General features: G+C 51.5%; 5 protein-coding genes across 5 annotated transcripts in view; 2 read left to right on the top strand and 3 right to left on the bottom strand.

The window, feature by feature from the left end:
- CDK5RAP1 (CDK5 regulatory subunit associated protein 1) overlaps positions 1-4,465 on the top strand; it is a 7,593-nt gene extending 3,128 nt beyond the window's left edge. The window contains exons 6-13 of the mRNA XM_008920078.3: positions 1-63; positions 308-405; positions 515-570; positions 685-815; positions 1,667-1,816; positions 2,219-2,359; positions 2,472-2,619; positions 4,447-4,465. The exon at positions 1-63 is cut by the window's left edge and continues 168 nt beyond it. Coding sequence (XP_008918326.2) covers positions 1-63; positions 308-405; positions 515-570; positions 685-815; positions 1,667-1,816; positions 2,219-2,359; positions 2,472-2,552 — 720 coding nt within the window. The 3' untranslated portion in view covers positions 2,553-2,619; positions 4,447-4,465. The remainder of the gene's footprint in view (positions 64-307; positions 406-514; positions 571-684; positions 816-1,666; positions 1,817-2,218; positions 2,360-2,471; positions 2,620-4,446) is intronic.
- A 5,967-nt stretch (positions 4,466-10,432) lies between these two features.
- On the bottom strand, positions 10,433-14,523 carry LOC108639940. The gene is made up of 8 exons (XM_029960412.1): positions 14,516-14,523; positions 14,020-14,166; positions 13,686-13,749; positions 13,019-13,161; positions 12,300-12,391; positions 12,161-12,203; positions 11,388-11,441; positions 10,433-11,228 (listed from the first exon to the last, which is right to left on the bottom strand). Exons 1-8 carry the CDS (start codon positions 14,521-14,523, stop codon positions 11,027-11,029), a joined length of 753 nt encoding a protein of 250 aa, XP_029816272.1. The 3' UTR covers positions 10,433-11,026.
- Positions 14,524-17,560: 3,037 nt separating this feature from the next.
- Positions 17,561-29,065, bottom strand: LOC112841119. The gene is made up of 12 exons (XM_029960411.1): positions 28,957-29,065; positions 28,844-28,890; positions 28,572-28,669; positions 28,298-28,503; positions 21,037-21,348; positions 20,915-20,978; positions 20,265-20,369; positions 19,964-20,107; positions 19,311-19,371; positions 18,735-18,795; positions 18,359-18,450; positions 17,561-17,671 (listed from the first exon to the last, which is right to left on the bottom strand). Exons 1-12 carry the CDS (start codon positions 29,051-29,053, stop codon positions 17,561-17,563), a joined length of 1,398 nt encoding a protein of 465 aa, XP_029816271.1. The 5' UTR covers positions 29,054-29,065.
- Positions 29,066-37,466: 8,401 nt separating this feature from the next.
- LOC103754277 (protein TENP) lies at positions 37,467-42,715 on the top strand. Its single transcript, XM_018073777.2, has 16 exons — positions 37,467-37,488; positions 38,084-38,200; positions 38,449-38,542; positions 38,829-38,936; positions 39,087-39,224; positions 39,640-39,685; positions 39,903-39,963; positions 40,193-40,284; positions 40,385-40,561; positions 40,863-40,904; positions 41,032-41,196; positions 41,491-41,558; positions 41,862-41,907; positions 42,130-42,193; positions 42,291-42,367; positions 42,647-42,715. The coding sequence occupies exons 1-16, from the start codon at positions 37,467-37,469 to the stop codon at positions 42,713-42,715; spliced, it is 1,386 nt and encodes a 461-aa protein (XP_017929266.1).
- A 3,544-nt stretch (positions 42,716-46,259) lies between these two features.
- Positions 46,260-56,492, bottom strand: LOC103754276 (BPI fold-containing family B member 4). Its single transcript, XM_008920076.2, has 15 exons — positions 56,381-56,492; positions 55,512-55,626; positions 54,933-55,037; positions 54,530-54,685; positions 52,889-52,952; positions 52,435-52,498; positions 51,913-52,004; positions 50,704-50,877; positions 49,986-50,039; positions 49,325-49,492; positions 49,146-49,213; positions 47,979-48,021; positions 47,447-47,510; positions 47,037-47,113; positions 46,260-46,477 (listed from the first exon to the last, which is right to left on the bottom strand). The coding sequence occupies exons 1-15, from the start codon at positions 56,490-56,492 to the stop codon at positions 46,454-46,456; spliced, it is 1,380 nt and encodes a 459-aa protein (XP_008918324.1). The 3' UTR covers positions 46,260-46,453.
- Between the last annotated feature and the right edge of the window lie 11,745 nt (positions 56,493-68,237).

Raw genomic sequence — 68,237 nt, 5'->3', positions numbered from 1 at the left:
AGGATTGATCCAGAAATGAGGATCCGTTTCACCTCTCCACACCCCAAGGATTTTCCTGATGAGGCAAGTGTAAAATAAACACCTGGACCTCTGCTTGCAGGCAGGGAGGCAGCTCTAAATTGTGAGATGTGGACTGTGCTGTCTTCCCGAAGGGAACGTGGAATCCCAGACTGGGAACAGCAGCTCCTGGGACAGGGATGTTGGGGCTGAAGCTTGCAGATTTGCAGCTCACTGGCTTTTACCCAGGCATTCTTGGGACCCGGGTAGAGTTGAGCCATCTGGGACATCTCCTGGTCACTTATCACAGGTCCTGCAGCTCATCCAGGAGCGACACAACATCTGCAAACAGCTGCACCTCCCAGCCCAGAGCGGGAGCACACGAGTGCTGGAGGCCATGCGGCGAGGGTGGGTCACCCCGCGGGGAGCCTGTGCCCTGCACTCTGATTTGGGTGCTGGTTTCTCCTCACCGATTCGTGGGTTTCCAGTGAGCAAATCCATGTGCTGTTCATTGCAGATACACAAGAGAAGCGTATTTAGATCTTGTGCACCACGTGCGTGACTCCATCCCAGGTGGGCGTTCCCTTTGGCTTCATCTGAGCTCAGCACAGCTGTATCTCACTGTCCTTTCCTGAGTGAAGCATTCCCCTCTTCCATGAGGGAAGTGTACAGCCTTGTCTCTTACAGGAGTGAGCTTAAGCAGCGATTTCATCACTGGATTCTGTGGGGAGACAGAAGAAGATCACCAGCAGACCATGTCCTTGCTGAGGGAAGTCCGCTACAACGTCGGCTTCCTGTTTGCCTACAGCGTGAGACAGGTGAGTGCAGGACCTGGTGGAGAAGTCTGTTATCTCTGGACATCTCACCTAACTACTCAGTGCTATTTCTCACAATAACACAGTTTTTAAAAGCTATTGAAAATCATACCCAAAGTAGTATAGTGGTAGATTTTTTTTTCTCGCAGGCAGGACTTGTAGGGTGTGGGGTTCTGCAAGGGCTGTTGTTGTGCCTGGGAGGCTTCCAGCTCCTCTGTGGAGTGTCAGGGTTGGTTACTGCTTGGTGACCTGGCTCTGCAGATGCTCCAGAGCGATTGCAGGGAAGCAACTCTGTCTGCAGAGACCCAGTTGCTGGTGCTTTATTTGCTCATGAGGACTGTGCTGAGGGAGCTGGGCTGGAGCCCAGCTATAGGGACTGTCAGTTGAGTCAGAAGGTATTTCCAGAGAAGAGTGGATAGTTGATAAATCCCCATTAGAATGCTCTCCAGAGTATATGATGCTGACGGGGAAGAGGACAGGAGGTTGGGAAACATAAGGAAGCAAAGGAATATAGAGCACGTTTCAGCACATGGGACTAGAACTAGAAGAATCCATTGCCTGTCCTTGTGGACAGACAGGCACAGGCACATCCCACACAGGAGCTGCAAAACAGTTTCATAGCCACTGATACTCAGTGCCCTACATCAAACCTTCTGCCTAAAAGGTGGAGCAGAAAGGTGTGAGGAACTTGAGGAAGCGGCTGGTGCTGAGTACCCGGAATAATTCCTTTGTGAATACGAATTTAAGCACGTGGGAAGCCGTTGCTGGAAGAGCAGCAGAGCTGGCTGGGGTCAGACAAAGCTCTGAGCTCAGGATGGGTGCTGAGGGGCCGCACTGGCTTGGTGTGTTTGCAGAAGACCCGGGCGTATCACCGGCTGCAGGACGATGTGCCCGCGGACGTGAAGAGGCGGCGGCTGGAGGAGCTCATCGCCGCCTTCCGAGAGGAGGCTGCCAGGGCCAACGCGGCGCTGGTGGGGCAGGACCAGCTGGTGCTGGTCGAGGGGGTGAGTGCCTGAAACCAAGTAGTCCTCTTCCCCTCTTGCTGGCCCTGTGCAGAGCAGTCACCGCTTCTGCCCTCCCTTCTCGCTTTCCCCACGTAATCCCAGGACTCCCCAAGACTGTTTCTTCACCCTTAAGCAGACAGCTTGGTTTTTCCAGAGCGTTGAGCTGAGCAGAAAGGATGGGATCAGTTAGGGATGTGTCTCTGGCCAAGCACAGAATTAGTGCTTTTGGTGTGTGTGTCACCCAGGAGCTCTGGCCACAGGGCTCTGTTCCAGGGGTTGCTTAACAGCATGGAATGTGGGTTTAACACCGTCAATAGCGCTCAATTAATTCCCGAAGCAATAAAGCCCAGCAGTGAATCAGAGCGATTGCCATGCAGGTAATGTTCCCTGTCCTCCTTCCAGCCCAGCAAGCGCTCTGCCTCGGAGCTGTGTGGGAGGAACGACGGCAACATCAAGGTGATCTTCCCTGACGCCGAGCTGGAGGATGCTGCGGACTGCGGGGCTCCGGGCAGAGCCCGGCCGGGGGACTACGTGGTGGTGAAGGTGACCTGCCTGCAGTGCTGTTCTCTAGAGCAGCTGCTGCCAGAAGAGCCTAAAATTAGAGTGGATCCTCCCCAGCCTTTCCATGCCTGAAGACCTGTGTTGTTTCTTTCAGGTGACCTCTGCCAGCTCACAGACCCTGAGGGGAGTTCCACTCTGCCGGACAACCCTGTCCCGTGCTGCTGCCTGTCGCTGAGGGTCCCTGCTGCCCGTGGATGGAAGCAGCACGTTTTCTCCAGGAAGAAACAAGAAAGTGTTGTCAGGTGGAGATATATGTATATTAAAATTTATTTGTGAAATAATAAAATACGTATATATTTCTGCTTTGGCTACAACGTACCCCTCATAGATGCATGCAAGTTCATAGGCAAAAGGAGTGGAAGGTGTGTGTGAACTTGCCAAACACAGTTCCTGTGAGATTGTGTGTTTTGACTTGGTCTGAGGCTTGACCCACCCTGGCAGTGCTGCAGGTCTGTCCTCTGACTGCGACCACATCTTCTAATACAGCCCAGCCTGAGAGATGCCTGTGCAGAGCAGGCCCTTCCTACAAGCTCAGCTGAATATAGGAGCTGCAAAAGCTGGTAGTGCCTGAAAAATACAGCTCCATTTAGCTGCTGGAAAATGGTAGGGGTACTGCCAAGGGGGGCAAAGAACTGAAAGAAGGGGAGAACATTGATGAATATTTTCCAAATACTGGCAAAATGCTTGGAAAGTGGAGTCAAGAACTCGCACTGTGTTCGTGTGTTGGAATGTCACGGTGGACTGTGGAATGTAAAATGGTGTTTAGCGTGCACCAGTGAATCTGTTGTGTCTGAGACTGAGGGAATGCAGCCTTGCCCTCCTACTGGGGAAGATTGGATCTCAGCTACAGAGGTTTTCCTTGTCTCCAGGCCTGGGGGATGCCTGGTAAGATCTGGCTGCCAGCCAAGGGTCAGCTCTGGCCTCTTAAAACTTGGGGTGCAGCTTTGTAATCCAAACATGCCTTTGCTCACTAAAGAAGTGGTTGTACTGATTTAAATGGCCAGTAAGTTCTATAAGTGCCTCTGACAGTTCCTTGTTTTCATCAGCCTGCAGCTGACCCCAGCTGCACCGTGTCACATTCCAGCCTGCTCTGCAAAATTCAAACAAGGACCTGTGACCTGCACTTATGAGTAAACTGAGATGTGAGAAAGGATCACCCCTTTTCATACAGATAATCATGTCATTAGAAAAAAATCTTGTAAAAGGCTCTATCCAGTGACCAGTTTTGAGGGAACAGCTGGTAACAGAGCAGTCTTACGTGACTTTGCAGAATTTTTAAATAAACATGAAAGGGTTTTGCTCGAAAGCCTTCTCTCCTGCTCAGCTCTTTCTGGGCTATAATTGTATCTCTTTGAAAACAGCATGGTTCACTGAATATTCATTAGACTTCAAGAAACAAATACATTTTGCTTATTATCTCAGTGCTGAGTTCCTTTTCCTAGAAGTGAATCTGCACAGTCAGCATGGTCCCTGAGGGCTCTGAGGTGCTGACAGGCACATGGGAAGGTGTCTTCTGCCCAAGTTCACAAACCAGGGCCTGGTGCTCTGGTGCCCAGTGTGGGTGAACCTTTGGCATGGGAGGTTTTTCAGGAAGAGGCAGCAGTTTCGGTTGAAATCCCAAAGGCAGCAGCAGGATGTATAAGCATCACCCCTCAGAAGTGACCCATGCTGAGGCCAAGGTTTGTGTGGCTAATTAACCCCGCCTGGTAGTGGCCCAGTTTAACTGCCCCGTGGCAGCTCTTCAGCTCATGTTTCCCGGGCATTTTGGGACCGTGGCCCAAGCCAGCACCCCTGCAAAAGGGCTGACACTCACCTTTCCCTGCTCGTTTTGACCTTCTCCCCATGAGCACCTCTTTCAAGTGGGAAATGCAGACCACTTGAAAAAAGTGTGCCCTCCCCCCTCCATCCTGCTATGAGGCCATCTGCAGCCGTTTTACAATCATTATTTTAAGAGCGGGAGACTAATGAGGAGGAGAGCTGGGTTTTACATTTTGATGAGGAGGTGATAATGCTCAGTGCACGGCCTCCCCAGGGAGCCGTAGCACTCACCATTTGCTTTGCCTTTTTAGTTTTTATAGGCCTCGGGAATGAAGACTGAGGTTTTAAGGCAGCAAAGCATCCATTAGGAAGTGCTTACGGTGACCTTGGAGACTGAGTCAGTTCTTTGGCACTGCCTGAAAGCAGGAATGTGTTGTTTTTCTTGAAGGCTGGAGGTAGGATGCAGTTTCTGTGTCTCTTGTCAGATTTGCTCCCTGAATCCGGCTGTTGGGAAAGCTGTGCTCTCACCTTGTGCTGATTCTTGCATGTTTCTGTTCCCAAGGGACGAGAGCCCTGAACTCCCCTGGACCTCACATTTCCCACGCTGATGTTCACCTGTGCCTTCTGCAGGTGCAAGTGTTGCCTTCCCAGCCAGTCGTGCCCTGGTTACACCCATGGGCAAACACCTAAGGAGGCATTTGGTGGATCAGGTTTCCCAGCACAGACCTGAAGTGCTGGGATGACATTTACTTTCCAAGCAGACGTGCCCTGAGGCATCTCCTGACACTGGGATTTCGTAAGGCACAGCCTGTGCTTTCCTTTATGCTGGCGGGGTGTGTAGGCAAGGCTGGACATCCCCCTCGCACACAAATAGCTTCACCTGGCAGAAAGGTCGCTGTCAGGGAGAAAAAGAGCCTGTTTTTTCCCCGGAGCCCCCTCACAGAACGAATCTCTTTGTGCTCGGGGAGCGGAGGCACAGACTGCAGCAGGCACTCCCAGCCTGTCTTCACTGCTCATCACTGGCATTTATTGGCCCAAGGACAGTCTCGAAACTGATGCCCATCGTTGCCTACACGCCCCTGCCCATCCTTCTTCCTTTCTCTAAGGCTCTCGAAGCAGCTTGGGCAGAGCACTGGGCTTTTCCCAGCATCAGAGCTGGCCAGGGTGTGTCACGTCCTTCCCCAGAACCCCCAGAGCTCTGCAGTTTGTTTTCCCTCTGCATGTCATGGTGACGGTGGAGGGAAGGATGGGTGTTTTCCCTGATGGCAGCCTTGCAAGCACAGTTTGCTTCAGGTCGGCCAGAGCCTCGCTCTGCTGTGGCAGGTGACAAAGAATTGCCTCTGAGCGATGCCAGCAGCCTGCCAGGCTGTGCCAGAGGGAATGCTTTCCTCCCCTTCTCTCACGGGTTTTCACTTCAGCAGACAGGCTCCATGTGCCTGCCAGCCCATTCCCCCAGGCCTCCTCCTCCTCCTCCTCCTTGCTGCACCACGACTGCTTGTGGGCTGGGGATCCAGAGAGGTTTCCTTCAGTGGCTTTTCATCACCATTTCTGAAGCCAGCTCTTGGTAGAGAGCTTAGGGATTTAATGCAACATAAAGAGCTTTCAAAAATGTTTTCCAGTTCTAGAATCAGATCTGTCTTTAGTTCACTCCATTCTGGAACTGGCAGTAGTTGGATTCCAGCAGGACAGGTATAGCTGCTCCTACAGGTTCCTCTGCAGCCAACAGCAAACTCCATGCTCTGCTGGAAATGTGTCAGGCTCTCCATTGCCACTGCCTGGTGCACTCCTAGACCAGCCCCAGGCTGCCCTGCAGCCCCCCCAGGGTGGCATTGTCATCTGTCCCCAGACTCCTTCCATGTCCCTGCCCTTCCTGGAGCACTGTGGGGCTGTGACCTGCATGGCAATGACAGAGGCACCAGTGGTGAGTGGCTGCTCTGAGTCCTTGGGGTTTGTGAATTCAGAGGGTATCTCACAGTCAGTCACAGGCTCTGCTACTCTCTAGGGCCTGGGAGTCCTGTGGCTTTCCCTCCTCCCTTGTGAGCAATTTATTTCCTTTACTGACAGGCAACTATTGACTTCTCATTCTCCTGAAGATGAGATGTCTTGTCTCATCAGGTTTAAATTAGTTTTATCTTTAGCCTTTCCTATTAATAGGCTCTCATCGTGGTGTCATTACTTGATATCTATTTTCTGATGTTTTTCATTAATGGCTCTATATCTTCCAGATATTTTTTCAAGTATTTTTTCCCCTGCTGCTGAGTTATTTAACAGTCAGGCACAGATCAGAGACATGAAGATGGTTTGATGCTGGTCAGAGACAGTGTGGAATGGCCCAGTGACTGTTGGGTGTGTAGGGCAGGGCTCTTGGGCTGTGGTGGGGCTGCACTGGGGCTGTCAGGGACCACCACTCTCTCCTTCCCTGTCTCTCTGCCTCCCTCTGATCCCAGGCTGAGCTCTGACACGCCTGGGGCTCTCAAGAGCACGAGTCAGTAGAGTAATTAAAATGCCTTCCATGAGGCAAAGGTGCTGCAAATCCTTTGGACAGCTGTGTCTGTGAAAAACAGAGGACTGCTTTCCATGCTTTGTGTGCCTGGCAGGGGCTCTTCCCCATGAGCAGAAACTTCCGCTAGGAAATGTAAAAGGGAATTATTTCACATTGTTTCCAGGTGGCCCCTGACTGGGGTCTCTGTTCCTGCTGGGTCAGAGCCACCTTCCCAGGCAGCCGGAGTGGGGAAGCTGCCACTGCCACCAGGAACATGGAGCAGGCAGTGCTGCCAGCACAGGCACAGGCAGGGCTGCCAGCCTGGGGACAAGCAGTGGGGACAGGCAGGGTGGCCAGCGTGGGGACAGGCAGGGTGGCCAGCCCAGCCAAGTGCCTTTGTCTATGGGGATTTTCTCATTGTGTCTTCAACAGTGTCAAGAGAAAAGCCTGTCAGTGTTGAAGGCAACCAGATCTCCTCAGTAAGACCAGGGACATTTTTTCCTTGGGCTTCATTCCCAGGAGTTGCTTGCACAGGTGAGGAGGGATGCGGGGCCAGGTCGGCCGCGTGGGGAGAGGATTAATGCAGGAACCAACCTCGTTGCCCTACATTTATTTTCTCACATTAACGAGGAGGAGAAATGTGCCCAATTTCTTGAGAGCAAACCCAGGGATGACAACAGCCTGATGCACAGTGACATGTTCAATGGAGCTGTCAGGGTGCTCAGGGATGCTGCTGGGGGGGTGTTTGCTACCTGCAGAGTCTGGTCACTGTGGGGATCCCACGTGTCCCACATGTGGGAATTACAGAGAGGCTGCAGGACCAACGATTTGCAGCAGCGCCTCCAGCACAGGGCTGAGGGTGATTAATATTCAGTGCACTGCCATGAAAATGAACAGCCAGACAGGACTGTCCTCCTCCCCTTCCTGCATCCATGAGGACAGCGAGGGGAATGTCTGGAGCATGGGAACAGAGACAAGATTTGCTTTTGGTCAGGCTGATACAGGATTTTGAGACTAAACAAGATACTTCATTCTCTTTTGCGTTATTTAGTGTCTTTCAATCTGTTTCTTCTTTTTTAATGTCATCTTTCTGTTATTTAATTACAGGAAGTTTAAAAAAGAATAGTAGGAGGCCTTGGTTGAAGCTATGAGAACCAAACAGGAGGCATTTGCAAAAACAGTTTCTCTTTAAAAAGGGGAAATGTTCTGGTTTTCTTTTCATTAAAAAAATTCTTCCCATAATTTCTTATCAAAATTCTGGTGAAAAACCCTTTTACTGTTGGCAGGAAAGCTTTCCCCATCCCATGTTCAGCGTGGCAGAAGCAGTGGCAACATTAACAGCACCCGGGATGCTCTGGACAGTGGACAGATGCCCCAGGACTTGGGGGACAAAACTCCCACAGCTGGTGACATCCTCAGTGCTCGTCCTGCCCCACCACTGCTCCTTGCCTGCCATCTGCCCTGCCCGGGGATGGCTCCTCCATCCTCTACCGTCTTCCTGGGGATCCTTTCTTCCCGTGTTGGGTGGAGAAGTTTGAAATAGGCTCAGACCAGCTGATCCTGTGTCCTTCCAGCAGTGGGCTGAGCTGAGGCTAGGTGCTCTCATCCACCAAAGCAGCTGACAACAGAGAAAAGCGGAGCCACAGGCACAGCCAAGGCCACTGTTTGCCTTCAGGGCTTTGGTTCTGCACTGACCTGGGCCAAGGCAAACCCTGGCTGGTGGCCCCAACCCTCAGGTTGTTGTTCTATTGTGCAACCAGCAGCAGGGAGCTTGGGGTGGCTGCTGCAAAATGATCCCTGTGGGCAAACACAGCTTGGAGTGCTCTGGGCAGGAGAGCTGGCACCACTCGGAGCTCTGCTTGCACAGGCACTACCAGCCCCGAGCCAGGCTCCAGCCATGGGGCTCTGTCACAGGTCCCTGCAACACCCATTCCACCAGCCCTTCCACATATCCCAGCCACTGCAGGGGAACCTAGTGGGGTTAAAGGAACCTCCAGGTGCCCCTAGCCCCAGAAAAAAAACCCATCTCTGCCCTTGCAACCAGGACTTGCAGAGATCTGGGGTGTTCCAGAGTCACCTGTCCTGGCACACTGGGGCCAGGTAGTGCCAGCAACAGGGACATCTCCTGTTGCAGGCACCATTTGTTATTAATGTTGGTGGGTCAGGCTGGTGTGGGTGCTGCCACTGGCTCTGCAGGTCTCACCATGACTGTTGGCTGCTCAGCCCTCGCTCTGTGGCAGCGGAGGTGGGATCCAGCCCAATGGCACAGCAGCACCTGGAAGGGTTTGGTGTTTGGCATTTTGTCTCTAAGGTTACTGAGGGAACATTTACACCTCTCTTTGCAATCATTCACAGCCAGTAAGCCTGGGATGGGAGCTGGCACGTTCCTTCATCCTCGTCCTTCTGTTTCCTTAGGAACTGGAAACCAAAGGTGCCCAACGATGCGTTACGGATTCAATCGCTTGGGCCAAGGCACTGCCACTCCTCCTGTCCTCGCTCTCACAGCCATCAAAGGGCACCCAGAATCTGCTCTTCATCTTTGTGCTCTGAGCACATGCAGCTCATTGGCGTCAAGATCCATTTCCTGGAGTCCCCAGCGTGTTGTGTTGGTGTTACTGCAGCCAGAGTGAAAGGCAGGGGGATGCAATGGGTGCAGCCCAGACATGCCTAATGACCACATCTCCTAATGACCACATCTCCTAATGACCACATCTCAGTAGTGTTGCCACCTCTGTGATTAACTGGCAGGGTGGGGCTGATGTCGGGCTGGTTGGGGTATCAGGGTGTCTCTTGGTCACAGGCTGCCATGGTGAGGTAAAGGGAGTGAGGAGCAGCAGGAGAGGCTGGGCCGAGGTTCCAGAGCACTGGCGACACCTCAGTCACCCCATCACCTTGGGAAAAGAGTGGTGGGAACCTCCAAGGTTTTTAGAGGAACGTTTAGCTGCAAGCAGGAGCCCTGACCATGGGAATGAGGCACCAGGACTCCCCTGCGCCCATGGGATGGGGGTCTGGGCAGGACCATGATGGGCAGAGGCAGAGAAGGGTGTTGGTGCTGCCCACCAGGGATGCCAGAAGGGCCAGTGTGGGCGCTGGGAAGTGGCTGGTCACACATGGTGCTGTGCCAGTGGATCCAGAGGCTGCAGGGCTCAGGAATCTGGCCCTGGCCCCACCAGCTCTCGCCGTGCAGCCATTCTGCTCTGGGGCTGTGGCACAGCCAGCCCCAGGATGAGGTTTGATGCCACTGCAGCTGGGGGTGAGCTCCTGTGCCTGAGAGCTTGCAGGCTACTACCACCTGCTCACCCCGGAGTCCTGGGGGTCCCAGCCCCAGCCCGGCAGGGACCTGCCTCGATGGGGCACCAGGGATGTGTTTGTTCATGTTGAACAGCTCCCAGCTCTCTGGCAACAGGTGGGAGCAGGAACAGGCATTGAAAGAACCAGCAGCTCAGGGACAGGGGCAGAATAAATCTGCATAAATACAAATGAGGGGAATATTATTTCCCACATTGACCACATTTCTGTAGCTACTTTAAGCTGTGAGAGGGGGGCTTCAGCAGCCTGAGCAGGGTTTGGGCTCGACTCAGGCCTGGCTCTGGGGCTGGAGCCGCTTGTGATTCCCCACCTTCCCAGCAGACTCACCTATTCAATATTCCTCACATGCGAGTTACTCCTGTAGCTGATGGGAGAGATAAATAACAAAACCCTCACAAATGCAAAAATCCTTTGGCAGTTTGGAAAGGAACCAAGTCACGTGCTGAATGCAGACGAAGAAAAATCCTTTTTATTGTAAGGAGTAACAGAAGGGTGTGAATCAGCCTCAAATCCACCTCACCCACAATGCAGCACATCCAAATCCACTCGGAGATTACAAGGCAGGATAGCGCTCACTCTGATCAGTTCAAAGCGTCGCTGTTTGGGAACAAATCGGCTGAGTGTGTGCCTGGATTAGACTGGGGGCCTTTTTGCCTCTTGAAATCACTGGAAACAGCAAAATTCCCTTTTGAAATGGTAAGCTAATCAAGAAGCAGAAGGAGAGCAAAGACAAAGCATTTACAGCTTTTGGGTTCGGGTTCATCCCTTTTCTCCCTTCCCTTCTCAGGGGTTTGGTGCAGTTGGTGCAAAATCCTGAAATTCCTGAGGGGTGGCTGTGAGGGGACCAAACCCCTGCCTTCAGCCCAGCTGTCTGCTTCCAGCACCTGGAATATCCCCTCTGTGCTGAGCCATTACCTGGCCCAAACCCCAGCCCCAGTGAAGCTGGGGTGGGCGTGAGGAAGAAACAAGGGGTGAAGGTGTTCCCTTCATCAGTGAGTGCCATAACAAGTGGCTTGTGGCCGTGAGAACCAGGAGAGCACAGAGGCAAGATCTGGGGCTCCTGCCTCTGTAGTCACCAGCATGGCTAACCACCCACACAGCTAACCACTGACATGGCTGATCATTGGCACAGATAACCCTGGGCTGTAAAAAGACACCAAAATCTGAGAAGTCTGAAATGTAAAGCAGACGAAAATGCGAGGTTTTGCTGGGTTTTCTCCACTTTCATGTCTATTCTCCAGGTATCGAGTCATCTTCCTCCCTTCCCTCCTCTTCCTCCTCAGGAATCGCCTGTGGAGGCACCTGGAGGGATGAGGTTTTTAGACAGCCCTGTGCTCTCCCCGTCACCTCCTGCTAACAGGCAGCAGGGTCAGGACTCATCCCACCCAGACCAGGCACCGGTGCTGGCACAACTGGCAGCAGAGCTCTGAGCCAGGTCCCCAGGCAGCAAATCCTCCTTACCCCACGTACTTCCAGCCTGTGGCTATGGATTGCTCCCGGGATCGACACCTGCGACTGGGGGAGAGACACCCAGGTCAGACTGGGGGAGAGACACCCAGGTCAGTGCATTCCCTCCTCCAGGCCCCCCCAGCCCCACGGTCCCCTGGCAGCCCCCACTGCTGGGCCGGGCTTGGCAGTGTCCCATGTGCCAGTGGCCCAAGAGCCCCCGGCTTTATGGGCAGAGATGATTTAGTGCCCTGAGGAATATGGCTCTGGAGAAGCTGGGACGGCTTCCAACTCTTCCTTCCCTCCCCTGTATATTAACTTTCCATGCATATGAAGCTGAAAGCTCTTCCAATCACCTCTGCAAATATTAATTAATCCTCGCAGCATCCTGAGGACCATTATTCACTCCTATTAAGCAAATATTATTAAATCCTTTTATAAGAGGTGAAGTGACTTTTCTAGGGCTGTGCAGGGCATAAGTAGGAGCGCACAGACTTTGTGTAGGAGCCACTGCTGCAGAATGGCAAAGCTGCTCACACCTGAGCTGGGGGGATGTCTCTGAGGACCAGGCACTCCAACCACCCCCAGCACTGCTGTGCCATGCGGGGTACAAGTGCTCTGTGGGACTCTTCCAAGGTGAGTTGGCAGCTCTGGCTGCACCCCAGAACCATGAGGACCCCCTTCCCACTCTTAGCCACTACCCAGTATAGTGTCCCCCTTTCAGCTGCCCTGTTCTGGCTCACAGACACCACTGGGGATCCCCATAGTGGCACTGGAGACAGACTCACTCTGGAGGAGCCAGTCGATGAAGGTGCTTGGGAATGGGGAATTCTGCAAAGAACAAGGAGGCGTTAGAATGTGTGAATGTGGAGGGAGGGCAGCAGTGCAGGGACATGGGATGGGACACAGGATGGGACACAGCTGTACCTGCAGATCCAGCTCCACGAAATGCCCAGACGTCACCGGCAGTTTGGAGAGGGCAGAGTACATTTTCCCCAGGAGCCCGAAGGAGACGACGCCTGGGGACAGGGAGAGGCCATCAGGGCTGGGCAGAGCTGGCTGTGGGTCCCAGAGCCTGCCGGCGCCCTCTGCCCGCAGCGTCTGGCAGAGGCTGGGAGAATATCGTCCTGCCCACCACGGAGTAAAACCCCTCGTCCTTCCTGTGGATCTCAAACCTCCCGGGGTTCAAAGGTTCCCATGAAAGCTGCTGCCCAGGAACTTCCAGATGCATGTCCCATCACAGGGGAAATGTTGGGGGTAAATGGGGACAGCTCTGCTTGCAGTGAAGCAGCAATCATGTCTGTGTGAGATTTGACAGGAACAGATCTGGGGAAGGAAAACCCCACAGGTTCTGCAGGGCTGCAGTGGAGGGTCCTGGCAGAGCCACCTCTTGGCAGCAGCTTGAGTCTGTCCCTGGTGGGACAAACACCCATGAGAAGAGCAGGACTGTGGTGTCTGGCAGTGGCAGTGAGCCAGGACTGTGCCACATACAGTGGCTTTGCTGGTGGATCAAAGCTGCTCCTGCTCCATGCAGAGAGACTCCTGCTCCCATGAATTCAGCTCTCCTCGGGACTCCTGCTGCCCGTGCAGGTGGTTGGACACACAAAACTCAAGTGTCACTCAATATAGAAAAGAAAACGACTTACGGTTGAGGAATTGTAGTTTCATGTTGATGATGCCGACCCAGATGTTCACTAATGGGCAGAGCTGCAACGACAAGTGGCACAGCCCTGGTGAGAACACCGTGGGTGCAGCAGCACGTTCTCCAGCACGGCTTGAGTTTCACAGACTTAAATCAGGATGTAATAATAGGCTCCTAGAGCACAGTTCCTCCATGGAAGAAGAGCCATATGACTTGTTCAGCCCTCTTCTTAAAACAGCACAGGTTCTACTGAACAGGACAAGAGATTCTCTAACAGGCCCCTTTGCTCCAAGTGGGGTTGTCACTTCTGCTCATCTCCCCCCAGGGAGCACCCGAGTACAAATTATCCCATAACATTGCATGATGGAATTGAAATTACTCCTAACAAATAAATTCTGACTGTAAGGAAGATCAAGGAATTTTGTGGAATTCACTTATGGGCTGCAGGCATAAATATATATTGTATATATATTGTGTATATATATCATCCCTGACCGCGGGAGGGGGGTTGGTATAACTGATCTTTAAGGTCCTTTCCAACCTAAGCTGTTCTGCGATCCTCTGTGTGTGTGTGTGTGTGTGTGTGTGTGTAAATCTTCCAGAGAGTTCTGGCAGGAGCACTGATTGCAGCTGAAATGCATCTTCACAGCAAAGAACATTCAGACACTCACCAGTGCAGGGACAAGGGTCTTGAGAGTAGAGTTCAGCACGCTGCTCACCAGGTTGGTGAGGAGGCTGGGGAGGGAAAGGACACACAAAAATTACCAGGGAAGTTGTCAAAACCTAGGACTTCACATCAAGACAAAACAGCAGCTGTGGAGGAGGAGCCCCTCTCGTCTTGTCTCCTCTTATATTAAAAGATGCCGCAAGCCCACAGCTCCCCCAGGCTTTAGCAGGAATTGCAGATGGTTATCTGAATCCCATAATCTGGTTGTTATGGTGTCAGTCCGTGACACTGAAGTTCTGCCCCACTGCAAACTTGCAGGAGCTCACCCACACACTCACCCCTTCCGCAGGTTGACGCTGAAGCCGCCAAGCAGGTTCTTGCAATCCTTAATCACCAGCTTGAGGTCCCCGGGGGTGTCCTGGGTCACGGCGATGTGTGACGTGATGTTCGTTTCTACCGAGGATTCACTCAGGAAGCTAAAAATCCTGGAAAAAAGGGGAGTAGCGTGGAGGGTTATGGGGGAAACAGAAGCAGCACAGGAGCTGCAACACAGGCTCGGCTGGTACAGTGCTTTAGTCTTGGGACTTCTCTCTGGTTCCTGGTCCTGTAGCAGATCACAGAATCATAGAATCATTAAGGTTGGAAAACACCTCTAGATCACCAAGTCCAACCATCAACCCAGCACCACCACCATGTTCACCACTAAACATGTCGTCTGGTGCCATATCCACAGATTTTTTGAACGCTTCAGGGATGGCAATAGCACCTTTGGAGTAAGGACAGCTGGAAATGGCTGCAGGGAGAGGCAGCAGTACAGCTCAGAGTTTTCCTCACCAGCCCATTTGCTCAGCACGTGGGGATGTTTCTCCAGCAGCAGGGAGTGTCCCATCCTCCCCAGTGCCCTCAGGCCCCCATGGCCTCTCTCTCCAGCACTGCTCACCCTGGAAAGCGGAGCACCAGCTTCGAGTACAGGTTCAGCACCAGCTCAGTCCCACGAAGGACCTTCCATGACACTCGGGCGTTCTCGAGGTTCAGCACCTTCAACCTGGGGGTAAACACCGAATCAAACCCACCTTGAGATGGCAGGATCAGCAGAAGAAGACCCTACAGTCCCATCTCTTCCTGCTCATCGTTTGACCTGTTACCCATTTGGATATTCCCAGGTAAAAGTGAAGGTGGGGAAGGACCAACCCCTGCTCCAAGAAAAGCCAATCTCAAAGCAGGGTCAGGTTTCTCAGGGCTGTGTCCTGCTTGCAATCAACCACCTCTGAGGATGGAGATGCCCCCACCTCCCAGATTGCCCATTGCAGTGTCACAGCACTGCCGTGGGGAAGACTTTTCCCATTTCTGGTTGGAATTTCCCCTGTCACAGATCCTCGTGTGAGCCCAGAACTGGTGGTTTGTATGACAGGGAGGGTCTGATCCCCTGGACACTATTGGTCACCTTGCAGTGAGCCCCACCATGGGGCTTCTGACTCACCAGGCATAGCGTGATATCTTCTGAGAGGTTCTACCACCCAGCAGGCCTCCTGCACCCAGAAGACCATCAAGACCAAGTAGACTTCCGTTGCCTAGGAGACCTCCTTTCCCAAGCAGCCCTGTGCCAAGCAGACCTTTATCTCCAAGAAGGCTGTTATTGCCGAGGAGGCCATTGCCAAGGAGACCATTGCCAAGGCCTTCCCCACCAAGGATGCCTGTGCCAAGTCCTTCTCCACCAAGGATGCCTGTGCCAAGTCCTTCTCCACCAAGGATGCCTGTGCCAAGTCCCTCTCCACCAAGGATGCCTGTGCCAAGGCCTTTCCCACCGAGGATGCCTGTGCCAGGCAGACCGCTGCTGCCAGGTTGTCCTCCTGCAACAGTCAGAACTCTGTTACTGTCCTGGCCATCACTGCCCAGAAACCCTCCTCTTCCAAGCACGCCCGTGCCAAGCAGACCTTCCTCACCTAGGAGGCCTGTGCCAAGGACCCCAGATCTGCTGGGTTCACTTTCTGCTTCAAGTGGACCTCTGCTTTCTGCTTCACTTGCACTTCCCTTGCCCAGGAGGCCGGTGCCAAGCAGCCCACCTTCACCAGGAACACCAGTGCCAGGCAATCCGCCTTTTCCACCAAGGAGACCAAGCAGACCTGCACCAGGGGAGTCCCAGTTACTAATCAGACTTCCACCACTGGGAAGATTCCTTTGACAAGAAAGGTTGATTTGGCCACGTTAGGTTGCTCTGCTGGTGAGATCTCATAGGGACCTCTGAGCATCCTTGAGCAAAGCTGGGTTCCCCACAGAGATGATCCTGCCAGGAAGCATCTCCTTGATGACCAGAGGGACACGCCATGAGCCTAAAATGGCACAGGACTGTGTCACGACCCTGCCCTGGAAACACAGAAAATATCTGAACTCACCACTTGTGGCTTGCTTTGGGTTCAGCAGGTTGAGGAAGCCCTGGGAGGAGGGCAGGAAGCCCACGAGAAGGATGAGACACCAGAAGTGTGGCATCTCCTGACCAAGCATCTGTGGAAAGACCCACATCAGCCCAAGCACCAGTTCCAGCACATGGGTACAGGCAGTTTGGGTACTGGTACAGCTCCCCATCCTTCACATGCACTGCCCTGGGGTGATGGGGGAGGTTCCTCCTGGACATACAGCTTCCAGAAACCACACCCCCCCCCAGATCCCAGGGGATCAGTCCAGGCCTGCAGCACCTTCTTCCCACCCAGAAAGGTTGAACCATTACTGGTTAGCAGAGAGTAGCTGGAGCCCAGTGCTGCACTGCTCCAGAACCATCCATGTCTGGGCTCCCACATTGCAGAGTTGGGTGGCTGATACTGCAGGGAAGTGAAAATGCCATTTTAAGAGAGGAAGAGGGATGGAGATGAGGGACGAGGACCTTGTATTGAGAGAGATAGATGGCTTCCCACCGCTCCAAAATGGTCCTGAAAGCAGAACTCTCAGAGGGGCACGGCCGGGTAAAAAATGATGAGCATCTCAGCAGTGTCCTTCTGCCCACTGTGAAGAGCACCCTGAGTTATTAAAGCCCAAAGCACAGCCAGAATCAGACTCACTTTCCTGTGGGCAGATTGTTTGTTTTTCTCATCTTGCTTCACTCAGGCAGTGAGAAGAGCCCGTTTTCCCTGTGTTTGATCTGCCCCGAGCCAAAGAACGCACCTTCAAGGACCTCCTGTTCCTGCCCAAACTCGGTTTCTCGGGGTGACAGTGCAGGCTGGAAAGTGTTTGTTTATGCACGGAAAGGTGTTTGCAAAGAAAGGAGAAGAGGCTCCTGCTGCAGTGCTGCCCTGGGTCCCAGCTCCAGGAGCACCTGCCTTCACAGCCTGTGCCCCAGATGGAAACCCCGCCTCGTCCCTCCTGAGGAAAAAAAGGTACGAGGTGCAGATTGCAGAGGTTCAGCACTGAGAAATAACATTATTTAGGTCAGACTGAACAACTCCTTTGTTTCTTCCAGATACTTTTAAAAAATCCCTCTATGACAGTTCTAGGCACAATTAAATTAGACTTTAATTCACTCGACTGTCTTTTACATTTTCCCTTTGATCAGCACGTAATGATGCACAGCTCCTGTAGCCACGATTATTGAACAGGAGAGAAGGAGAGAGGCTCGAGCAGCTCCTATTGAAAATCGTGTCAAATAAAATCAGTGGGATTTGTTGGAGGGGTTCTGCGAGACGTGCACAGCATTGCAAAAGGGTGCCAAAATGGATGTCAGGGCTCTTAGAAGAGCTCTTAGAGAGAATACGTGACCAAGCAGGCAGCTATCTCTGCGGTTATTAGCAATATCTGTCGGGGTGCTGCTCCTCGGTCACACACATTTCAGTGAGCTGAGCATCTTGCACGTGCAAAAGGCACGTCTGGCTTTGCAGATAAACACTTATTTTACACCAGCTGAGACGAGGTCTGGAAAGCTGAAAATTGCTCTGAATTCTGGTCACCGAGATCATGAAAAAACTCCCAGTCCTTTTCTGCCAGCTTAGTCATTATCACAAACTTAACAACAACAGGAATAAACGTGGAGTTTAACAAGGAAGATCTCTGCTAGCTTTAAATATTAATTTTCATAAATGATTAAATGCTGCTACAGAAATCAAAGGAAAACATCATTAAAATTCTTGCTTTTCAAGCCGAGTTACACTGAGCTGTGGGTTGCCTGATGGAGCTGGCACGGTGGCCACGGTCCTTCAGTGCCACTTACCTGGACCCTTTGATGTCACAGTGGAGCTGCCCATGGTCACAGCTGCTGGCAGTGGCTTTTATATACCCGACGTGAGGAATGAGGAAAGCCCAGGGAAGGATGGAGCAGGGACATTTCCTCTTTGCTGGCTGTGAAGTGTGACTTCCCTGAAATCACAGGGAAAGGAAACACAGGTCAAAATGTTTGCAATATTTGCCTTTACGGTTAACTTCATATTCCCTCGGTGCGAAATGGCTGCATGCATGGCCCCGCCAAGTCAGGCCCGTGACACTTCCTTCTCCAGCACTCATGAAACCCAAACCCTGCTGCGCTCTCCCATGACAGTGGTGAGAGCAGGGCACAGAGCCAGGACCTCTGCCAACTTCCACAGCTCACCTTGGAGCCCCCTGTTCAGGGGTACACAGCCCAAGGAGTCCCTCCTGAACCCAAGGGAAATATCCCAACCCCTGTGCATAGAGGGAAGGAGAAGATGCAGGACTCACGTTCAAGTTCACCTCAAGGAACTGGCCTGTTAGCAGGGGAAGGCTGAACACAGTGTACTGGATGCTGCCCAGCAAACCCAGGGGCACCAGTGCTGGGGACAGAGGAAGGGAGTGTCTGTGTTTCCCTGTTGGACTCAGCTGCAAATCCTCCCTTCATTGCCCGGCAGCTCCTTTTCTTCCAGAAGAGCCAGGGAGATGCTGGAGGTCCCTGCTCCTGGCATGGGGCAGATCTGGGGTCAGGGTGAAGCGAGGGGTTTGCTCTTTCCCCCCAAGGTGCAGTGGCAGAGCAAAGGGTGTCCCAGTCCTCCCGCAGTTGGAGCCGAGGTGACACGCGGTGCAGGGCAGTGACAAGACGTGGGACCCATCATGTCCTTACAGTTCACAAGTTCCAGCTGGTCACTGACAAGTCCCAGGGTGATGTCAACCACCAGGTAGAGCTGCAGGAGTCAGGATGGGCTGGTGAGAACCCGTGTTCAGAGCCAAAGAAGGACACGCAGCCCCGCCTGGCTCTGCAGGGAGCACCAGGCACATGGGATGGCAGCTCCAACGGGGACTCCACCAGCTCTGGGTGTGTCCCTGGGCATCTTGCCCTCCCTCAGAGAAGTGGAGTTGGGATTGGGGCCCAGGAGCCCATGGGGGATGGCTAGAAAGACCCTGTGGCTTTCAGAAGGGAGGAGAGACTCCATTAGTCTGCAACACGGTCCAGAGCACCGTTAGGAACTCCCAGCACTTGGGCAGACCTCGTGTTGAGAAGGAGGAAAAAGCTTCTCCCAAGCTGCTGGAGACATGGTATGTGTCCCCCACTAATCCCAAGCCACTGGGTGGGTGGATGCAGCAGCCCTGGAACACTGACTGTGCTCCTGCTCTGAGCACCAGCGATGCCATGGGGAGCTGCACTGCAGCTTTTCAAACTCATCACTCCTTCCCAGAATAGGTTTTTTTTCTGATTTACCAGATTAGGAAGAAGTCTGTTCAGGACGCTTGCCAATAAATTATCCACAATTGGGAGCAGGCTGTGGAAAAATAAAGGAGCACCATGAAAACAACCTGCTGCAAAGTAAATGGGTCTTGTTAAACAATTCCCTATGAATAGCGCCGAGCACAGACCTCCCGGAGCAAGGCAATTGCAGCAGCAAAGTGAATCGTTTCTGCTTGGATTTTGCATGAGATAACTGTAATTTGCATCCCAAAATAGCCAGTGGGAAATTTATTGCTGCCTTTTATCTACTAGTGCATAGTCTCCTTAAATGAGCAGAAACAACCTCAGCCCGAGTGGCTCCTACAATGTACACACCACGTGCTCACGTCTCAGGAGACCCCACACCATGTCAGTTAAAATGACCTGTGTACATGGCACATGGGACAGAACTGTCCCACAGGACTTCTGGGAGAGCACATCTGTTCTCTGTGGTTGTGTGAGGGGCACACAGAGACCATCACCACCAGCCCGTTGTTCAGCCCCGTGACATGGCCAGTGAGTGGCCGTCACCTGCAGGGATGGTGGGATGGAGATGTATAACAGGGAAATGCCTTCATGTGTTTGCCATTCTCAGGGTGGGGCTGGCAGAGCTTGTGGCAGCAGAGGAGGACACCACCATCACTCACCCGCTCAGGAGTCTGATTTTAATGCCACTGAGGAGCGTGTCACATCTCTCTGTCACCAGTTCGGGGTAGCCCATGCCATCCATGGTCAGCCTGACCCTTGCTGTGATGTTCACCTCCACAGTGATCTCAAGCAAACTCGAGAGGCTACACAGGGAGAAGGGAGTGACCTTCAGAGCAACAGCCTCTTCTCGAGGGACAGGAACAGTGTTCCCCCCTGAGACACCCTCCGGGAAGGTTCTTCCCCTGGTCCCAGCACATGGTTGGCACTGCCACCAGCAGCTCCACCCCCAGCCCGACCCACCTCTTGCCATTGAGGGCCACTCGGGTGTAGAGGTTGAGGTTGGCACCAATGCCAGGCAGGAGCCTCAGGGACACCCTGGGCAGCGTCTCCTCCACGATCCTCAGCCTGCAGGGACAGCGAGGGGGACACTGCGAGTGACAGCCCTGAGCCCGGCACAAACCAGCCCGGCTCCACTGCTCACACACAGCCACGCTGAGGAGGTGGGCGAGTCAGAGACCAGTTAGACCAGAAACGGCAAAAGATACCGAGTTTTCTCAGTTATTTCCCTGTTTTAGTTATTTTCCAGTTTTATCAGAAGCTTGGTTCTTTTGCTTTATCGTTTTTTTCTGCTTCTGCTGGGCTTCAAAGCAGAGTTAATCGTGTGGGCTGCAGACGGGAGTGTTGGCTCGGCAGCAGCCACCAGCGCGCAGCTCGTGCACCCTCTATGGGCAAACACCTCCGTGCTGCCGCCTCCCCTGCCCTTCCCTGGGCAGCTCAGGAGGCTCCCTTGCGGTGCAAACCTGCAGGATTCCCAGGCAGCTTTTATCTCGTTTTTCTCAAAGCATCAGCTCCAAACCAGACCTGAGCATCTACCGAAGCACCACCACTGCTCCCCCAAAACAGCACTGAGATGTTCCCCCTGAAAGGCACCCGGACGGTGCTGTCCTTACCTGGTGAGCCCCTGGATGGTGCTGAGCAAGCCACCTTCCCTGAGGATGCTGAGCAGGCTGCTGCCTCCCAGCAGCCCTGTTTCCCAGGAGCCCTGCTCTGCCAAGAAGGCCACCAGAGCCACTGAGGATCCCTGCTGTGCCGAGGAGACCTCCGTTGCCAAGTAGACCTCCTGGTCCCTGAGCTCTTCCAGCAACCCCCACAGGGCTGCCATCCCTGGGGAAATTGCCACCAGCTGCTGGCCAGCCTCTGGGAGGGTTTCTGGGACCCCCACCATAAGCACCTCCACCACTCCCTGCACCCAGCAAGCCACCACCAGCATCACCCCCTCCACCAATCAGGCCACCAGCCAGTCCTCCCAGCAGCCCTTCACCACCACCACCCAGCAGACCACCAGTAATACCACCAAGCAGACCATCACCACCACCAAGGACACCTCCTATGAGGCCACCCAGCAGGTCCCCACTTCCATCAGTGCTGGGATATCCATTTTGGAGTGGCACCTCTCCCAGGACACCTCGGAGGACTTGTTCTTGACCGAGGGAGCCTATAAGAGCTGGACACATCACTTGCCATCAGACCCTGCACAGAGCTTTCTCTTTTTAGGGGTCTGGCCAGTTGAAATTTTAATTACATGATTTTCACATAAGTTTCATACATTCCAATATAAGTAAAGATTTTTAAGCCAGGGAAAAGCATTGAGCAACAGGTTATTGGACACCCAGTATCAGGCAGCACTGTTACCCCAGAGTCCAGGGCTAAAGGGAAGGAAAAGGAGCCCAAGATTCTGTGGCTGTAACAGTGAGGCTGTGCTGATCTGAAAGAGTCATGCTGGGAAATCAGCTTATTCCAGAGAAATCCCTGTTGGCACTTGCACACCAGCTGGCACACACAGGTTACCGTATCAGGGGGAATTTTTTAATTTTCCAGCAAGCACATGAGGAGCCTTCAGAAAAGTGCCAGGAGATTTTTCTCTCCTTTAGTGCTTGAAGAACCTCGAGGAGTGGTTCCTGAGGATTGCCCCACCCACCCTGCAGCTGCCAGCTCCTTCCCAGCAGACAGTACTTCCACAGCCTCCAAAAAGTCCCTGTGCTGGGACACCTCCCTGGCCACTCCAGGCTATAAGGGCCCTTTTGTCCAGGTGCCCTCAACACTTAATACCTTTGTGAGATCAAATGTGCTTTTTTGGGCAACCTAGTGCATCTTACACAACCAGGGGATAGTATGCCTCTAAACAAAGGAGGTGTGAGCTCAGGTTACCCATGCCTGGTTCCGGACAGAGCCTTGCACAACAAGCACCATCCCACCACGTGGGATCTGCTGCCAGCAAGCTGCTGGCCAGGAACTGCTCCCTGCAGCGGCTGGAACAAGGGCTCCAAAGGAGTGGGAGATGTCAGCAGGAGCTTTGCTATATCTGTGCCAGTGCTGCATGGCAAGCCCCTCTCTGCCCTCCATCAGTCAGGCACAAATGGGCTGCAGCAGGGCACCAACCACCACCAAACCCAGTGGCCCTGTGAGTGGCTGTTTCACACCTGGTGTCACAGGCTGAGCTTCAGAAATGCTCTCTGAATGTACCAGTTTCTTGAATGTAGGTGCAGCCTCCTCACTTTGCTGTGCCACCCCTCCGTGGGCCATGTGGCAGAGGGACACAGCGCAAACGGGTGCTGGCAGCCAGAACTCGTATAAATAAATATCCAGAAAGGGAAATACTGAGGCAATGAGAGATTTTTATTGAAAGAGCAATACAAGAGTAATCTTTCTGCCTAAGGAATAGCTGTGGATGTTAAAAGGGGCCCTAGAAACACCCTAACATCCACCAGCAGAGCAGCTTTCCCACCCCGATACCAGCCAGAGGCAATCGCCGGCCTTGCTCAGGCCACAGCCACAGCACAGGGCAGTGCTTCAGGGAAAGGAAGAGGGAGAGAGTGGAGCAAGGCTTGGGGTGCACAGTGTGCTGCCTCAGAAAGGGAGCAGCATCGAGGCTCCTCTCGAGCAGTATCCTTCAAGAGTGGTCTGGCCAGGAAGCTCGTCCGCCTGGAAGAGGCAGCACAAAAACTACTCAGTTTTCTCATTCAGACTTTTACCTGTGTTTTCCTATATCCCCAGGTGAGGTTTTTCTGTGGGTCCACACCAGCAGAGGGACCTCCTGGACGCTGGGAGCAGCCCATGGGAAATGGGGTTGGCTGGAGTAGTGTGGGGCTGTGGGATCTGCAGGTCCCAAACCCTGGGTGGGCACATCCCCACTCCCCGGGACACGGCGTGGTGGGAAATGCAATCCTTACATCAGTGATGGTGACTTCAGCGTTCCTGAGGTTGGTGTTGAGGACGTTGGGCAGAGGGACCGACACATGGAAGGCGTCTGCAAAAATAGGTGAAAGCATCTTGTCACAGGGAGGAAACCCTGAACACAGGCAGCAAGGGGAGGGGTAGAGCCCCAAATCTGTCTGAGTCTGAGATAAGAGGGGACCCCACCCCACCATACCATTAACACCAGGTACATATGTAGCCATGAGGATCTGCTTCAGCCATTCCGTGAGCGAGGGGACCTGCAGGGAAGAAGGTGTGTCAGCAGCAGAAGAGAGCAATGGTTAATGAGGTTAGGGTTATCAATTGAGTTCTACTCAGTTTGCTATGGAACACAGATGCTGGGAAGCTTCCTTCAGTGAAACCCCTCCAGGACTGAGGTGGGATCTGCAGGGACATGCTTTTGGGGTTATTTCTTCTTGGTTATTCCTCTCCCCTTCCCAGCACCCCCACTGTGCTGCCACAAAGTGAGGAGAGATGCAAGTGTCATCGCTGTAGGGCACGGGGGATTGGCAGGGCAGAGAGTAATTGGCCTCTACCAGAGGAAGAAGAAAGGTGAAGACTGAAGAAGAATAGGCTTTTGGGTTTTCCTCTCATACACAGACTCCCTGGCCATTGCATCAATCCCTGCAGCACCTCAATCCAGTGCAAGCACTTACGGCGGACGGGTTGAGTGATGGGGGGGACCGTGTCACCTTGATGCTACAAAAGATAAAAACAAGGCAGAGTTGGGGTGCATCAGCTGCAGCCTCCTCCTCCAGACCCTTTCTTGGTCTGGAATTTGTCTCACCCTCATAAAGATACAGGATTTTGAAAATAGAGCCTTTTTTACAACTGTCTCATGACTTCAGCCATGCACTTGGTCTGAGTTTGGGGCTGGGAGGCAGCAGGAAGGCTCTGGCAGCCTAACGTGGCATCTCTACCATGTCTACATCACAGTCCCCCATCACTGCCACCAGCCCCATTTGTTGGTCCCCAGGCAGAGCCCTGCCACCTGCAGAGCTTGTCTCTACCTGTCAAGAGCCAGGGAGGTTTGCAGTTTGCCGTCAGAGACCGATGGGGTGATGTTCAGAACAATGTCCTGAAAATGGAACAATGAAAGAAATGAGGTTATTCCCCTGCACAGCTCCCAAGACTGAAAAGTGTATTTGTAAATTACTCATTCTAAGAAAAAACACTTGTCTGTGCCTAGAAGCCACATTTTTGTGACGGATGGCATCATGTATCTCTCTCCCCAGGGTTCACCTTCCTGTCTTTATATTGAGTTGTTCCTGAAACATTTTACTTACACTTTGTGCTTGGTTACGAGCGTATTTAAAGGACTGAGCACCACCGTTTTGACGATGCAGTAAATTCAAAAGTACAAATACTGCAGAGCCAAGGGCAGGACAAGCCAAGGAGATGCCAGCGGGCAGCCAGCCTCAGCCATTGCCCTGTTCTGGGGATCTCATCCCCCCAGAGCTCACTCACCGTGTCGACGGAGAAGAGGAGCCCCTGGGAGGTCTGCAGGGCAGGAACATGGATGTCAACGGAGGCTTTGAGGGTGACGGTGGCTCTTCCATCCCTCACGGCCACCACTGGCTCATCTCTCACCCGGACACGCAGCTCCAGTGGCAGAGAGCCAGGGAGGGACCGGGCAAGCTGCAGGGGCAGAGAAGGTCAGGGCAAGGGGGTATTTGCATGGCTGGGGTGGGTGGAGGGGTTGGAATCAATGCACACGGAGGAGGTGGCTGACCTGGGGGATGAACGGGAAAAGGGCAGACACGGACAGCGAGGTGCTCTCGGGAACCTGTGGGAACAGCACCAGTGACATCGTTGGCCGGGAGGGTTTGTGCCAAGCCCACACTGGGCACAGCTGAACCCCACAAACACAAACAGGCAGCAGCGAGCACATTTGGGTCACCCAAGAGCAACGAGGACACTGACCTGGCCTTGGAGAGGGGATTGGCTGCTCATCAACGAGTTGGTGATGCTGAGGTTGAGGGCTCCCTGCCCCTGGACCTGCTCCAGCAGGGTGCTGAGGGTGTCCTGGGAGAGGCTGAGCTGTGGTGGGCGGCCAGTGGCCAGCAGCAGGGTGGCGGCGAGTGGCAGTTGCTGAGTGGGGGCCACTGTGCCACCCTTGGCATTCCCGGAGAGGAGCTGTATGGGACAGAGTGGACGGGGATGTTGGTGGTGCTCAGAGGGTTGCACTGGGCACCCTGCCCACCTATGGACCTTGAGGAGAGGCTCACACAGGGTTTGTTGGCACTTTAATGAACACAGGGCTGCTCCAGGCTGCTCTGGCACAGACAAGGCTGCATCTGCTACCCCTTCCCCATTAAAATGCTGCCATTTCTCCCAACTGGAAAAACACACTGCTGATATTTTGGGCCTGATTACGGTCCCTATCAATTTCCAGACTTTGACAAACCACTTATAAATAGAACACGCCTGTGAGCAGTGACTGCTGCTCCTGCATGAAATTAAACTTTTCTAATTAACAACTATGAGAGTGCTACAATTATGTTTAACTAATAGCTAAGTAGCATGAAGCCGTTCTGGCTCATGCCACCATCAAGGATTAACAGGTAAAAAAAATCAGGTAGAGACACAGCAGTGGCATAAGCAGGGATGTGGCTGGGGCAGACTCATCAGACCCTTCCAAAGAACATGTGCCTGAAGGCAGCTGGAATCCAAGGAGCCTTTGACAAACAGCCATCACGTTCCAGTGAACCACCCAAACTCACCACATCAGAGGTTTTGGGACCAGGGAATACGGTGGCACTTACATTCAGATCCAGCTGGATGGAGTCACCACTGAGGATGGAGAAGGGGGGCAGATCCCCCAGAGCCCCAAGTGGGAGCATCTCTGTGGATACAGGGAAGAAAACTCTTCAGTTGCAATGGCAGGGGGTGCTCCCAAATCCCATGGTCCCAAGAGTTATTGGAACCAATGGCAGTTCTTGCTCACTGAGTTCCCAGCTGGAAAAGCTGCTAGAAAACTCTATTTAGTAGCAAAAAAATGTTGTTTTAGAAGCAACAGTTCCTGCAGTGGGTTTCTGCAGGAAGAGCTGGCTGCTGCTGCAGGGGTAGGGAATCTTAATGCTGGGCTTGACCTGAGTTGTGTTTTTAGAAAATTGCTAAAATATGTGTATTTACCCAGTGTAAAAAAACAAGCCATGGGCAGAGGGAAAGGAGGTGCCAGCACTTACGGTTCCTGGAGCCAAGCAAAGAGTTCACCACGTTGAGCTTGGCATTGATGATGTTGCAGCCCTGGGGAGGAAGAGGGAAGTGAGAGGGTCCTGTTGCAGCAGTGGGTGACATGGCACCAACAGTGACAGCAGGCTCTGCTGGGCTGCACACGTGGGCAGAGCCACTGTGGGCAGTGCTGGGTGGGACATCCTGTCACACAGAGCTCAGCATCGGGTGGGTGAGTGGCCCCTCTGGCCCAGCGTGGGTCTCACCTGGGTTGGTGGCTGCTAAGCCAGCACCTGCCTCAGAAATCTGTTTGCCAGCAGAGCCTGGCACAGATGATGGTGCTGGTGTCTTTCAGCAGGGAGGACAGGCTGACCGCCCCAGCTGAGCCCACAGCTGTGCAAACAGCCACATCCATGGGGCAGCCTGGCCCACTGCCTGCCCTGCCTGCACTGCCCACGCTGCCTGTGCTGCCTGTTCTGCCTGCCCACCCAGCACTGTGCTGGTGGCTGGTGTGAAGATGGCTGTGCAGACTCACCAGATCACTCAGGACATCACTAAGGAGGCGTTTCAAAGGCTCATCCAGAATTGGCACTCTGGGACTGGTAGCAAGAAAATAGGAATTAACAACTGACTTAGGTTAGTACTGGAAAGTAGAAGTGTTTCACACAAGAGAAACATGAGGGCTCACTTGAATTGTACATATTCAGAGTCAAAATATTACCAAACCCGAGCCCTCTGAATTCCACCCAGGGCTAGGTTCCCAGCACCCCAAAATGGTTTTTTCTTAGCCAAAATTTTAAAAAAAGGATGGCAGTTTCCCTCCAAGCCTTTCAGCCGGGTAGTTCACCCTCCAAGGTGTCAGACAGGAAAGCGCTGCCATCGATGGCACCGAGGTGTCCCACTGCCACAGGAGCCACGGGCAGCCCACTCACAGAGGTGTTACCTCACACCTGATTCCTACCTCACATGGGTGTCTATGTCAACAGTCTTGCAGTTCATGTTGCTCTGGTGAGCCGTCCACGTGTCCTGGACCAGCATGGTCACATCCACCTCCACCTGCTCGCAGAGCGGCTGGCCCGGCACACTGCCCGGGGGGAGCACAGCATGCAGGTCAGGAAATTTGCTGACCATCTATTTTCCAAAGAGATGATGACCGACCCCCCCCGAGCCATACCCCAGATGGACATGCCCTACCTGCTCTCTACCAGCAGCTGGGTGTTGAAGTCCACCTGGTGGCCAAAGCCTGGCAGGGAGTGCAGACTTATTTTGGGGAGGGTGTTGTTCACAATTCTCAGCCTGGATGGTTGAAATGAGGAAAAGGCAATGAAGAGCACATTTGTGCAGTGGGTGCCCTGTCCCCTCAGCCCCCAGCACTGTGGCCAATTTTAGACCCATGCTCTTGGGGTCCTCTCCACCCTGGGTCATCAGGGATCCCCAGCAGCCAGGAGCAGCATGTAGCCCATACAAGGCACCCTGGCATGGCAGGCACAGGCAGAAACTCCCAACAGATGAACCTCCACTTATAAACCTGCCCCATGAGGGGAAAGAGGGGGCCCTGTGTGTGCAGACAGCAGGCTCCAGACTAGAGCCTCCTTTCCCAAGGATGGCCCAGACACACTGGGCTGCTCAGGGCCACTCATCTCCCACTCTCACTCACCCCATGAGTTCTTCACCATTTCTCCCAAGAAGGCTGCCAACGAGACCATTTTTGCCGAGGAGACCATTTTTGCCAATGAGAAGCTCGAGGACAGTATCAAGGAGAGTATCAACAAGACCGTCTTTGCCAAGGAGACCATCAACGACACCATCTTCACCAAGGATACCACCAAGGACACCATCCCTGTCAAGGAGACCCCCAAGCAGACCATCTCCACCAAGGAGACCACCTAGGAGACCATCTTCACCAAGGAGACCACCTCCACCAAGGAGACCACCAAGGAGACCATCTCCACCAAGGAGACCACCAACAGCACCATCTCCACCAAGGAGACCCCCAAGGAGACCGTCCCCACCAAGGAGACCCCCAACAGCTCCATCTTGGCCAAGGAGACCTCCAACAACTCCTTCTTTTCCAAGGAGACTGCCTACGGCACCACCTTTTCCAAGGAGACTGCCAACAGCACTGTCTTTGCCAAGGAGACCTCTAACAACTCCTTCTTTTCCAAGGAGACTGCCTACGGCACCACCTTTTCCAAGGAGACCACCAAGCAGATTGCCACCAAGGAGACCACCTTGAGGTTTCTGGGGAACACCTCTGGCTGATGAACCTTTAAAACCTGAAAAATAGGGTGGGAGGTCACTGTGAGCTATGTGGACTCAGCACACAAGTTGTGCCAGCCTGGCTGTTCCTTCCCCTCCACTGTCCTTCTTCATGTAAATGACGTGGTGGCACCAACCACTGTGAAGTATCTGAAGAAACATCTGCAAAGTGCTTTATAAATGCAAATTACCAGCATTGCCACTACTGCTGAGTGGATCTGGACCAGCTTCTGATTTTCTGAGCATGATCAAGAGACAAAAAGAGACAAAGAAAGGATAAATCCTGTCTCTTACATACACTTACCATCTGTATCTCCTCTGGCAACCAAGGGTATGAGTCCAAATCCTTGTGAAGGGGCCAGCAGACTGCTGAGGAGGACAACAGTCCAGAATGCCAACATCTTCGGTCCTGATAACTGTGGGGAGTGATTGCCATCAGTGCAGGGCTGGGAGAGTGAGCACCAGCCCATGGCGGGAGGAAAGAGGAGGAGGAAAGATTGTAAAAAGCAGAAAATAATTTTTAAAGTTTCAGTGTCATTGAAATGTTTCTGTGTGACCTAAAACTTGAAGTAGCTTTTTCTTCTTTTTTTTTTTCAAAGAACCAAAAAGAACTTCATTGCCCCAAATCTATTTAAATGTAAATAGCTCATCAGAAAGGGATCAAAACAAGTGTGAGAGGTCTAATTCCCCTTAGCTAGAAATCTATTTCAGATAATAGAGTTATACCAAAGATAATTTAAGTGATAATTGTTTATGAAAACCCTGAAATACCCTTTCTTCTGCAAGGACTGCAAATCCAGTGAACACTCACATCTGTTCTTGAGAGACTCACAGTGAAAGGCGCTGCACATTTTACTTGCTGGAGCATAATTCAAGCAGGTAGGAGGCAAGAATAACAATTTTTGCTAAAAAGCAACACTCTCAAAGGAACATTGAGGGTTTGCAGGAGCAAGGAGCACACTCTTTGAGGAGTAAGTTTGCTCTTACCTGACCAAGCTCTGGAGGACGAGGTTCTCTCCAGCCTATGTCCCTGCCTTCTGAGGATGACCTGCATCAAGGATTGTCATATATAGAGCTTCACAACAGGAAAAGGGCAAGTGATATCATTTAGGACATACAGAATAATTGGTGGGGAGCAAAACAAACAATATTTGGTTTCTGGTGACTTCCACTGCAAATATTTCCATGGAGATGTTAGGAGTTAGGTAAATCATTGAGCAATGATCTGTAGGCACAGACTCAGTCAGTTCTGGGTGCCTGGTTTGGTACATCATCCTTTCAGCCTGTCAAGGTGTGGACATGGCTGAGATGTCACGCCCTGATAAAATATCTTCTTTTTTTTTTTTAATAAAATTGAGATTTTGACTAAAAAACGGTGTCAAAACACTGGCCACTTCTTCTTGTTAAGTACTTCTGCAGGTTTTGGGGCTGCAGTACTGAGCATTAAGCCCACGAGTGGGGATGTGCCACATATTATGGGTGATAAATGAAGGACCAGGCAGCACCTTTCTCAATGTAAAGACAAGTAGAGATAGTAACACAGACAGGTGTTTGCTGTCCAGGCCAGCAGGACATGCCCAGCACTCCCATTAAACTTGCCTCCAGCCTGTCACTGAACCCAACATTTATTAAAACCAACAGCCCCTGTCCAGGGACTGGAATGGCTCATGATCCCTTTGATAACTGAAGAAAAGGGGTTATTGAATCGGGAAGGAATAGTGACACCATGACAAGGTGCATTGATCAGGTGTCATGGCCTAGCAGACACCCTGAGCTGACAGACTCTTCGGAGACTGGAAAATGCTGCCCTGTTCTAACTGGCATGGCATTGCTTCCAGGTCCATCACTTCTTCTCAGGGCACTACAGAGGACTGGAGCTGGGATGTTTTCATGGGTTGAGAGGCTGATGACATTGCCCACAAAGCCAGGGAACTCCCAGGCCAGAGCTGGCTGATCTGGGGTCTTTCTGAAGTCCTGGAAGGATTGTTGACCCCTGTGTGGGCGCACCAAGAGAGGCACCTCCCTACCACACCACCCCTTGCAACTGATGTCCTGCAGCTGCCCAGGGTCTTCTGCCTCCTCCCCACAGCTCTCTTCAGTCCCCTGCCCTGATTGCTGCCCAGGATACACAGAGCCACTGCACCAGAGCAGCAGCTCTTTGGGGCAAGTAAAAGAAACTTTCCCCTGGGGACCCAAGACCAAATGTGGTCTCCCTGTGTGGGGCACATTCCGACCTGCACAGCAAAAGCTGTGTGTGCTGGAGGGACAACGCACTGGCCAAAGGGGACAGAGGTGAACTGTTCACTCCCCAGTGCCCTCACTGACGACAGGGGTGGATGGGAATGGCTGCTCCCAGCTCCAATGAAAACAATCCAGAAAAACGCGTGCTCAGAGTTAATACTTTCTGCAAACTTGGAAATAAATATTTCCAGCAGATTAGCCAGCTTTCGTCACACATTATTACCAGCTTTAAAAAAATACCTTAAATAAAAATACCTTGGCTGCTTAAAGGCCAAGGAAGGGGTGGCAAAGGTGTCAAAACACTGAAGGAGTTGTCACTCTCCTTGCAACCTGATCAGCCAGGAGCACAAAGCCCCATGACATGGCAAGATCATGACATCTGATAAGATGGAAGAGAGCATTAATGAGGTGGTATTATGTTATCATCCATCATGAATCACTTTATGCTCTGGGCAACCACTGTCCGAAACCTGAATTATCATAAAGACAGCCTTGATACTGGTCAGTGCACAGGGAAGGGGCAGGGTGGCATCACCGGGAATAGCTCCTGTGCAGTGACCTTTCAGGCACAACAGTAACTTGGCCTCTCCCCAGCAGCTGCTGAATGAAGAGGTCTCTGACCACTCACTATTTTGGAGAACCCGAGGTGGATTCCAACAAAGACAATGACATGCTGATGTCCAGGTCTCGCTAAAGTGACTTTCAAAGCCCCAAGGACACAAAGCCAAATCACTGAGTGAGGACAGAAACATGGAGTAAACCAGAACGGATTTGGTCAAAGGGAGAAGAATAGGAGTGATGTGAACAGACAGGTTCACATCAGTTCTCCCTGCTTGGATCACCTGCAATGGAGAGGTCAGGCAAACAGTAAGGGGCACGTAACCCCCAGAAGCATCCAAAACCTTGACATTAGCAGGAGGTCAGCAAGCTCTGACCAGGACAGGCTGAGTGAAATGTCTTAGCCATGGCTAGAAAATGAGATGGATCTGCTGTGCTCTCCCATTGATGGCATCGTTCCAACATGGTCTCTCTGCCCTAGGAAACAGCCTCTGTGGGGATCTGTGAGCCAGCACAAGCTGGGTTTGCCCTGTCATCCCTCTGGGACCACTGAGGTACATCCCTGATGCTGCAGGATCAGGGCTGCTGGGTCTGTGTAGGGCTCCAGGGGACAGCACTGGATAAGGCTGCACCTCCAGTAAGTGCTGCAGGGCACCAAATACCAGTTACGTGATAGTGGAGTTGTTCCATGAAAAATTAACTAGGTACCCGCCAAGATTCTCAGCCTTAATTTCCCTAGGAGGGCTGTGTACAGATATTTGGATTCATTTTTTGTTCTTCTCAAGGGAGTTGAGACTCAATCTGTTCAACTGTCTCTTGGCTAATGCAAGAACAATTAGGGAAATCTCTCTAAAATATGCACTGGGCGCTGCCCATGTTTGCAGCAACATGAAGAGAGGCACCATAAACTCCAGTTTTCATGGGGAGCTGGTTTTACAGCTCCTTCCTCACTTCTGAGGACTCCCAAGGAGAATGATTCCTTACACATGGTGCAGAACAAATCCCCGTGGGTCTGGCAGCGCACAGAGAGAGCAGACAGGATTCTCAGAGCCTGCCTACCCAGAGGGTTTTTGTCAGGGCAATTTCTTAAAAATACAATTTCTTAAAAATTTCCAAAGGCATCCTCAATTCCACACCGGCTCCCTATCACTAGGAAAAGGTGTTCAAATCCTGTCAGCTCGATGAAAGCAGGATCGAAGCTGTTTATTGACTTACTAATGACAAGGAATTATCCAGCAGTCAGTGAGCTATAGGCTCGGGATCAATATCTGCGAAGCAGCTGATAAACCCTGACACCAGCCCGAATCTAACTCATTCTGTGAGTCCTGGCTTGTTCTGAGGTCCTTAATCCCCACACACAACTGCAGACACACTCCCCACCCCTCACAGCACATGCACCCTGCAGAGCAGGGGGTCCCCTTCTTGTGCCTCCCTCCTCCAGGAGGTCAGGACATTGCATCCTGATGATGCAAATGTGGTTTGTTTAGAGATCAGTTCTTTCAGGACACGTGGCCTCTGCCCAGCCATGCCCAGCTGGTTCTGACAGTGCACGAGGACAGCCTCACCAAGGAGTGACGGGGTCTTTTTGTTTCAACTTGTGGATTCAAACTATTGAAAAGCCAAGGAAAGAGGAAGAAGCACCCTGGGAAGCCCAGCACGCTGCTGCTCCCTCACCCACCCATCCCCACCGGGTCCTGGCCACAGCGTGGGTCACAGCCACACGTCCCCATCCCTCAGGTCTCTGCGACAGGCACGTCCAGCACCAGCACGTTCTGTGGATTTAACAACAAAAAAGCACCTGGGTGGGATTTAACAGGTGCTTCTGTGCTCAGGTGTGATGGACTAATGGCACAAAGCCCAGGGGTGACCCAGGGGACAGCAAAGCCACCACAGTGGTGTCCCTACCTCGCCCCTGCTGATATTTGCCTGCTGGTAGGTGTGTGAGTGCTATAGAAATCCACCTGCAGACTGAAAGATCCAGCAGTGCTGTTACCTGCCCCTTAGGAATTGTCAGTCCTGGCACACCAGTGATGTGTCCTTTGGGACGTACCTGCTGGGGAGGTTGGCTCTAATGCTGATGAGGGTGATGTGGCAGTTCCTGGGGCTGAACCAGGGGGTGTCTGTGGTGTCCTGCCCCAGCCCTCTGGCCATCAGGTTTGCAGCCAGAGCAATTTCCATGTCTCCTCCTATAAAGTTGCTCAGAGAAAAGCTTGGTCAGCACAGGACAAACCCAGGGAGTGAACAAGTCCCCCAGCCCTGCTGGCACCAGCTTTCACTCACCTTTTCCCGGTCCTGGTCATTTGGACTAAGACAGCCATGAAGAGCCCTGAGCCTGGGGAGAGCACCACTGAGATCACCGGGGGACAGAAACCTTTCACCTCCAGCCTGTGGGAAAAACAGAGGAGAAGAGCTGGGAAAAGGGAGCTGTCAGAGCCTTATGCCTGGGCTTAGATGCTTACAGCAAAGTGACATCTCACTGATATTATCACCTCTTCTCTTCCCCTTCTTGTTTAAACTTTCCGTTTAAAACTACTTTTAAATTTCAAAACAAGTTTCTTCCCAGCAAAAAGGCCACAAAGTTCAGTTTGGAAAAAAAAAACAGAAAAAAGATGTTACGGCATTCAAAGAGTCTCCATGCCCCCACCCAGCATGGATCTGGGGGTTGGAGGGCCAGATCTGATCCTCCAGAAATTCTGGGGTTCCCTCAGGACATCGTGGACAAAAGTTGGGCACCCCAGCTTTGAGAGCCAACCCCCAGTGCTGCAGAGACATGACATCCACCCCAGACGGTGCTGAGGCAGGATCCGACGAGCTTTGTTGCCTTTAAGTTATAGTTTCTCCGTGTGTTTGTAGACACAACCATGCAGAAAATCACCAGCTTTAATATCCCTCTTGTTAGTGGGGAGTGATTCGTGGCTGCCTCCAGGCTGACACTTCCCAACCTCCTACTTTTATTTGCTCGTCCCCGGTTCCGGTGCGAGGCTGCGGCTCATCACTCACCCCGAGATGCCTTTGATGGGTTTGACGTTGGGCTTTTTTTTTTTTTTTGCAGCTTCCTCTGCCATTTTCTGCAGAACATCACTCCCATTCAGAGTAGCAGAGACTGCTGGAGAGTTTGGACAATACAGGGAATACAGCACAAGCCCCCCAGGGAGGAGCCTGTGCCAGAGGGTGAGGGGTTGTGGTGCTCCCACCGCACTGTATAAAATATCACTTTTAACAGATTCCCACCCCAACACAGCCAGGACCCAGCAGGACTCCTTGGGCGTTGTGAATTACGATTGCAGCCATCTCTGCCATCCTTGGGTGGTGATGGGAGCTTGGCAGGTTCATTTTAGATGTGAAGCATGGGGCATGGACAGGTGGAATCACGTCCACACATGGACACTAATGTGTCTGAGTGCTTACCGTGGTCAGTCATTCCAAGGTCAATCCTGATAACAGCTCCTAGGCCAGCAGCTCCTCCTGACCACGCCAGCCACCTACCAAGGAACAGAATGAACCAAAGCCTTGACACCTTCTGATCTGGACTGGCTGCTCACAGAACTCCAGAGACAGCAGAGCCTTATGGGAGAGTGTGGGCTTCAATGGACAGAGAGAGACAATGAGCTGGACACAGTTCCCAAATGGCACATCAGCAGCTAAACACTGCACTGGAGGAAAGCTCTGCTCTGGCTGGCCATGCTGCTGCTGTCACTGAGGCTGCCCCTGAGGTTAGTGGTCACCACTGTGCCCTCACCTGACCCTTCCTGGGTATCCCACCCAGCAGGACCTGGCTCTGAGAGCTCCCTCCCATATGGTACTGCAGCACCAAGTAATTTATTTCCTCTATTCACTTCTGTATAAAGCGTGTGGTGATGTTTAATCCGTCATTACCTCCCTCCCAGTGCCGTGCTTGGTGGCCCACTGCTAAGCCCAGACAGGGAGATTTACATCTTATCTAGCAGGAGTGTAAGATTTATGGATAACTCCCAACAAGGAGCACATCATGCCAGAAAGACACTTTTGTGCTAGTAACTTGATCAGTCATTATGCTGTGAGTTGACACCTAATTAAGCCTCCACAGGCATCATCAGGTCCAGAACAGCTCTTCAGGAGGAGAAAATCCACCTCTAAGCACCATGGTGGCAGCTTATCCCCAACCCTTGCACTGCTGGAAGTGATAATAATGCTCCCCAGAAAATCCCCAGTCTCAGGGAGAGCTGCTGATACCACTTGTGCTGGAACAAGGAGTCACAGGGGCAAATTCCCAAGTGCTGCTCTAAAACACAGCAAAGACTCATTTCTCAGAGAGTTTTTTAGGCTGTGTCTAAGTCCCTACCAAAGTCAGATCCTGTGAAACACCTTCCATGGCCCCAAGGGATTCATCTGGGGGTTACAACCTTCTCAATGGATTTACTTTTCTGAACACATTTCTTGCCTCTCAGTGGGCTGTGCAGATCAGCGTAGAACTGTAAATCCTGCTCTCCCTTGGCAGGCTGCTCTGTCTCCATATTTTCTCTTGACACTGCTCTCTGGATGCCTTCAATGGAAATGCACAATGTGGCTGGAATTCTGCTTTTCTTGGCATTTTTCTGTCATGCTGAGCAGAAAGGTAACGCAGTGCTGGGGAGAGCCAAGGGCTCTGAATGTGTCAAGATGCACCTGGAACAAGTACCCAGTACCTCAAGTCACCAGTGCACAAAGGACAATGGTTGCTGCCCAGGCAGCAGGTGTTTCAACAAGCACTGAACACCTCACCCTCTCTGCCAAGAGAGTCAGACTAAAATGGGCAGCTCAACCCTCTCTGGAAGACTGGTCGTGCCTCAAAGTTGAGATCACAAATATCAGGGAGGCATGGGAGGTCACAACACAGAGCACAAAGGAGAGCTGGTGAGACCATGGAGGATGTGTATACATGGTGTTTGCAGGTGGTCCATGCTCTATCCTCCAGGCCCAAAGGAAGCCGGGAGAGCACAATGGACTCAACACAGGAAGGAGAGGAACTCTGATTCCTTTCCATGAATGCTTTCAGTGCTCGTAGGGATATTATTGAAGAGAGTGGATGTCACCCATCCTTTTTAATACCAGTCATAATAAATATTGCCAGTGGCTTTTGGTTAGTAATGGGTTAAAGAGATGAAGGAATTATTGCACATGGGCCATTCCATATTTCTATCTGCTCTAAAACTTGCTGAACCCAACAGAAACACTCCCATTACCTTCAACAGACTTACCCAGGCCTGATGGAAATGGAGGACATCCTTGATGAATTGTTAAGACCTCCTTCAGCACAACACATGCAGGTCTCATCCCTTCTGGTCTGATACCTTCCACTATCCCAGGTTGCTCCAAGCCCCACTCCTGGCCTTGAACACTTCCAGGGATGGGGCAGCCACAGCTTCTCTGGGTAACCTGTGCCAGAGGCTCACCACCCTCACAGGGAAGAACTTCTTCCTAATCTCCGATCTAACCCTACCCTCTGTCAGTGTGAAGCCATTCTCCCTCGACCTGTCACTCCACATCCTTGTCCAAAGTCCCCCTCCAACTCCCTTGGAACCCCTTTAGGAAGGGGCTCTAAGGTCTCCCCAGAGCCTTCTCTTCTCCAGGCTGGACAATCCCAACTCTCTCAGCCTGTCTCCATAGCAGAGGTGGACATGGAGTTGGCTGTCATTGTGGTGTTCAGGAGAAAGCACAGCTGCAGAGCAAAGACACCCACATTTGCTTTCTAACAATGTTTGATTTCTTGGCACCCTTCACCCAGAGGCCTTTCTTTGTGCTCCTCAGGAACACCACAGTGAAGACAAGCTGCCCCAGCACCTGCTGTTCAATACTTCACCTCGCCAGGTCAACAGCCAGTGTAATCAAGTCTGTGAGGAAACAATTAAAATGGTACAGCAATCAAAGCGTCCCCACAGTGTCCGTGTTCCCAACCCTCTTTGCCAATTCCTGCTCCATCAGCCTGGATTGGAAGGATATATAAAGCAGTAGAATTCCTCAGTGGGGCCACGGCAAGACACGGACTGAGTCAGAAGAATGGGAAGACTGGCCAGGAGAGGTAAAGATGCGTTTGCAAACTGAATAGCTTGATACAGGCATGGCACCTACTTACTTTTGTGTGTCTCCATAAGGGTCAGCACTCACCAGAAGTCCACTTTCTTCAAAGACTGAGATAAATATGTATGTTTTCTGCAGGTTAAACTTTCTGAATTTCTTGTTTTCTTAATATTATAAGAGCGTTACAGACATTATAAACGATTCCCAAATGTATTTCAGAGACAGATAACACTTTCACCTTTTCATTTGACTTCAGCCTCCTCCATAACTTCCATTCCTTCCTCTATTAATTTTAGCTCCTGTTTATTTGGTGGTTTTATACCAGTTGTGGCTGTTCTGTGCTCTTCAGCAGGTGTGATATCGCTGCAGGCACCGCTCTTGCTTACAGGCACAGGGTTTCTTCAAGGCTGAGCATCTGTCAGTGCTTTTAAAGCAGAACACAAGAGCTCTGGGTTGTTATTGCACCAAAGCTGACAAGCTCCACACCACAAGCCCCATCCAGGAATGGATCTGTGGCTCTGTACCTCAGTGGCCAGCCCAGGGCCACGCTGCTCTCTGTGGGTGCCCTCCTCCTCCTCCTCCTCCTTCTCCTCCAGGTGCTGGCATGGCAGTGCTCCGCACCCTGAGCATCCTCCTGAGCCTCCTGGTCCCAGCTCACACCATCAAGTCACCCGACTGTGGTGGCATCCTCACCCCCTCAGGACTGAAATACCGTAAGTTCAGACCCACATCTCCCACACCAGCAGTGGGGAGGGGAGGCAGTGGCATCTTCAGTGATGAAACACCAAACTCCAGCACCAGAATCTTGTGGCACTACTCAGCTCACCTGCATCACCCCCTGCCTACTGCTAACAGCAGGGTGTTAGTAAGGGATGGAAGTGTGTCACCTGGGTGGGTTTCAGTCCTTCCATCAGGACACAAGCTCCAGAGGGTTTCATGAAACATCTGTCCTATTCCACAGTTGCTGAAGTTTCAAAGCCACACGCAGAGTCGGTCCTCAGGCAGGACCTTATGGCCCCACCAAACCCAGACCCGTCTCCCACCTCCCCAAGCAGGTGAGTTGCCCTCTCTTGCCCAGGCTTTGCTGCCATACCCCTGGTTTATGCCAGCGTTTGAGTATTGTCACAAAAGGCATTTTGCCAGAGAGGGCAAAATTCCTCCTGGAGACCAAGAGATTTAGAAATGGTCTCCTGGCTCCTCCATTGGGGTGCAAGGGTAGTAGACCTCATGCTGGCCTAGGAGCATGGATTTACCTGTGCAGAATCTCACGGACTTCTGGTGCTTCTCAGGGACTGCACATCAATCTGTGCTGGTCTTCCCATACCTTCATTTCTGCTCCAGCAGGAACCAAATTAACTCCGTCAAAGTTGACGAGTTTTCCCTGACGCTCGTCCCCGACACCGGGATGCGGCTGAGCATCGATGTGGACCTCGGCATCACATCTGCCCCGTGAGTGCTGGGACTGCACAGGCTGGAACCAGCCTGAGCTCCTGGCTGGAGCAACAAGGATCCAGCATCTGCAGGAGCAAGGGTCGCCTGGGGCGAGCACGGCCAGGAGCACCCCCTGGCTCCAGCCTCCTCCTCTCCTCCCTGGCACAGCTCGACCACCAAGGAGATGCAACTGTCCATCCTGGCAGACCTCCATGTGGAGATGAACCCCGAAGGGAACCTGGAGCTGGTGACCTCTGCCTGCAAACCCACCCTGGAGGAGCTGCAGAGCACCGAGGAGATGGACAGGTCGGCCCCATGGTTTTCCTCCTTGGGGGATCTGGGTAGTGGGGGAAAGAAGAAACAGAGGTACAAGCATTCTAGTTGGGAAGGTGATCAGGATACAGTCTGTTCATCGAAAGCTAACAAAGGCCTACACAAAAGTTTTATCTTCATGGGAGGAATTTTGCTCTGCTTTTTTGGGGGGTTTCCCATTTGGAGAGAGTTTCAGTCTCTCATAAGGGAGCAGCACTTTCAGAATTGTGCAGCAGGAATGCTTTTAGTTCAAGTCCAGTGGCAGTTCTGAATTGTAATCACAGCTTAACAGATGATAGAAAATAATGGTAATTGTCTCTGGATGCCTTTTGGGTCAGATAAAATACACTTACCCCCCCCTTGGCTGGGCTGGTTCTTGCCTAACTTCTGCTCTGTTGTTTTTACCCAGCACATCCTCAGGATCAGATGTGGACAAGCAGATCAATGTTGAAAAGGTAAAATAAGGTTTGTAAAGGCACGAGACAACGTTGTACAGTTCTGTAAGAATTAGAGCACTTTAAGTCTACCTGGTGCTTTTCCAGCTCTGCCCCACAATTCCATGCTCACTGGACACTGCCATTGTCCCCTGGTTCCTGGCTGCATTCCAGGACACCCAGTGCCAGCAGACTCCAATGTTCATCTATCACCTCTCTTTTTGTTCTTATTCCATAGATTTGCCTGGAAGTCTCCAAACTGCTGCTTTTCCCAAATGAACGTCTGATGTCTCTGGCAGGTGAGCACTTGGCTTTCAGTTCTGTTATGGACTGAGGGCTTCAGGGATCATTTTGGAGCAGGCTGTGAGGTGGGACGGGCTCCTACCCTGCAGCAGCAGTGACTCTGCTGCCATCATCTCCCAAGGGACCTGATCCCTCTGCCCGGCTCTTTCCCTGTATGCTTCCCAGAGCCAATCCCCTGCCACTGCTGTGCTTCTCTTCCTGAGCATCCCTCTGCTCCATTTGCAGCTCCTTTCCCCATCACACCAAGCTGCCAGGTCCAGTATGTGCCCCTGGCTGCCCCCATGTACTCTGAGCAGGGAATCATCATCTCCTTGCAAGTAAGTCCTCGCTTTCCAGCTCCCAAAGCTGCTTCCCTTCCAGTGCTACAACGCCCTGAGACACCTCAAACTCATTTTGTCCTTGCCTGTGTCCCTGCAGACAACTTTCCAGGTGTCAGGGACAGCGATCCCCCTGCCAGTCAGCCCTGTGCCCTTCAGCATGCCTGAGCCAGCAAGCTCCAGCCCTTCCCACCTCACCCTGGCTTTCTCTGAGCACTTCTACACCAGCCTCTTCTTTGCCCTGGAAATGTCTGGGGCCTTCAACACAACCATCCTGGTGAGTGGAGCAAGCAAGAAAGGAAGCAGTAGGAGATATGCACTTGAAGGGACAGCCCTCCCCTGGGAACAGCTTGGAGGAGACACGTGCCTTGCACAGAAATTAATTAGAGTGTGTCTGAGCGCCCACAGGAGTCACCCTCACTCTCCCAAAAATATTATTGGTCTAATGGAGTTTGCCACGAAAGATAACATGTACACTGCTCCTGGCATGAGAAGAGCTCCATGCATGGCCACACTGGACACGACCCCCGGAGCAGCAGCCACATTAATCTGACCATGAGCTGTGCTTTGTCTTTCAGAGCCCACTGACCACTGCCACCCTGGCGGGGAAGATCAGTCAGGTGTGTTGCTGTCACTGTCACCCCGAGGCACAGCCCCAGCTTGGACAGTGACCCCCAGCTGCCCACCCACCACCCTGGGGGTGCAGGGGTGCCTCCATGCCCAGAAACAACCCCGTTCCTTTGTCAGATGGGCTCCCTCTTCCAAGAGGACCTACCAGTGGTGCTGCAAGTTGCAACCCGGAGTTCGCCTCGCGTGGTGCTGGAGGAAGGCAAAGCAATCCTGAAGCTCTTCCTGACTGCCCAGATCGGAGCAGTATCATCAGTTTTCCAGAGCTTCCTGAGTGTGAATGTGGTGAGTGTGCCCTGCAAGCACACTGAGCTCGGGGAGCGGGCCCTGCAAGCCTACCCATGCTGCCCACGGGCACTGCCCTTTGCTCTGAGCCCTGGTCTGACTGCAGCCACACAGGGGCTGATTCAGCCTTTTCCCATCACGGTGCTCCCAGGTCTCCAGCAGCATTTGCCCATGTGGGATCACGCAGGGAGCACGTTGCGGGTGGCAACACACAGATGAGTTCATCACACCCCACTATTCAAAGCCAAAATGGGGCTGTTTCCTCACTGATCCTGCCCTCTGTTCTCTCCACAGGACGTGTCTGCAAGGCTCCACCTCAGCGTCACAGACACAAGGATGATAATCTCTGCAGCAGCGATAGAGTAATGAACCCAGCTGTGCTCTGGGTGCCTGAAGGGGACACGTCCCAGCCACAGCAGGGAAAGGAGAGGCAAAGGGGTCCTGGGAAGTTCTTAGCTTTTAGAGTCTGGGCATTGCAGAGGTAGCTCCTTCCTCAGGGAAACAGTGAGACTCCAGAAACATGGTTAGGGAGAAAAGTGGGAATTGCACCTTCCACCCCCTGCATTGTTCCCAATTGAGCCCAGCCAAGGGATTGGGGAAACAGGGAAGTCACTGCTTATTACAGCTCAGCACCAGCAGCTCCTGTGCTGCTCTTTGTTTTCCAGGGATATTGAGCTCAGCCTGGCTGCCTCTGACGTGGGTCCTGTGCTGGTAGGTGCTCCTGGTCACAGCCCTTCCAGCCATCCTGGGCAGTGGGTGCCAGCCGGGAAATACTGAAATACTGACTTTGAGTCCTCGTTGCACCTGGTGAAAGGGAGAGTTGGGTCCTTGTGGGATGGGGAGAGGTGCACTGAGCATCAGGACCCTCTCTCATGGGTCTCTGCCTCCTGCTTTAGTCCCACACCATGAGCTGACCCTGGCTTTCCCCCACAGGCTGCCTTGCTGGAGGAGTTATTCTTGCCCACAATCCGTGAGGAGGTGCCAGCCCAGATTAACGGTGAGGACATGGGAGCTCTGCAGGTGCTGCCTCATGGGATGCTCAACACAGACCCAGGCAGCACCCAGCTGGCAACTGTCCCTCTTTCTTTTCCTAGAGGTCCTGAGAGGAGGTGTTTTCCTGCCCCACATCGCCAGTTTCACCTACACCGATGTCAATGTCACAATTCACAGGGTAAGAAACAAAACCTTTAAACTGCTCCCTGCTGTGTTTGATTTAAAGGGAGCATGGGAGCAATGCTAACCTCCCAACTTTGGAATAAATCAGGCTGCTCCTCCAGCTCTGGTAACCTGCAAAACCAAGTTTTGTTGCTTTAAATAGGCCCAGCCCCTCTTTAGCCCCAGGGACACAGGCCCTGGCTGTATCAGAGGGGCTGTGGGTAGTGGTGAGCCCTGTGAGGGCTGATGGAACCACACAGGCACCATGCTCAGCCCTCCTTCCTCCCCTGCTCAGGACTATGTCTTGATCCCCTGCAACCTCCAGCTAGAGGCGAGGACTGGTGAGGCAACCACCCTGGGCTGAAGTCTGGCATCTGGAGTAAAACAGTGGCAAAAGCATTCTGTCGACTCTCACATCACACTCCGTGGTTTGTCACTGCTTGAAATGTTGAAAATCTTCTTTCTTGCCCTACTAAAACATCATGGTGTCATATTCTGGATAATAACAACGTTCCACTAGCACCTTTCTCTTCCAGCCCTACCCCTGGCACTTCCGTTGCACAGAAGATGGATTGTAATAATGTTCCGTGCTTTAATTAAACATTTCTCTTTAACTCTGCATTTTCTAGTGTGCCTGTTGACATTTTTCCCCCTCAGCAATTTGTACCTATAAACAGATGAATTTTGCCTTGCTAAGAACTGGTACCAATACAGATGTCCAGACATTTAATTAAGGGAGCATGAAGATTCCACTCATTTACAAGGATGCAAAGCAGCCTCCTGCCTTCTCAGCTGCAGGACAACATGGCCCCTACAACGAGAGATCTTTCATCTGCTTTTCTTCCATGTCTCGTGTTACTATGGGAACACTACGGCTGTTGGGTTTCCTGGGTCAGAAAGAAGAAGAGGGGGAGGAAATCAGTCTGCAGAATGGTTTCTAATTTTAGACATGAAGGCAGTTATATTTTCAATTCTTCGCTGCTGAGAAAGCTCATCACAGAGAAAGTGCTGAATGAGAGGTGACTGCAGGCATCAGACTGCGCAGCCGTTGGCATTGGGATGCTCTTTCCTACTGACCAGATGTGTCTCCAGGTTGTTCAGGAGATGAAAGGGGGGGAAAAAAACATCCACAACAGGCAAGAGCATCCAAAAGGGAAGGGTGGGTGGTACCAAAGCTCCAAAAGCTGTCCCAGTAGCACAGTGACTGGGTGTTGCTAGCAACTGCCCTGGCCAGGGCAAGCACGTGGCTGATGCCCAGGAGGAGCATCCTGAACCCTGGCTGTGCAGCCCAGAAGGAGCATCCTTATCCCTGACCATGCAGCTCCAAACTCAGCTCTCCCATGGTGATGTTTCATGTAACACCCCAGCCATAAAACCATATTAATTACATCTACATCTGCTTTCGCTTGCCACAGCTACAGCCATCATTTCCAGCCCCTGAAGCTGCTGAAAAACACTTCAAAACCTCATATTTCAGAGGCTCAGAAATAGGAAAGCAAACAAAACAAGCCAGGTTGATTTACTACAAAGAGTAAGGAACCCTGAAGGTTTATGTGCCCAGCGAGGGGACCTGACTAATGATGTTAATGCCCAAAGTTGGCCATAGTGGGAACTGCTCCTGATAAAAGTTTCCTGGTAGAGCTGCAACCATTATTCTTTGATTAATATATCTTAAACCAGTTTCCCAAAAGGAATAAGCTACAGTAATAAAGAGATGTATTTCTTTGCCAGGGGATATTCTGGTTCTAGGCTTCACTGCATGGCTCTGCCTCTCCAGTGCAGGACTGGGGTCTCAGGAGTTGCACCCCCCAACCCCCAGCCCCACATCCCACCTGAGAGCAGCCACAGGCCTGGAGCAGAGCTGGTTTATGCTGGAGAACAGGGGTCTTCTGCTTCTCCCTCCAGTCACATTATTTGCTGAGTCCCCCCAGCACAGCTGGGCCTTCAGCAGACAGGCAGTGCTGTCCCCAGCTGCCACTTTGGGTTAACCTGGGAAAAGAAATGCTGAAAAAAGAGTTTGTATTAACATCTTTGGCACAAGATCCATCACTTCCTGGGCAGTCCTGCAGAAAGTGCTGCCTGGTGATGTTTGACTTCCTTTGCCAGTGGCACATCGAGCAGGATGCACCAACAGAAGGGTTCAAATGCTGATACAGTGGGGACAAGCCCATTCTCCAGCCCCCACAGAGCAGCGGATGAAGCTTTGCCAGGGGCATTCCTGGAGCAAGAGCTGGAGAGTCCAAATCCCATGCACTGCCAGCAGCACAGCCAGCCCCTTGCACCCCCTCCTGCTGCTCATCCAGCCTGTCATGGTTCCAGTGTTAATGAAATTTTCCTGGACAGGATTGTCCCAGTTCTTATTGATTCTGAATTGTAGTTTCCTGCTCTGGATATACTCCTTAAGTAGTTACACTGAGAAGGTGCTGCCCCTTCCTTTGGAAAAGGTTCCTCTGCTTTTTCCCACTCAGCCTCATGGGATGAACGGCAGAGCCCTGGGACAGTGACAGATCAGAGTGCTCTGTAACATGCCAGCGAAATGAATCTCCCCCAGCTGGGCAGAATGCACACAGAAGTGATGGCCAAAAGAGTGTGAGAAGAGAGGCTAAACTTTACTTACTGTCCAGAAGGTGTTTGCCACAAAACCTTGTGCAAACACAGCCTGTTCTGCCAACCCATGGGCAGAAAGGATGGATGGAAACAACGAGCCCCAGCAGTGCGGGAACCCTGAGGTGGCACAAAGCAGCTGCCAGCACAGGCAGATGGGGCTGCTCATCCTGCCCTCTGGGTAAAAGGGTCACAAAGACACCTCTGCCAGCTCCATGGGCATGCTGGTGTCAGAGAACATGAGCAATGGGATCTGAACTCCCTGCTCCTGGATCCTGAGCCCAGCCTGATGCTCCACAGCGTTCACACTTGTTGGCACCTCGCTCTGCAGAGACCCCTCACTGCAGGGTTCTGGCACTGAGGCTGTACCCAGCCCGCTGCTTAAACGTGGAGCCCTGTCCCCTTCAGGCAGAAACACAGAGTGGAACATTGCCCTACCCCTCACCTGGTCAGTGCCAGACCCATTCTGGAGCAGTGCCATTCCATCACTACCTCTTGGGACACCAGTAGAAAATAACACGCTCACAACCATATCCAGTGCTTGGCAAAACAGGTGTTGGAGAGGTCATGTAAAACCTCGGGTTTATTTTTTCTTTTTTAACCAGAACAATTTGTTTTTCTGAAATCTGAAATGCTGTGATTCTTGTCCCTGTGATGTGCAGATACTAACAGATTGTGACATCAGCCTAAGCAGATGTGGCTCTGGCAGGCAGACGGGTGTGCTCCAGGGCTATCAGACCTCTCATTTCTCTGGTAACAAAGTTTCCCTTCAGATTCTATCAGGAAATGCTTCCTGACCTTTGAAAATTTGATTTAATTATGATTTCTGCTTGTGGATTAGCATTTGGTCAGGAGGTTACCAAGCCAGGAGGAGCCACTGAAAATCCAAGTATTTTCTTTCCTCAGGAAGTTCGAGTGGAAAGAGTTTTCAAACCCAAAACCAAAATATCGTTTGTCACTAAGGAACCAGACCCCAGAGTGGGGGCAGGACAGAAGCTCTCCCTGAGAAGCATCAGAAACCAGAACCTCATTCTGAGCACTAAAAAAGTAGGAATATTTATTAAAAGAGTTACATGACAAATGTATCCTGAGTTCCCACTTGGCACTTCACACCCTCCCAAACCTGAATGGGGATATTCACTTCATAAGCCACATGCAACAAGTTCACTTCTTTTTTCCATCAGGAAGAGTTTGACCTCAGAACAAATTTCCCAATTCCACTGCAGCATCACACGCAGCTGCCCTGATTGTGACCCCAAAATCACACCAACTTCTCTAAATAAATATTTGTAGACAGAGCAGCCAATTGGGTTTGGCTTATGCAAGTGTCGCTGTACTCACATGAGCCAATTCACTTTAGAGTGTCTTAAATATTATCAATAATCTTGAATCAAGTTTAGGAAAGAAAAGCAGACAATGCTGGCCCTGGTGTTCTGTCCTCGCTGGTCTCTTCCTCTCTCTGTCCCCGCAGACCTCTCTGTGCCTTGCACTCCCCAGCTCACACCAGAAGCACGAGCAGGCCCTGAAGGGGAGCAGGGAGAGACACAACCACGTTAACTCTCAACTTAGAGGCGTGCTGGTTTCACAACACAAACCAAAGAGAAAACCCTCCTGCAAGAATCTTCATGTCCAGTTTGTAATAAGGAGGGCACAGAACCCTTTGGGAAGTGTCGGAGAACATCCCGGCTCTTCTGGGACACCTCCAGGGTGCACAGGGCTGGAACTTGGTGCAATTCAAGACACTTTGGAAGTGCCACTGAAAAGGGCTTGCATGACCCCCCAGATCCACATCAGAGCTGCTTCCATAAAGTTCTCCAGAAAGGAAAGAAGGGACAGGGAACCAGGAACTGCCCCGGGGTCTGAGCACTGCTCATGACACACTTGGGTCCATGCGTGGGCATCACATCCTCAGGCAGCATTCCCTGATCTGAGGGAAGCCAGACAGAGCAGCTCTTTTGCCCTTTCAGGGGTTAAAATCTACAGCTCTGGTACACACCACCAGCACTGGCAGGGTCCTATAAACATCCCCAGTGGCCTGTGCCAGTTCCCTGCAGGAGAGAACAGCCCATCTGAACACTCACCGCTAATATCTGCACATCCACCTTTATTAAGGGAATGCCCAGCACGTTTGGCAGTGGGATCCCGATGCTCAGGGCACCTGCAGGAGACAGACAGGTCCTTGTACACCACCAAGGGGTGACCCAGCTCGTGCCCCATGACAGAGCTGCTCAGGGGCACTGACTGCAGCACCACCATGCACTTGGCTTTCTTTACATTCTCTGCCACCGACTGTTGCCAGGACTGATGCTGGGGTGGGATGGTGCAAGAATAAGGTTGGATATTTAACTCCAGCCTCAGAATGGGGATCAAAGAGCTTTAATGGCTTCCGCTCTCCTGACAGAGCTTCCAAACATACATACACATTCCCTTCTTCCCTCCTTCCCCAGAAATCCAAACACTCCCAACATTACAGCCACCCCGGGCACCTTACCATTCATCACAGGCAGTAATGTTTCCATGAGCAGACTGCTGCAGTGGGGCTTCAGGATCGAGATCTGAGCCAGAGAAGGAACAAGCACATGAGGGGCACTGCCCTGCCCGTGACAGCAGAGACCCCATCCTGCACTGACACAGCAAAAGAAACAACGGTCCCTCTTCTCTTTAAAGCAAATCTACTTTTATTCCTCAATTTGTATTCAGTGCTTCCTTTGGGAAAACTTCTACCTGGTGACACTCCTGCTGCAGGTCTGTGTGAGCTTTGCCCGAGCAGGGGTGAATGAACAAACAGATTTCAGCCTTACCTTTGCGTTATTAGAAAAGGCAGAAGGGAAAAAAGAACAGCAAAAGAAGAATTGCTACAACCTACACCACAGAGCAGCTAACAGCTATGACCATCAGCAGGAGCAATCCATCACAGCATCCCACAGGCATGGCCTGGCTCCCTTCCCTCCTGAAACTACAGGGCACCATCCTCAGCTGGCTCTGCCTGCCCAGTAAAGCCCAGACTAGTACCAGACACTTACATTACTGATGCCAACATCGGAAGACTCCAAGGAGAGGGAGGTGCTGCAGGCAAAGGAGAGCAAACAGCAGGTCAGACACAAGGCACTGGCCAGAGCTCAAGCTCACAGCCACCTCCAAGCACAAGGTTCCTCAGCCCATGGGCAGGGACCCCTGTGTGGCATCACCCACTAAGGGGTCCCTCCACTGTAACACAAAAAGCAGGGACTGCCAGACTTGCAAGAGAGAAAATAAAATAGGAAAATAAAAACTTAACCTAATTTTTATTTGCTTGTCAAGGAAGCAGCACTGCAGCAGGGCACACACAGCTCCTGGCTGCCCCTTCCCTCTCCCTGCACAGGTTATTCACCTTCAGAGAGGAGTCAGCTCCTGACAGCTGAGAGCAGAGCTTCTAGAACCCTGTGGTAGGGAGTAGGAACCAGGTGATCTTTAAGGTCCCTTCTGACCCAAACCATCCTGTAATTCTATGTAAAAACACCCAGTCTGGATTTAAGGACCTGGAGAATTTGCTACAGCTCCTCATGTATCACTGCAACCACACCACTACTCGTACCTAAAATGGATGCTCTATTTCCATTTCAATTTCTCTTTTCTACTGCTATTGAATCTTGTTATACCTTTGTCTATTGAATTAAAAGCCTTTTGATGCATTTCTATTCCCTATATCGCTGCATACAAGCTATGCCAATTTTGCTTCTAAATCCAGCTCTTTGACAAGCTAAATAGCCCCAAATCCTCAAACCTCCTGCTATAAGGAATGCTCTCCAATCTTTAATCATACCTTGACTGGCATTAATGACAGCACTTTCCTTTACTCCTTTATCACTCATGTCCAATATCAGGCATTTTTAACCACTGCCCAGGATCAAAGTCAAGCTGACAGTCTTACAATTATTCAGGTTACCTCATTCCTCCTTGTTATAAAACTGACACACTTTTCCCCCAAGCCTCCTAAAACTTTCCAGCTGCTGTAATCCTTCCTGAACCACCCTGTCCATCCACCTCGTGCCATCAGCCAGGTATGAAATCCCCGGATTCAGAAAATGAAACGTCTGGTTTACAGAAATGGAAAACGTTTCAAGTCAGCAGACCGAGAGCTATAGTTGCAACACAGAGAATGTCACCAGCCAGTACAAGGGGCACAGTCTACCTGCCCAGGGCCAGCCTACCTGCGCAGGGCCAGCCGCAGCACCAGCCTGCCTCCCACAATCGACACGCGGACGTTTAGACCAAGGTCCTGCCAGCAGAGAGGCAGAAGATCAACTCATGGAAACATCCCCATCCCACACACCAGTCACCCAGCTGGCTGCATGCTGCACCCCTTGGAGGTAACTCCATCCACACTTACAGCCTTCAGCAGCAGGAGGTTGAGGACGGATCCATCTAAACGGTTAAGGAACACCTGGACCAAGACGGAAAGCTTGACACTGGCTTTGTTTTCTTCCAAGAGGATGAGCGGGTTCCCACCCAAGGTCAGCCTGATGTTCACAGGGCTGGTCCCACGGCAGGTGGAGCACTGTGGGAATTGGGAACACATGGAGGTGGCTACTGGCAACACACACACCGGCCAAGCAGGGGATCAGCAGTCCTGGTGCACACTCTCACAGTCCCACAGCTCCACAGAGCCTCCTCCAAGGTCACACACAGGGTGCCCAGGAAATGGGAGATACCAGACATTTACCAGCTCTCTATGTCAGCTATCTGTGTCTCTGTGTCAGACATTTATCAGCTGTCTAGGTCTCTATGAGCTGTGGGTGAAGACTTTCCCCAGCCCAGGGAGCGGGAGAAGGGCAGGGGCTGCCGAGGCTGAGCAAACCCACAGTCCCTTTGCCCGCTCCCATCAGCTGGTCAGGCAGCAGGGCAGGCTCAGGCCATGCTGGTGCAAGAGGAGGGCAGCAGAAGGCTGGGGACCTTTGGCAGCAGCACGCTGACACCTCCAGCTGCATACCTTGGACGGCTCAGATCTGGCGAGGTTTTCACAAACCCTCGGGCCTGAACCAGTCACTCACCCCAGCAGGAGCGATGGTCCACAAGGTCTCGTGCAGACGGTTGGCACCAGAGAACTGTGGGAACAGAAGCACCAGCAGCCCTGATGAGCACTCCAGCTGACTTCAACAACACCCATCCTGCCAGGGCCACCCCATTGCACAGCACCCTGAGCTGCCCACCCTCTCCACTGTTCCCCAGCTGTTTGGGTGATTCCTGGTCAGCTGTTAAGGTGAGAGCACCCAGCTGTGGAAGGTGATGTCCTCCAAAGGCTTTCAACACCTGATAGTATGTGGACCCCTAACATTTCCCACTGGCAGTACAGATTGGAGGCACAGGAGGTGGAAACACCCAGGTAATGGCTCTGCGCACACACAGTGGCTTTTCTCAGTGACATTTTGCAGATTCCTTTAAAGGGATCACAGTCTGCAGGAGTCCATGGCACAACCAGTACACAACTGGTCTCAACAGGTGTCCCTGGGGTGCCCATACAGAAACAGGCACAGCTGAGCAGTGCAGGTGCTATTACAGCTTTCTGAGAAGAGCAGGAAGGAGGCAGCACTGGGGATTGAGCCGCTGCCAGCAAGCACACGCACAGGGACATGCACAGGGACATGCACACACAGCACCAGCAGCACCAGGGACACCTCAAACAGCCCTCCCCAAGCAGACCCGAGGCCAGGCTGATGCCTGTCCCTTGTTACCCACTCTGGCATGAAACACAGGTGCTGCTGCACTCACAATATCTGGCGTGCAGGGGAAGGTCTGCGGCGGCATCCGGAGCAGGAGGGTCAGGATGGCATTGAGGAAGTTCTGGCGCATCGCCAGGAGCATGAGCCTGTCCATCAACGGAGGCAAAGCGGAGGGGGATGAGTCGTGGGGGATGGTGATGCCTCCCACCTGCTTCACTGCACCCTGCAGGGAGAGGTGACACGGACATCAATCCCATCCTCAGAGCCATGAGGCCCAGATCCTTGAGACAGGAGTGCAGGGCCAGTGCCAGCTGAACAGCCCTCCTCTCGTCAGAGCTCCGGGAAAGCACCGGGCTTGGAGCAGTTCCCTGTGTGTTCCAGAGATGACAGGAGCTGATAAAGGCACGTGTGTGTAACTGAGGCCTTCTCATATAACAACGTGCTTTGTCCAAATCACAACTCACTGCTTCAGTTCATCCTGAGGTCTCACTCCAGGGACAAACAAGGGGTGATGGTGCAGCTCCCAGCAGCCCCAGCCCTCCCACACCCATCCAGGCATCAGCCACCCTGCAACTCCACAGAGTCCCACACTGACACCATCTACTTGCTAAGGAGACCAACTCTGACCATCCAAGGGTCTTGGGGGGACAAAGACTCGTCCCTACAAAGTGATTGCTCCAAAGCCAGAGCAGCAGTAGGGTTTCAGAGGCTGCAGTGTTTGCTGTCAGCAGTTGCTCCTCTTTAGTGCTCACATCTCAGTTGCTTCTCACCAGCCACTTGCTTTTATTTAAGCTCTCCTGTTTGAAAGTAGTTTGCTTTTTGCTGCCTTTCCCCCCCCCCTAGTAAGACAGAAGAGAAAAATACATCCATTAGCCTGGTTTAGCATTCACCCACCACAGAAGCTGAACAGCAAAGGCAAAAAGTACTAACACCAGGTCTGCACAGAAGGAGGGAGGAGGAAAATTGCTCATCCCAAGAGAAGGAGAGCTGCTCATCCCAGCAGCTGCATCCAACAAACACAAAGTCCTGGGCAGACTCGGGGTAAGTTTGAAAACAGAGCAAATTTGAAGAAAAGCACACACAGTTGCTTAGTGGTGACTTGGATCAAGATCCAAATACTTAGGAGCTTGCATTTCCAGGACAAGTCATTAGCTCAGCTGCTCCACAGGATTCTACAGCTCCCATGGGATGAGGTGAGCAGACTGAAAGGCAACACACAGCCATGCTCCCAGGGACCTGCTGCCCAGCATTAACTTACATCTAAATCCAGCCCCAGGAACTTGCCAGAGGTATAGGGGATGCTGGCCAGTTGGTAGTGGATCGTTCCTGCTGTGCCAACTGGGATGACAGCTACGCACAGGAAAAGGATCATTACAACACCAGGAAATAAGCAGCAACACAACCTCCTCCCCTGACCCCTCAGACCACCAACCCCCACATCCACAAACAGTCTTGAGATTCACTGCTGCAGGTGCTCGCTGCTACTCCAAATGGCCAAAACATCCCCAAATTCTGCTTGGTGGCATCTGCCTTTAGGATATAGCCCAAAAAGAGCATCAAAGAAAATAAAGCCAAATCCAAGGGCAACACATAAAACTGATATAAGGAGGGCCAAGGTGGGAGCAGTTCACTTGGAGTGCTGGGATGTGAATTCAAGGTTCAACAGCAGCCCTGCAGAAGGGTGCATCTATTGATGCACTGATGGATTTGACATGGGAACAGCCCTTCCCACTGTGGGGAACGTGGAGAAGCAGCACCTCACCCTCCACAAGAAACGCACCATTGAGAGTGCCCAGGAGCTGGATGTTCACAAGGTTCATCACGATGTCAACCACAGGACAGAGCTGCAACACAAACCAGAAACGTGACTGCTCAACCCCCCTCACCACCGTCACCCACAGCCTGCCCAGACCCCCTCCTTTCCATCTATAGCCCCATGGAACAAGTGCTGCTGGGATGCTGTGAAACACCTGGGGGCAGGGGAGAAACCCCAGAGCTGTGGGACCAACACTGAAGGGGAACACTTTGGTTTGGGGAATATCTCAGACATCGTCCCGCTGGCCACAGCTCTTTAGAGCTGCCAGGGTGCCCACAAACTTTCCTGCCTCATGGCACATGCCAGGCATGTGGGAGAGCAGCACAGAGAGATGGTGCAGCTGGCTGTGACCTCGTAACATATTTTTCCCAGTATCTCTGTGTTTCAGCTGTGAAAGGAGGGCAATCCTCAGCCATACCAAAGCGGGCAGAGTTGCTGTCAGCTGGCGAAGCACCATCTCATTCACTGACAGGGTGAGCAAGCTGGAAAGGTCAGAAAAAAAATCCCAATCAGTACAAAAAAAGCTCCAGGACGGGAGACCAAAGGATCTCCAGCCTTCATTTTACACTATGCTAGGTCCTTAGCCATCCCTTCAGGGCCACTGCTGTGGCTGCCACTGGCCAGAGCAGGGGCTGGACAGAGGGCCGGGGGGGCAAAGGGGTCACTCGCCCCACTGAGGGCTGAGAATCTCATTGCTGAGAATCACAGCATCATTAAACTTGGAAAACACCTCTAAGATCACCAAGTCCAACCATCAACTGAGCACCACCACCACGTTCACCCCTACACCATGTCCTCAAGTGCCATAACCACGTGCTTTTCTAACACTTCCAGGGATTGTGTCTCTACCACTTCCCCGGGCAGCCTGTTCCAATGCTTGACAACCCTTTCTGTGAAGAAATTTTTCCTTCAGCAATTAGAGGGCACAGATATCACTGCACAAAAGGAGCAAGCCTCTCACAGAGTAACCTGTGTTTTGTGTCTCCCTCTGGTATTCAAATCAGTGCTGTAGTTAAGGGAAGAGAGAGCTGTTAGGAAAAGCCTCATGTTCGTTACTGGGAACAAACAATTTGCATCTGGAATAACAAGAGGAGAAATCTGCTGTGTGACATTTCCACACTGCTGCTGAACAGCTCACTCGGGACGTGCAATGCCTGCAGCAGCACAAAGCCAGTTACGTCTCATAATCAATATATTTCTGGACTGTTGAGCTGGCAAGCCACAGACAGCAGGAACTCATAGAGCATCTTGTTATTTATGCCAAAATTCTGCCTACAGATGCATCTGAGGAGTGGCCATGAAGTCAATCATGTACATCCACACTTCCTTTACCCCCCTGGGAACTCAATTCCCACACACCATCACTGTAATCCTGCTAAAACTTAAAACATGACCCCCGAGAGCAGGTGAGCCATGTTCTTCTGTTCACTCGCACAGCATTTTTCAAAGCAGCTGCTGCACTGATTGAAATATATAATGCATAATGCAAAAAATAATTAGGAGAAATTCAATGAACCTGAAAAGTGAGCAATTCAAAAGCAATAAAAGAAAATATTTCCCATGATCAATTTACTGCTGCGTTCATCAATACACGAAGTCAGCAAATTCTTGCTGTCAAGAATTTAATAAGACTGAGCAAGAGATGGGACATTTGCATGGAATTACCCACATCCACAGCAATCAGAGGAAAACTCCACATGCCCAGCATTCACCTGGAACAGCAGTCAAAGGCAGAATGTAAAACCTGGGCAAGCAATGGTGCTGTTTTCCTAGAACTCTCCCTGCCCTATTACTTGTACCCTTTGGATATCAATTCACTAGCTAAGTCTAGAGAAAGTCATGCTTCAGATCTTAAAATTTCCACAGATAAACAGAGGAAATTAAACCTCATTCCATTTCCACTGAAGCAACTGGCTTTGGCATTAGGAAAGAAATTCCATCCCTGAAGCCTGGCTCTATATCAGCTGAGCACTGCCTGTGTCCTGGCAGACTGTCCATATTGCTGGATAAAGGGAAGAGGACTGCATGCAATGGAAAACATCAATCCACAGGCACTTACCCAGAAAGGACCTTGATCTTTATGGCCCCAAGAATGCAGAGGCAGTCTTCAGTGACAACCTGGACCGTGCCAGATTCAAAATTCGTGCATTTAATGTTTGCGGTAATGTTCACATCCACTAAGATATCAATTAGTTCTGAGAGCAGGCCAACCAAGCTGCAAAAGAGAAAATGGGATGATTTCATCTCTCAGCCTCTACCCAGAGAAACTCAGCAAAGCCAGAAGGAGAAGACTGCACCTCCTTCTCCTTCAGACCATTACCAATGTCAAGAGCCATCTTCCGTTGCCTGTTTTGCTCTGTAACTTTATTATAAGGTACGAAACAGCCCAAAATCCACAAAAGATGCAAAATATGGCAGAGTAGGGGTTCCCCTCATCGGCCACCATGAATTCCCCCACTCACCATTTGCCACTGAGCTGCAGTTTTGCCCCAATGGTCAGCTGGACCCCGATCCCTGGCAGCAGCACCACCGACAGCCTGGGCAGCCGGACCTGGACGAGGTGCAGGCTGTGAACAACAGCAAAGGCTGGCACAAATTAAAAACATCTTCCAGCAGCTGAGCAGCTGTAGCCATGAGGAACCTGCAGCACCCACAGCACCACAGCCACCTCCAGCCGGAGGCATGAGGATAAGGGACAGCTGAAAGCCAAAAGAAGGCAGCCTAGAACAAGACTGGGGTGGGAGCCGAGTTTGTAGAGCTGTCAGCTTTTTCCCCTCTGTGGTCCCTTTCCCCTCTCTCAGTGCTGTCAAGCATCTCAGACATCAACAGCCATCATCAGAGCTGTCATTCTGCACCCACACTCATAACCTGCAGTGCACCTTGTCACCTGCACTGCTGCCACACAGACAACTTTAGTTGGGTCAGAATTTCAGTATCATGGTAAAATGAGGATAACGGCCAGGGCCAACCACACCACTAGCAGCTCAGCTTGTCTTGCTTCAGAACTGATGGTGAAGGTGCACTCACAGCCAAGCACTTACCCCGTGATGCTGGTGGGAGAGTTCAGCAGACCCCCTTCACCCATGATGTTGGGGAGCACGAGGCCCTGCAGGTGCTGCTGGAGAAGCCCATTATGAATTATGGCATCTGAGAGAACTGGAAAACATCTGTGTGTGAGGACCAGCAGCGACCTCTCCCCAGTCAGTCAGATCCAACCTGATTCTGTGATTCTGTCCTGGCAAAGATGGGGCACAGCAAAGCCCTTTTGCTCCCCAGAACTCCTCATGGAGCTACCAGTTGTCTCCATGCAGTCTAACTACAAAGGGATGCTATTTTGCAACGTGCACTAAACCAAAGCTCCCCGTGGTGAATTAACATCCCAGGCCCCCAATTTGGAGGGCACATGATGGCTGTGCACTGCCAGGAACACCAGCAACCCCACTCAGAGCCTGGACTTCCACTCACAACTCATTTTCCATTTGTCAGTGGTTTTGTTTGTTGATTTTTGCCTGTTTATTTTTGCTTTCGGGGTTTTTTTGTTTGTTTGTTTTTTTTTTTCAGTAGAAGCAACTTGAAACAAGCCGGAACATTGCAAATATTATCATCGTGGCTGCTACTTCACAGCAGCTGTTTGTCAAATATCAGCTAATCCAATATGGAAATGAGACATAAAGAGGAAATAACCCAGATCTAGCCCTGAAATTCTATGTGGTTGCTTGGTACTGAAACATGTCCCAGTTGTGGAGCAGAGATTTCCCTGACCTGTGAACCCAGCAATGGCTCTCAGGGGCTCTGAGCAAAGTCTGCAGGAGCTATAAAATAAGGATAAAGACACTCGGGAGGTTTTATTCTCCTTCATGATCCCACAGAGCTTTCAAAACAAACACAAGTCATGCTTTTTTGTAGTTACCATTCTGCATGGCCCTCGGACTGACAGCGCAGGACAGGCCAGACAAGACTTCCTGAGAGGGTGAGAGGAGGCCACAGAAAAAGATGATTCCAAAAAGCTTCAATACCGTCATCTCCAGAAGATTCCCCTGCTGGCAAGGGAGACATCGGAGGGAACAGTGGGGAAAAATCCTATCAGAAGAGATCCCAGTGTCTTTAGGAGGAAAGAAGTCAAGCAAGAAATCCCTCCTTTACTCTTCATCCAGCTCAAGTCAGACTCTCGAGCCCAGAGCAGCAGGACCTTCTTCATGTCCATACATATGGACAGACTCCACACATGGGTCAATAAAAGCCCTTTCCTGGTCCCTTGTGACTGGCCCAAAATATTCACTCAAAAGAAGCAAAACTGCTTTCCCCCAAACCGATGTTTAAGTTATTTCTGTATCCATGTGATGAGCAGTTGCAGGTGTTTTGGTGAGGGGCTTTGCCAAGAGAAGCATCTGAGGATCATCCTTGTTCTTTCTAACTTTCAAAAGCAATAAACTGAAGCATAAGCGATAAAAACAAGCTAGCTAAAAGTTATAATTTAATAATTATCAACACAAATTTAATTACGAAATGGCAGACACAGGCTGGTGATGGGGAGCTTGGTGCCCAGCACAATCTCCAAATAAAGCAGCCGAGCACCAGGCACACTGCACGTGTCTTTCCAGGGCAAGGACCCTGCCACCACACCTGTCACCCTGCCACCACACAACCAGTGAACAGAGGATGTTACCTGGATCAGCCACAGCCAGCTGAGACAGGGTCTTGGCTCCACTCAAGCTCCTCTGGGCTCCTCAAGGCTCTGCGACGTTCCTTCTTCCCCGCAGCTGAGATGAAAGAGTCACCCTTATATAAAACCTGCAGCCAAGCAGACACACCTTCTCCTCACAGCCTACCCTGGCCCATGAGCAGCCATCCCTCTGCTCCTGCTCCTTGCAAGCAACACCCAGCTGCCACCTCTCTTGATTTATACGTGGCAACGTCACCACTGCCTTGACAGGCTGCCATTTCCCTCTGTGGCCTGGATCACTTGGATGCTGCTTTTTCCTCCCCCAGTCTGTCTTAGAAAGGATGCCCTGCAACCATTGCAGGGATCCCCACGCTTTGAGGGAACCAACTTATTTAGGATACCATCAGTTATTAAAGCATCTGAACCTGACAGGAGGCTGATGGGGCTGGCTGTGGAGGAAGGCAGCACGCAGAGCATATGAGCAGGGGTTCAAGGAGGCTTAAAGTAGGAAACTATCTGCTTTTGCCAATCCCTGAGGAGCTGTGGGACTTACAATGCTCACTTCTGTTTCAAGTGCAGCCCTGAAAAAGATTTTCTTGAGAAAAAGCGACGTGGAGAGGTTGCAGAGAACTGACAAGTGTTGGCTTTTTTGAGACCAAGCTTCAAATTGATTTCAGTTGGATCTGTCACGTGTCACAAATTGATCGTAAAAAAATGAAATTGTATCAAAATGTACAGAGACAACAATAAATACAATTTTGAACAAGCAGCACTTATGGTAGCTGAGCGAGCTGAGGGCAGCAGGAACACAGATCTCAAGGGAAAATCTCATCCCGCAGGAACGAGAATCTCACCCCTCAGCAGATGCCTTGGCCGGGCCTCACGGAAGTTTCCATTGTGCAGGGCCCCAGGAAGATCTTATCTGGGGACTTTGTTCGGGTCTGGTCACCCATGTTCAACAGGGACACACTTGGGGGGAATCTGGGCAGCCAAGGGCTGCCGGGACAGCGGGGGAACCGGAGAGGGGCCGGCGTGCTCGGCCTCACGGAACACAGAGCAGCAGAGATATGATCATTCTCCACAAATGTGGGAGAGGAGAAGGAGAGAAGGGGGAGAGGAGGCCTGCCCAGGCTCAGGGACAGCGTTGGCACAGGAACAAACACAAGTCAATGTGTTCAGGTTGAAGTTGGGAGAAAGCTGCTACCACCACAGTGAGTTTAGGGCTCTCTGTCCCATGGGAATACAGAAGGCTGCAAAAATAGCCTTAGGATGCTCTTGAGTACTGCACAAGGTGCTCTCTCTTGCAGCAGCAAAGTGCTTCCCTCGAGTCCCTCAGCATGTGCTGCTGTGAGCTCAGGCTCAGTGGAGCAGCCTCATCACAGAAACACTGTAGGAGCTCCTGTTTTACTTAACACACATTCATCCTGGACTACATTTGATGTGCTAGTGACAGTCTAGTCCCAAAACCAGGAGTTAGATTAGATGATCTTTAAAGGTCCCTTCCAACCCAAACCAATCTATGATCCTATGAATAATGTTAGCCCCTCTGAGGAGACCAGAGCAGCAGAGTGAAGTAAAAAACCCATCTCCCCTGGATGGTGCAACCCAGCTGCCTGCCAAGATGGTGATTGCAGGGAAGAGACATGGATCAGCACTACAGCTCACCCCAGGTCCCTCATGGAATGCACAGTTTGGAGACACACAAGCAGGTCCTTCCACAGTCAGCCCCTCTCCAGTCCATCCCACTCCCACATCCCACCACCAGCTCCCATCCCACCTTCCCCATTTTCTCCCCAGGTGACTCAGGATGACTTACACTCACTGTTTTTTTTTCTGCCTCTGCTGCTTGCCCCAGTGTGCTTTTATTGCCTGGGGCAACCATTTTTTAATCCCTTTCAAAGAGTCTCATCCAAATGTACAGAGCGAGCAGTCGCCACGAACGCCCACAGTGAAGCGTTTGATGAGACTGCTCTGGCCTTGTACAGGCTGCAGGAACACTGCTGCTGGCAAAAGCCAGCTGCTGAGCATGCACAAAGGTGGATTTCCAGCTGTTTTCAGAGATGCCTCTGCATGTGTAATAAATACCTGAGTCATCACACACATGCACTCACACAGCACGGTCACACACTCACATTGGATCATCTCACCATTCCATGGCAAGAAGCAGAAATCTGTGTCCACACACACATGTCCTGTATCACAGCAGTGAGCAGGAGCTGAGGAACACACCGTTTTACACACCCTGTCCATATTTCTTCTTGCTCTGTGAGTTTTTCTTCCTCGGCCATATCCTTTGCCTCCCTCTCACGTGCCCATATTTCATCCTCTCCTTGCAGCAGTGATTTAGACATCACTTACCAGGAGGCTGGATTCAGTCCTGCAGTGACAAGGGAAGATATATTGAAATAAAGCATTGCAAGAAATTCAGGAAGAGATTATCTCAACACAAATGCTGGAAAGTGGAAGGGCTTACAGGAAGACCAACACCCACAGAGGAGAGATGCTCCAGAGCAGCTTCTGGCATCCTGCACTGACTTGAACTTGTGGTTCTGTAAGATGGCAGGTTAAACAGCAACAGGATGTTTGGAAGAGTAATATTAAAGTATATAAATATAATAATTCATTAAATATGATTAAATTAATGGATTATTTTTCTCTAATGTCCAGAACCATGAAAGAGTAACCTCAGACTGTAAAACTTCTTTAATGAGTAAATAGTAACTCCTTATTAAGAATATAGATAAACTGAATCCCGTCTCTCGAGGTGAAAAACCTAAATCTGGTGGCAGGACCTGCAGCCTGTGATAGAGCTGCTTTGTACAGATGTTCAGCCTGTTCCCTCACAGTGACACTTCCTAGGAGTCAGTGACTCCTTCCAAATGGATGCTGTGAACATTAATGAACTGTTCAGCTCAAACGTCGATGGAAAGTAACTCCCTGATGCCAACAAGAAGGCAGCAGCTCGAGGGGAAGGAGAGAGCACTCAGGGAGGAAAATGACACAGCAAACTTCAAACTGCCTTGGGCTGCTAGAACAGAAACTGGGAAAGGAAGGGGGGAAAACAAAACAGGTTTTAAGCACTGACTGTACCTGGGCTGTGAACTCCCAGATTGGTCTCCGAAGAGCTGGAGTTCAGGTGATGAACTGTTCTCCCCACCCAGCACTTGACTGGGGAATATGGAGACTGGGGAATATGGAGACTGGGGAATATGGCAACACAGCTGGATCTGCCCTGGAAGGAGGTCGGGCACATTGGCCAGTGCCAGCTCAGGTCAGAGCCTGGAAAAGAAATGCACAGAAAAGTATCACTCACTGCTGTGTTTCTTCTGCCTCACTGCAAGCAGGCTTACTCAGGGGAGATTTTTCCCATTCTTATTAATTAAATTGTTCAGGGAAGTGGAAAGAGGGAGTTCTCTCTGAGCTCCCCAATGCAATGTAACACGCTGAATTCAGCACCAGGACCACAGTGTTAGTGCAGCACCTGTCCCTGTAGGGTTACCTGTGTTCTGGTTGGTTTGGGATGGATGAATCCTCCCCGAGCCAGGCTCCAAAACTAATTTCTAGCAACAGAATTTGCCAAAACATGAATTAAAGTCTCCTAGAAAGGAGCCGGAGGGCTTTAGTAAGAACTGAAGGAATCAAACCCTTCTCAAGTTTTGAGACTGAACTTTAGCCCAGGATTGACAGGAACCCACAATCCCCAGGGCCAGATTTACAGCTGATTTAGCAGCTTCCATTGTCAGCAGCCCAGGAGGGCAGAGCAGCTTAATTAATCCCCATCACTCCCGTAACACAGCAGGCAGTGCCAAGCCGAGCCCAGGCTCACACTGACCCAGGGCTCCTGCTTCGTGCACATACCCAGGACTCACGGCACGGTGTGCGTGGGCAGACGTCAGAACCCTCCTTTCCAGCTGTACCCGTGTCTGATCGCTCACCCGTGCAGTTTCCTACGCTGGGAACTTGGGAAACAGAAACATAATCTCGGGGGAGGGCCACACAGAGAGCCCAGGCAGGGAAAACAAGGAGAAGGACACAGACACATGGGCAGCAGCTCCCAGGAGCTGCCTGTCAGGAGGAGGGAGAGCAGGGGCATTGATTTCTGGAAGCATCCACAACGCCAAGCACAAACAGCAAGGCCAAGTAAAATCATTGCCATGAGATAACCACAAATCAATGTCTCCAGGAATTTTATAGGCAGGGAACTTTCTTCTTCTGAGAAGCAGAATGGAAGCAGGAGGAGCATAATGTTATCAAGTCCCCAAAAAGGGACAAACTTCATTAGTCAGAGGCAGTCTGATGAGCTGCAGTGCAAAAACAAGGCACTTGTGCAGATGTGTCTTCAGACCTTACCCCGAGCTCCCCAATGAAACACTGACAGCAGCACAGGCTGGAGGGCTCTCAGGGGCATCAAGGTATGACAGAGAAGCCTGGGCAGCCCAAATCCCTCCCCAGCTGCTTTGGACAGGCACTGGCTTCACTGACTTTTGGAATATGTTGTCTGTGTCTGTCATTGCCAGACTGAGGTGAAGTCAAAGTGCTGCCCTGAGCACCTTTCTGGGTGGGTATCTTGTCTCTTTTAGTTCTGGCCCACTCCAGGTTTCCCTGGGGCATCCTTTCTCACCTTTCTCACCTTGTGTGGCCCCACACAAGGCACACTTGGTGTCCAAACCTGGTGTCAGGTGAGCAGAAGAGGCCGTGACCTTCCTGCAGGGCTGCCAGAAGCCTCCACTGACAGACCATGAGACACACACCGACTCTCTGCCCCATGTTTGGGGTGCCTGGACAGAGCCATCCCCATGATCTGCTGACCTACACCAGCACACCTCCATCCTTCCCTCCCTCCCTGCTGCTGCCCAGCTCCCACCTGGCAGAGCCACAGCAGCCTGGGTTCCTCAGTGATGCAACATGCACCTCAAAGTCAATTCCAGTCCTATATTTTAAACAAATGAATCCCTCTCCTGCCTTCTTCCCATCACTTCCAATCACTCGCACTGCGAGCTCTGTGAACGCCTCAATTCCTCCTCACTCTTCATTCTTCCAATCTATTTTTTGCCTTCCTTCCAGCCTGGAAAATGGATTTCTGTCCATTCTGTTGTCTCGGAAAGTGTCGGCACTGTGGTGCCAGCACAGACTTTTTAAATAAAGACAGCTAATTCCATTTGACTGAAGGAGAGCGACACAGACTCAAAGCCATGTTTCTGCCTTGCTTCAGGTTTGGGGAAGCTTCACTTTACAAAAAGAAAAGCAGTATTGAGTGAAATTGTCCTTGATAGTCTCCATTAATCCCTGGGAAGAATTAGCAGCAGCTTTATATTACATTCATACATCTTCTGGAAGTGAAGATTTCAGGCTTTCTGTCTTGTTCTCAGCTTTTAATAGAGACTTGACACGATCTCTTTGGACACATCATCAGCACAGGTGGCAGAATTAGTGCCCTGCTTTGTCCAGATGCTCCTCGGGGGATAAATTACAGTCCTGCAGGCAGGCAGGGTTTGGAGTCAGCATTATGGAAATAAATGCTTATATCCAGGAAGACACCAACTGCTCTAAAGAAAACGCAGCTGAAACCAGAGAGCTCATGTTAAACAAACCTTGCTGATGAGTTAATTATCCCGAGAGTGGTTCTGGGTCTAATTCAGCCGTGTGCCATTTCCCTTCCATGATCAGTCCGGTCTCAGTGTGTGGGTCCTGTCTCGAGCAGAAGCATCAAAACACTGGGGTGATGCTGAAAGGAGACAAAGAGGCATTAAAGAAAAAGTCCAGAGCAGGCTGGAGGGTGAAGAACAGGGTCACGTCATTCAGGCAGGCAGCTGTCCTGCCTCTGACCCTGCCGGGCTCAGCATCCCAGTTCACACCTACAGCTGGTGCAGATAATTGTGAGCACCCATCTCCTATCCTGGGCACTGGGGAGACACCAGTGCAGGCAGTGCTGGGGGCCCAGAGCTAACCTGGGGCCAGGCCTGGAGGGTTGTCCCCTTGGGCTGGTGAAATACAACCATGTACCGCAGAGGAGCACAAAGGACAGGACTCCGGGAACACGTCGGGCGCAGGGAGCAGAACGACCCTGCGGGCACACCCAGCGCGGGACTCGAACCCGCGGCCCCCGGAGCTCAGGGAGCGGCTTGGGCTGTACCGCCCCCTGCTGGCGGCGGGCGGGACCGCCCGGGGACCCGGAGCCCGAGCCGGGACCGGGACCGGGACCCCCCCACGGGCCCCGGTGGCGATGGGAAGGGGCGCACGGGGTCAGGGCAGGGCGGCAGGAGGGCTCTGCTGAAGCAGTTGGGGTTTTTGGAGCTGGAACGGAAAACGCACTGGTTGGGAAGGTTCCACAGAAAATCAAAGGCACGCAGGGGATAATGCTCCTTCAAGCGACTCTTGGTTGGGCAGATCCGTTCCTTTGCAACAAATGCAATAGAGACAAAATAGAGAGGGAACATCTAATTCCCCTTTCACTCTGAAGAGTGATTTGACACGTACCTGACATGTGTCAAGGAATGCAGACTCAGCCCCGTAGCCAGGGCCGAGTACTTCACACTGCAGAGTGACAGATACACGCTCAGAGTGATGGGGACAGACTTTTTAGCAGGACTTGTTGCAATAGGACAAGGGGTAACAGCTTTAAACCAAAAGAGGGAAGATTTAGACTAGAGATAAGGAAGAAGGTTTTTACAACGAGGTCGGTAAAACACTGGCACAGGTTGACCAGAGATGTGCCAGCCCCATCCCTGAAAGTGCTCAAGGCCAGGGTGGAGTCAAAAATGTCCCTGCCCATGGCAAGGGGGTTGGACTAGATGACTTCGAAAGGTCCCTTCCAACCCAAACTGTTCTATGATTCTAAGTTATAAAAAACAACAACAACAACAACAACAAAAAAAACCCACCAAAAAAACTGGTTCAAGGCCAATTTCACTCATTGACACAGTGAAAACAAGACTTTGATAGCACAGATTGATCCATTAACAACATCCACTAATGAGCTCCTCAGCAGAGCTCCTCACGTGCACAATGGGATGCACTCACCAGCACAGACATGCCAAAGGGGCCTGGACACCTGTGAGCGCTGCAGGAAAGCACCTCACACCCCTCCCTTGCACAGCAGCAAGAAACGAGTCAGGGTTTAAAAACTCACTACAATACCAATTAAAACCTCAATAAGGTTCCACGCTTGCTTTTGGCATACTAACATTGAGCAAGAGAGACCCTTCGTAAACATTTGAGGGCACAGGGGCTTTACAACTGGAATTTGCACATGAAATCACCGCCTGCTCTGCCGAGGTGTTTTATCTGGATTGCCCCAATACCCAAACACCAAACCACAGCATCCTCCCAAATGAAGAATGGGATTATTCAAGGCATCACCAGGCTCTGGTAATTTCCAGAGGCCTCTCCTGACTGGGGATGCTCAGACCATAAATAATCACTGCACAGTTTTGCTGCCACCGATATTTTCTTGCCCGAGGCAGCCACTCTCCATCCTGCCTCCGAGATAAGGCTGGGGAGTTTCACAGGGTTTGGGTGCTTTGAGTGGAATCTTCTCAACATCAAAGTCCCAGTAGGGTTTTTAGTGAGGCTTTAGAACCAAATTGAGGATTTTTAACGTGCCATACAGCACCCAGCATCAAAGCGACAGCGTCTGCAGGGACCTGCTGTTAACAAAGCCACCGACAGCATGGAAATACAGCTGAACTAAACAGCTTTATCACCAGCATTTTGAGCAACTTTTATGTACAGGAGATGAGCACCCTGGAGGTTTACTCCGAGCAGAGAGTCTGAATAAAAAAACTGACTTCCCTATTTGCCATGTAAAATTAGCCAGATAGAAATGAGGACTTGAGAACCTTCGAGCTTGTGCTGCGCAGCTCGGTATAAATATTCTCATTGAATTATGACACTCTGCAGCCCTCACACACAGAATCAAGGTCATCGCCAGCAGTTGGCAGGAGAGCTCTGCTATTTCAGGATACAATTGGTTTTTCTTTTCCAGCAGAAGTTATTGTAAGCAGGGGCTAGCGGGGCTGTCAGGGGAGGGGCCGTGTTCGACATGGCCACGGGCAACAGCAGCACTGCTGCATGGAAAACACGGCTGTGCTGCTCAGGAAACAAACCCGTGCTGCTCAGGCTCGGCCTCTGGTAACACCAGCAACCTGCAAATCCTTCTCTCCTGTGGCTCATTCCTCCCCAGGAGCCAGAGCACCAAATTCTCCACGTGCCCCCCACAGCCGGCTCATGGTGGAACCCCAACACCAGGGTGATGGTGCTGCCTTGGCTGAGTGATGGCGATGGGGAGGGCAGCGACTGCACCTCCACCACAGCCAAGAGCACGGGTTTGGCAGCCAAACCCAGCTCCCACAGAGGAGTCCAGCCCTGCTCCTGCAGCGTGAGCTGGAACACTCTCCACAGCACAAGCTGCTTTTCTGAGAGCTGGAGCAAATATACCTTTTCCGCCAGTTACCTCTGTTTTTTAGAAAATAAGGAAGACAAGCAAGGGCAAAGCAACGTGGCTGTGACAGAGTGGGATCCACGGCTCCCCTCTGCAGCACTCCACACCAAACAGAGGTGAAACACCTGCTACCTCACCCAGGTGAGTGGGGATCAAGGACATAACACAGCAATACAGTGACAGCTTCAGAGCCACAGGATTCTAATCCATTTTTGCCAAGCCCTGATGCAAGGAGGAGATAAGACATCTTGAGACTAAATTTTCCGAGGAGAAAAGCAGAATCCTGATTAGATGCTTGTCCCTGTCAAAGAAAACACATGCCCAGCCCCACACTGCAATGCTCTGCCTTCCCACCCCTTTCCCTATTTTCTTTTTTATTTTTAAAGTAACAGCCTCCAGCACCTTTTCAGAGCAGCAGGCACCTTCCCTGCACATGCCGTGACCCCACTGCTGAACGTTACACTGATTCCATTTGTGCAAAGCAGCAGGTCTGAATTCAAAGGCTTTGGGAAGCCTCTCACCAGCCACCCTGTTTGGCCAACAGCAGATATCTGCTGTACACCAGGGCTGGGTGGGCACAGGGCTCCCAGCTGCCACACAGATGAGAAAATCAAGCTAATATTATTAAGTTAATGCCAGCCCTGGGTGCCTCCACCAGCGATCAAAGCCACCTTTGGATTCACCGGCATGCAGTGACTTGTAAAAGGCTGAGCTGAAACAGTATTTCATGGCTTGAATTGCTTCAAATCCCCCAGGAACAAGTGTCAGGGCTTTCAATAGCTATAGTGCTAATAATAAAACAGGGACCTCTTCCAGTATCACAGCACAAACAGTAGTTATTTCTCTCTCAAAGCTTTGATTCCTAAAACCCTTCTTACATTCAGTTTGACATCAAAACACCCATCTCATTCACTCAGGCTGCCACAGGAGAGTTGTGTGCCGCTATTAGAAATAGCCCTGAGGTGAATTAAGAACAGCCTGTAATGATGTTCCACTACAGCAACTTTATTTCTACCAAACCAAATAAATGAGCAATATTTTATCTGATGTGCTTTGGCTCGGCAGAGAGCGGCAGCTGCTCCCCATATGATTTATTGAATGGATGTTTTCTAAATAGCCAAAGCCGGGCTCTGAAGCCAGCCACAAAATTTCACATTCCCTAATAGCTGAGCAGAGATAGAAGAGGGACATTCAGGTTCTGGATAGTGGCAAGTTTGGGCATGAACCATTTTATTTGCAATTTTCCCCCCTATAAACAGAATGTGCGTGCAAGAAGCTGTATAAAAAAAAAAAACAACTATAAATATGGATGCTCAACAACTGGCAGCAATGATACAGGGCACAGACAAACCTCTCACTCTACAGCTGCAGAAGCAACACAGTCCAGCACAGTCAGGGGAGCTTTGGCTGTTCAGAGGCACCGAGTGTTGCCAGGAGAATGGGATGGAGGTAAGGAAAGGGTAGAGGGGGCAAGGAAAGATGGACCTTGGTGTGTCTTTGGGAGTGATACAAGCAGCACATCCCAGCACTGCAGCCACACTGGGGTGAGGCACCATCGCCCCAGAGCAGCAGCCCTGGCACTGCAGTGAGAGAAAGGAAATAAAGAAATCACATAAGCACCAGCCCTCCAGCAAGCAGGACTGCAGCAAGCACAGCTAAAGCGGGATCTGGGGCTTCTGGAGAACTGGCAAGAGGAAATGGATGTTCACATCAGCAATTAAAACGTGGGGTGTTCTGCCAAAGGACATCACCGAAGCCAAGAAGTTAATGAGATGCAAAACAGGTTGGGACACTCACACTAAGGACACAGGGAGTAACACATTTCATGGAAAACACACTTCATTGGGCTCTGACTCCAGCTCCCAGAGACTCCAACACCAGAAGAGTGAGGGCAGGCAGGTGGGTGCTTTTACATGCCCTGCAAAGTGCTGGTGCCTCTGAAGGGCCTGACAGCAAGAGCTGCCAGCAAGGAGCAACAGTCCCAATGGATGGAGGTGATCTAATCAGGGTATTTTAATTCTTTTAATGCCAGAGCCAAGGGAAAAGCTGACAAAGGCAGAGCAAAATCCTGACTGGGCAGCAAGTGCCCGGCATGGGCAGTGCTGGGATTCCTGTCCTGAGAGAGGAAAAGCACCCCAATATTTATAGCCTGAGGAATGCCAAGCACTCGATTCCACACTGGCTGAATGTTTGCTCTGGGAGCAGAACCGGGAGCGAGGGATGAGGGAGTGAAGGGCCTGCCAGGGTGATGGAGCGAGGGGCCCCCCAGACCATGGTGAAGAGACACCAGTCTCAGGAGTTCCCATCTGTGGAACTGCTGGTTAAACACACCCAGGCTGGGGGAAAGCTCCAGAGCTCTGCTTTGTTGGTGTTAGTCAGCACATCAGCCCTGTCTGATGAAACGTCAGGGAAGCCTTAAGGGAAAACAGATTAAAACCTTCACAAAAAGCTCACAAAGGCTTGTCCTGATGCCAGTTCAAGTCCCTGTCAGCAGATTCCCAAACCAAAGCAGCCTTTGATGCCAGCTGGGCACACATTCCCCACAATATTTCACTCCAAGGCTATAAAAACAACAACAAAAAGAATTTCTCTGATACTTTGCCCTTGACTAATGTGCACTTACTGAAATAAATAACCACCTGGTCTTGCCATTGAAGAGCAGCA

This window comes from Manacus vitellinus, unplaced genomic scaffold, assembly GCF_001715985.3.
Source record: "Manacus vitellinus isolate BGI_N305 unplaced genomic scaffold, ASM171598v3 scaffold_26_pilon, whole genome shotgun sequence".
Classification (NCBI taxonomy): Eukaryota; Metazoa; Chordata; class Aves; order Passeriformes; family Pipridae; genus Manacus; species Manacus vitellinus.
The sequence above is the reverse complement of the archived record's forward strand: the minus strand, read 5'-3'. Positions and strand labels throughout refer to the sequence as shown.

Excerpts from the sequence above, each read along its gene's own strand:
- LOC112841119 (XM_029960411.1), bottom strand. The coding sequence starts at position 29,053 with ATGTTGGCATTCTGGACTGTTGTCCTCCTCAGCAGTCTGCTGGCCCCT. Across the intron at positions 28,504-28,571 it reads TCCTTGGAAAAGGTGGTGCC|TCTCCTTGGAAAAGGTGGTG; the intron begins GTAGGCAGTCTC and ends TGCTGTTGGCAG. Across the intron at positions 20,370-20,914 it reads ACCATCCAGGGGCTCACCAG|GCTGAGGATCGTGGAGGAGA; the intron begins GTAAGGACAGCA and ends CTGTCCCTGCAG.
- LOC103754276 (XM_008920076.2), bottom strand. The coding sequence starts at position 56,492 with ATGACGGTATTGAAGCTTTTTGGAATCATCTTTTTCTGTGGCCTCCTC. Across the intron at positions 52,005-52,434 it reads GCTCCTGGGCACTCTCAATG|CTGTCATCCCAGTTGGCACA; the intron begins GTGCGTTTCTTG and ends TCCTGTGCGTAG. Across the intron at positions 49,493-49,985 it reads GGACCATCGCTCCTGCTGGG|TGCTCCACCTGCCGTGGGAC; the intron begins GTGAGTGACTGG and ends CAATTCCCACAG.
- LOC103754277 (XM_018073777.2), top strand. The coding sequence starts at position 37,467 with ATGGGAAGACTGGCCAGGAGAG. Across the intron at positions 39,225-39,639 it reads AGCACCGAGGAGATGGACAG|CACATCCTCAGGATCAGATG; the intron begins GTCGGCCCCATG and ends GTTTTTACCCAG. Across the intron at positions 40,905-41,031 it reads TGGCGGGGAAGATCAGTCAG|ATGGGCTCCCTCTTCCAAGA; the intron begins GTGTGTTGCTGT and ends TTCCTTTGTCAG.
- LOC108639940 (XM_029960412.1), bottom strand. Across the intron at positions 13,162-13,685 it reads AGACCCTTGTCCCTGCACTG|TCTGTGAAACTCAAGCCGTG; the intron begins GTGAGTGTCTGA and ends TCCTGATTTAAG. Across the intron at positions 11,442-12,160 it reads CATCGACTGGCTCCTCCAGA|TCGCAGGTGTCGATCCCGGG; the intron begins GTGAGTCTGTCT and ends TCTCTCCCCCAG.